At 38.1% G+C, this 72,089-nt stretch overlaps 1 long non-coding RNA gene across 1 annotated transcript; it reads left to right on the top strand.

Annotated features, from left to right (window-relative positions):
* The first annotated feature begins 36,038 nt into the window (after positions 1–36,038).
* On the top strand, positions 36,039–49,142 carry Gm33311. Its single transcript, XR_376281.3, has 4 exons — positions 36,039–36,198; positions 42,168–42,302; positions 44,308–44,512; positions 48,949–49,142. It is a non-coding gene; the product is annotated as a predicted gene, 33311 (long non-coding RNA).
* The last annotated feature ends 22,947 nt before the right edge of the window (positions 49,143–72,089 follow it).

Below are 72,089 nucleotides of genomic sequence, written 5' to 3'. Positions count from 1 at the left end.
ACATTCAGAGGTGTCATAGAAGGACACCTAGGAGTTATCCTACAAGACACTGGGTTCTAGCCCATTCTTTCTCTTTGCTTCTGATTCCCAGGAGGTTTATTTATTCTACTACCTTCTTGGGCCAAAAAGTACTGCCTGACCATAGTCCTAAAGTTACCAGGGACCAGCCACCATGGACTTACTCCTCTGAAAGCATGATCCAAACAAAATAAAACGAAAACAAAAACAAACTGATCCAAATCACAACCAAACAAAAGCCAAACCAAACCAAACCCAACCCAAGCCAAACCAAAACAAAGCAAAACCAAATGAACAATAACAACAGCAAACTTTCTGTTCTTAGAGCTGGTTTCCTGGGGCATTTTGCCACAGTGGACCAAAGCTTACAGAGGAAAGACAATACTGTGTGTGTCTTTCACTTGCTACCTCAGTGTCTCTGTTGGTGCTGATATTCTCATCTCTCCCCAGCCACTTTTCTGATGGAAGAAAACATTGAATATAAACTTAATGGTATTTCACTTATGTTCTTTCTCCATCCTCATGGCTGATAGCTCCTGGTTTCTTCATTTCTTTCCCTTTGGAGAACAGTGTTTTGAGTTCTTTGTCTGTCTATGTCCTGTGAAGCAACTTCCCTCATAATTCCTAGCTTGGACCTGTGCCCCTCAGAACCCTGTATTGCCATTTCTGTCTCCAGCCAGGCTTTCTATTCTTTCAGCTCAAAGTTCCTCACCATGACCTTGCTGTGCTCAATGCATTTGCTTCTTGCTCTCTACATGCCCGCCCTTGACACTTAACCTTCTGTTTTCCCATCCTTCCACAGATCTCCACACAAATGAATGATTTCCTTCCTTCCTTCCTTCCTTCCTTCCTTCCTTCCTTCCTTCCTTCCACTTCCCTAGCTGGTTCCTTTCTCCTCCCTGGATGAACTACAGATTTAATAAACTATATCTTTATGTAAACAATAATCAGAATTTTTCTAAGAAGAAAGTATATATATATATATATATATATATATATATATATATATATATATATATATTTGTGTGTGTATGTATACATATACACACATACACACACACACACACACACACACACACACACATACATATGCACTTGAGATTTAACAAAACCAATGTGACTTGGACACATATACTGTTTCCCTTCTCTACAACAGAAGTTGTCTCAGGCACTGAACTTAGGAGTAGAGACTGTACATAAGTCTACTTAGATCTCTGCAGTTTTGCTGTCACCATTCCATGCAATAAATATGTTTGTTTCAAAATTACTAACAGTCTCCAGGTGTCTACAGTAAAGGGTTCTGCTTGTGAATCACAAACCTTCAGCATAGTTCTCTGGAGCAACCTACACCGTGTAGTACAATGGACGGTGGACACACTGGGTAGTACAAAGGGTGGTGGACACAATGGGTAGTACAATGGACGGTGGACACAACCTGTAGTACAATGGTGGTGGACATACTGGGTGGTACAGTGGGTGGTGGACATACTGGGTATTACAAAGGGTGGTGGATACAATGTATAGTACAGTGGGTGGTAGACATACTTGATAGTACAATGTATGGTGGACAATCTTGTTCACCTGTTCTAAGAAACGAGTGTCTCCAACACAGCTGTCCATCCATGTCCATTAATATCTGTGGGAATGTCGAAGATGAACCTCACTTGGGTCTTTGAACCACGGGCGAAACACGGGTTCTGGTTACAAGTGGGCGAAGAGTCAGAGAGAGTGTGTTGAATCTGAATGTCATGTCCAAATGAACACCAGACTTTTTACACAGAAGAAAAAAAAATACGGGTGAACACATCCGCCAAGTTACAGTGACACAAAACAAAAGGAATGCATACATCAAAAGATTGCGGTTTACCACTTAAAATGGAGCCAAGTGAACGTTCTGATGCAATCCTAGTCTATTGTTAAACCCACCACCAGGGCTTCTTTAGTAAATACCTGATTATACTATTCCTCTGGGCCTAGTGAAGAAACCTGTACCAGGGGAATTCCCTTCCACTAACTCTTTCATGGACAATCCACCTATTTGCTAGGCCATTGTGTATTCCTGTGTTTGGGTGTGACTAGGCTATTGTCCTAAATAATCACTATGCAGACTAGCCCTGAGCTTTTTCTGTTCTTTGTAATGCCTGATTTTATTTTCACTGTCTCTACTAGAAGTGAATTTGAATGTTACTAAAAAGGTAACATTCTTACTGAATTCCAAGCTCACCTGGGCTTCAAGGAATTTCTAGGATCCATTGGAACACTGGTGGAAGCTTAGCTATATGTCAAAAATCAATTCTTAAAGGCACTTATAATAAAACAATACTGAAAGAGAGCACATGGATCCATACACCAGACTAATGAGGGGACAGGGTTTGAGAATATGGGCTATGGGAATACCAAGGTTCCAGGAAGCATAGTTTCCTTGAAACTCTTTGCCTCATGAGTGCTTCCAGGCCTTTCTGCCTGTCAAGCAGACTTCACTGGAGTGGGTGTAGCATGAGAAATTATTCCAGATGTTACCTGCCAGATCTGCCTACCTTCCTATGCACTTAAAGACAGAGCTAAACTATTTATAATACCTAATACATTGTTGAGTATAAACACAGACTTGTTACACTGTACCATTTAGGGAATAATGGTGGAGACTCTATGCACACATGCTCTGCACATTCATAGTTATCAAAAATGCTTTTGATCCGCACTAGTATGAACCCACAAATGGATATTCCATAGACATTCAGGCTGACTGTGTATATCACATGAGGCTGTATAGAAGCCTAGAATGTCCTGAGATCTTGTCTCTGGTTGACCTCCCTACATCATTATATGTGGTCCTATAGGATTAAGCAACACTCATGTTACTGCAGGAAAAAGGTGTATTTTAGTTCACCTCACACCTGGTGCAATATAACCACTGCATGAGACTGTATATATATATTGAAGATTTATTAGCATGTATATAATACAGAGAATAAACAATTACATGACCCTGGTGTGTACATGGCTAACATTATTCATATGTGTTATTATAACTTTAACCTTTTGGCATTATAGTAAAAAGCATGTTGGGTGGGTAAGATGAATCAGCAGAAAAAGGTACTTCCTGACAAACCTAAGGACCTGGATTGGGCACCTTGGACCTGAATGGAGGATGGAGAGTCCTGACTCTCAGATGCTGTTCTCTGGCTTCTAGACGCCCATACACATACATGCACACACACTATCACTCACAAAATAATTTTTAAAAGATAAGAGAAAGAAACCTGCCTTCCCTAATCTGCTGTCCCAAGCCATCTCTCTCCTTCAACTCCTCTTCTCCCTGAGAAGAAAAAAAAATCTGTTTGTCATTCAAATGACTTCTGAGTTTTACTAAGAAATTCAAGTCTAGAAGCCAAGCTAGAACAAACTGTGGGAAATAATTGACAGACATTTTAAAGGAAGAAACTTGTGTTCATGGCATTTGAAAGGACTGTTTTCTTTTAGAATATTTAAAATGCAAAGTATATAATACATTTCCACATTTTGTTTTAAACCAAATACATTTTCAAAGAAGTATCAGTATGTTTATATTTTAATGCCTCTTTCTCCATCAACTAATGCTGTTTTTTTTTTTTTTTTTTGTTGCCCAAAGCAGCGTTGAAAGAGTATAGTATGGTAATTGCTTTCTTCTCACAGCAACTTCCATATGCTGAAGATGTGAATATCCCTCTGTGATTGGCCCACTCAAATGTGAACATGCCCAGCGGGAAAACGAGTTCAGCTTGTTAATCATTTTGGAATTTTTTTTTGTTTGTGACATGTTAATGAGGTTGTACAGTTTTTTTCTCCTCATGCCTCTCAGAGATACCTAGTCAGGGGCTTGATACAGCAGTAGGATAAGTCATCTCTGTCTCTCTCTCTCTCTGTCTGTCTCTGTCTGTCTCTGTCTGTCTCTGTCTCTCTCTCTCTCTCTTTCTCTGTGTGTGTGTGTGTGTGTGTGTGTGTGTGTGTGTGACACATTTCTGTCAAGTTTTGCTGTCAATCATGTATCTCCAGGCCATTGTCAGTGGTACAGTTTCCAGTCATGGCTTCTCGTGACATACTTCTAAGACCCAGAGGCTTTAGATTCCACATTTACATCCAAACAGCTCCTTCATTAAGCTCCAACTCTGATTTCCAATATATCAAATTTGTATGTTGTACAAAGCAATAAAATGATTTCTAGCATTCTGTTAATTGGCTTTGTTTATATAATTATTAAATTAAGATTGCCATGAGTGTTTCTTCATCTGGAATGATAATTTCAAAGATGGCATTTTACAAGTAATTTCAGAAGACTGGAGTTTTAAACTCTACTTTTTTAAATAGAAGGTTGTTTTTTTTCTTACTGTAGGAAATAGTGAAACAGAATTAAATGAAGTCAAAGTAAAATAAACTCATAAAATGTGCAAACTGCTGGATATTTTAAGAGAATTAAGTTGAATTTTAAAGATAGGTTGAAGGAGTTCATATATTTTCAAGCAACAATTATAACAAAGCCAGTGATTAATAAAGTATTATTGCCAGTCTTAAGAAATCTACTCACGCTTCATTGTACCTTGAGTACTGTTGGGCCCAAATGCTTCTTCTGTGTATAAGTAAAGGATGTTTCTAAGTTGGAAACCTAGGGTTTCTTCCCCTAAATAGGTTTGATGAAGGAAATACTGCATTATTTTGAATTACTAAACAGACATCTTTCCCATTAACAAACTATAATCTGAGTAAGGATTCAAAATAAGCAGAAAAAGTTAAGTTTACCTATTTGGGTATTTATGTGACAGTTCAATAATAGTACAGAAAGTTATGTTCTATAGTTTAGTGTAGATTACAGTATTTTCATTAATAATATATTGATTATAAAAGGAAATAGATTGCATTTTATAGATAAAAATCTATGGTCAATTTAAATGCCTATTTAAAGGGAATCTAACTCTGCTGAAAGTTAATGGGGTATACAGGGTCTGTCTTCCATTATCACGTTATGAGCAGAGTTTTGACCTTCAAGGATCTCAGGAACCTGCCTGAGATAAAATGGTGTTCTTCAAGTATGCAAGATAAAATAGAACAGCTTATGTTTGCCAATTCATCTTCTGTGACCTGTCAGAAGTGGTCAACTCAAGATTATCAAGGACTCATTTTAATCTTGATTTCAATTTCTTTTCTCAGATTCATTTGGCCTGGAAGCAAAAGTAGCAAAGATTCCTGATAGGATTTGCAATTTGAATCTCATTCTCTCTTCACATCCAGATTAAGGACAAAATCTGGAAGTCCTTGGAATTAATGCTCAGTATTTTCCGTTTTTAGAATCATTTGAACATGAAAAGAAGTGGAATAGAAGACCTTGCATGCTCTCTTCTGCTCTCAGAGGTAGGTGGACACAATTCCAGGTTTCTCTTTGAAAGTCAGACAGTCATTTGAATCTTTGAGGCTATTGTTTGTGGGTTTTATTCAGAATAAATTTTAATATTTTTGCTCTAGATATCTATGCTGCACTCTGGTAGCCCTGATACACTGCCACTCTTGCTGAAAATGCTTAGTGATGTTGACTGTGGCTTTGCTGACACACATCCTTTGATAGGATGGTGGTACCTGGCTGTCCAGAACACTGGCTTGGAAGTTTTAACCCCCTTTCCAAGGAGAATTCCACAGTACTTTCTAGCTTTTGTGAAAGCCCAGGAAACTCCCTTTTAACTGTTCTACCTTTCACTGTGCTATGCATGTCTGCTCTTGTGACCTTAGGTGCTGTGCCTTTGCACTAAAATGGAGCACTCTGCCTTTATCCTGACCCTTCCTTAACCAGAAATCCTCTATCTCCAGCAGCTCCATCAGGCCATACCTCAGCCCTGTTGCAGCATGCTTGGTCTTCTAACTCCATAAATGATGCAATGATATTTGCTCAACTCTCTCTGTCTCTGCTTCTGTCTCTGCTTCTGTCTCTGCTTCTGTCTCTGTCTCTCTGTCTCTGCCTCTCTCTCTCTCTCTCTCTCTCTCTCTCTCTCTCTGTGTGTGTGTGTGTGTGTGTGTGTGTGTGTGTGTCTGTGTGTGTGTGTGTGTGTGTGTGTGTGTTCACAGACTATGTCTGTATGCTGGTGTATGTTGTTTACATCCTCTTTCTCGGTCTATCTGTCTATCTTTCTGTCTTTCTGTTTCTGTCTCTCTGTCTGTCTCTGTCTCTATCTCTGTTCATTCTCATTACACACTAGCTTAGAGCCATCTTTAAGCTGTTGTTTATAAATTTGGGGTGGTTGTCTGCTACTCTTGAGCACTTGCCAGGTACTTTGATTGGAAGTATTTTCACCCTAGTCACTGTCTTCTCTCCTTTTGCTCCACCCATTTCCTGTTGGCATTTGAGCTATGGTTTCCTCTGTACCAGCGTGGGCTTCCTGGTACTCTCACTGTTATTCCTGTCTTTTAGGGCTCTTGTCTATATTGTAAACTCTAGATTGCATACATAGACATCTACCTTACCAATGCCTGCTCAGTGAAAACAAAGGCAGCTAAGAGAGCCATCTGGTCTTCTTAACTGCAGAAGTATGCAGCCTGCCATTCCTTGGTTTGGTTTGTGTAAATGTCCCTGTGTTTGTGACTTCTTTGTCCTTTTCTCACCAGTGTTCTTCCTTCCAGTAGCCTTTCCTTTCCTCATCTCTTCAGGGATCCTAAAACAAGTAAGCACAATCAAAAACTATTTCAAAATAGAAATTGAATTTTGCTGTGCATGTCTCCCCTGCTACAGCTTCATCCCTTTCTTTCCCTTTAAAGCCAGAGAATCAGCATCACCCAGCTCCATATATCTATGTCCAATATGACTACATCTGCTACATTCTTTCAGCATGGCTTCTGTCATCATTTTGCTATGACTTCATTTCATGGGTGAAACCAAGGACCTTGTGTTCATGAATATGGTTAGGATTAAAAAGTGCAGGTGCATTCCAAGATGCTAGGGTTAATATGGTCCTATAAAAAATATTCTTGAAATACCATCTTCCTGGCCTTTCTTCCAAACTGTTTGTCCCCTTAAAATTGTTTATAGCTTGATAATTATAAATTTCCTCAATTCTCAACTCAAATCCTACTCCTCTTATTCCACATTCTCTTCTTCAGATATCCTCAAGTAGACCCAGGTGTCTATACAAACCATGCTCTCATTCTCAAGCTTCTCCAAGTTACACGTGCCAACTTGAATCTCTAGCCTCTTGCATAGAAAGTAAAGGAAAGATTCTTTCAAAGGAACCATTCTGTATTCATCATTTGAGGCCTTTCTTTAAATCTCTTACTTCTGTATTCATCTCTTTCTTCAATAATTTCCCAGCCTTAGGTATCCCCATGACCACCCTGTAGTCTCTCTTCTTGCATTAGTTACTTTCGGTGTTCTACCTGCTCTGGCTGCTCACTTAGTCCTCCCTTTATGCTATAAAGGGCTGAATGCAAGTCACCACTCAGGTCTCAGCTGAATCACAGCCTCAGGATCCATGATCTTTCTGACTAGGCTGTTCTTGATGCACGTGCAAGTCATTTCTCCTTAAAGGTGTGCAGACATTGTCAGTGATCACAGCATAGATAACCTGATCAATAACAGTTTCTTTCGAAGATCATTGCAACTTTTTCTTTTTCTCTTTCTTTCCTTCCTTCCTTTCTTCCTTCCTTCCTTCCTTCCTTCCTTCCTTCCTTCCTTCCTTCCTTCCTTTCTTTCTTTCTTTCTTTCTTTCTTTCTTTCTTTCTTTCTTTCTTTCTTTTGATGGAGGTACAAAACAAATCCCAATATCTACACAAAACCTAATATAACAGCAGAGCAAGAAAGATTCATGGTTCGAGAATGAAGACATGATTAAATTCTACATCCTGCTACACTAATGGACAGCAAACATTCCAGAAAGAAGGGAAAGCTGATTGAAGACTGCACAGCTTTGCTTGAATGATATTAGAAAGAAAATAAAAATAGAATAAATCTGCAATTTAGGATAACATATTTATATTCAATTCTACTCTGTTCTTGCTTCCTTTCCTGGTGTTTGATCTGGCATTTGAACAAGCCAGGGCAATTCATTTTCTTTCAGATTAAGAAATATGGCGCATTGTCCTTCAGCTCATTTATTAGTGCTTGTGATTAAGGTAGGCTATTCTAGTTTCAGTTGAAATTGGAATGTCACTTGGTTGTATACTTGTGACTGACCCAAATGACTAATCATTTACATTTTGCTCTATATTAAACTCTGGATTCTTGGAATTGAAAAGCTCATCCTGTCTTTGGGACTCTGGCTCCAATAAATGTATTTTTCATGTTTCACACAAAGAGAAATGGTTATAAATAATATAACTTTCACTTTCTCAGGGCACTCCATAACCCCTTATTGAAGGTGGCAGGCATGCATGATCTAAAAAAGTCGTTTTAAGTGATGGTTCATTTAAATACATTTTAAAGTTATCAGTAGTTGTAACCTGTCATTATTACAGGAGATTGAAAACCACAAGCATTAACAACTAATCACTAATTAAAGTCACTGATGGGAGAAATTTGGAAGAAACACTGTGTATTTTTGCTTTGGAAGAAAATTCAAAAGTTTGTCGAGGCTCTCATTAAGGTTCTACATTTTATCTAGTTCAGGATGACTAACACACAGATTGTGCACTCTGTATTAATTACCACTTCCGATTCAAACTTGAAAATACATCATTGCCTTTTCATTAAAGAAAGGCAAATGCCAATCCCCATTAATTAAAAGAAAACACATTATCATAGGATGGGATTACAGAAAACCCTTAAAAATTGTCACATTGATTTTGAAATAAATATTTTAACACAAACATCAATGAAATTATATTAAGTAATTAAAGACAAACTGGGAGGCACAAACACTGCTCCTCCTGTTGCTGCAGAGCAACCATCTCTGGACCTGTCTAGCCTACCCCATGTAGCCATCAGAACTCAGTTCTGCAGCCTTTCAATCTCTGTTGTATACTCAGTATCTAGTCTCTTCCATCAAAGGTGGCAGCCAGTCATGATCTTGATAGGCCTGCCTGTTGTTCTAGCTTTTAATTAAAATAATTAGTTTGGATCCAGACTCACTGCTATCTTCAGTCATAAACCACGACAAGCCTTCCAGCCCACACTGGCTACTTTTTTTCAGTCATATCATACCATTCACGCATCTTAGTTTTTCTTTTCCTGGTGAGCCAAACGCATGTTTTCAGTCTAGGAGCAAATTTATTGACTAGATTCTTGGTTAGTTTTCAAAAGGTTTCCAATCTGAGTAGAGTTGCAGTCTGTTCAATGTCAGCTCTACCCAGTGCTAACTTCTGATGTCCTAGTTTCTTTAAGAACATAGAGTAACTGGCAGCCAGATCTACCCACAGACAATGCTTGCACTGTCTGCATCTGAAAACCCTTTATTCTCTGAGAACTACATTTTCTGTAACTACCCACTAGCCACATTATATGGAATTTTTTTTTTCAAACACCTTTCTAGTCACAGGCCTAGTACTATTGCTATGTCTGACAGCTATGGACACATTGCCCATATTTAAGAAGTTGGGTCAGACATGAACAGAAATGAGAGACAGGAAACAGTTGCTAATTCAAATGATATAGAAATCACACATTCACAAGTTCTGGCAAAGAAAGCTGAGATAAGTAAACACAAGTTAATGGCTTCCATGACAAGCCTCGGTGGCCCCTCTTGTCCACACTTTATTTTGTATCGTTTCAGTTATCACAGTTGATCAGAGTCTGAACACTGCATGGATTCCAGAAGTAAATAATTCCTAAGTTGAAATGGCACAGTTCTGAGTATGTTAATAGACTTTCTAATTACAACTTTGGCTTCAAACATTAGGACACAAGTAGTTACTTTGATAAACACATGAGGCGTTTAATGAGGACACACTTTCTGGGAAATGTATGGCTAGGTGGCTTAATTATTTGTGAAGGTTAGACAATCTGTGGGCAAAATCTGAGGTCCAGTTGTTCTAGCATCCTACAAACCAGGCTATATACTATTACAAGGCTACCATTTATGGAACCCTTAGTTAACTAATGTGTTCTGTTGCTGTATAGGACTACGTTTCTTTCCTAAAATGACCTTATTAAAATTGAAGAAAAAGGCACTAGTCATAGTTTTAATTTAAAATTTAGATAAAGTAATTTAGAAATTAGAATGGAAGCTAGTGTTGGGAGGGGACAAAAATAAATTTGTTCTTCCCTGCTCAGGATACCGATCCTCTTTCTCAAATGAAGGAAAGCCTTGCAGTTGGCAACTTGCAGGGATCAACCACAGAAACCATTTGTGGCATTTTCTAATGTGAAAGCAAATGCTGAAGCCTGAAATGTGCTGCCAGGTGCTCTGTGCATGGAAGAGGGACTCACTACTCAGGAAGTATTTTTCTGTCTATCAAATATTCCCAGACTGAAGCTTTATCTCTAGAGTAATCAGGTTCAACTGCCAGGAGATAGCTGCAAAGTGCGTGTATTTGCATGATGGTGAAAAGCATTTGATCTCGCCCAGAAGCATCCTATAGAAGACTGTTTATGTGGCTAAGTGGGTCTAAAGGAAAGACACATGCTCATGTGTCCCCATGTTGTATCCAGTTTAAGACAATTCTCTCATTATGTAATTCAAGTCCAGTGGTTCTTCCAATAGCTCACTCAACTGGGTGATCACAGGGCACTTGAATGAATTTCTTGACATAGTTCTGCATGTAGATACCAGGGGACAGTGTTCAGAATTATGCTTTTTTTGTTTACATCTTAGAAAATTTGAGCAAATACTATCATAAGGGGAAAGTATCTTACAAAACCTATTGCTTATGTAAATACCATTTCTTTTTCATTGAAACTGAGGAGTTTGCTTTTTTCTCCTTCATTTATCACAAAATATTATTTTTAGTTTCCTCACTCATTGATACAAAATGATTCTAATTTATGTGTCTGAACTCTTTGTCAAAGGCTTTTGAGTGCATACAGTTGAACAGATGGAGCAGACCCTGATGGAAAGGGACACCGTGACATTGCATATATTGAAAACTCGGCATTGATCTTGGGTTTCTTGGTTTGATCCTCACTCATGAAATACTCAAGATGATGAAAAATCTCTATGTTATACCTATATCAGATGCTGGGTGGTTCGACTCACATAAGCAGTGCTGAATTTTCCCGTTTACATTCTTCCAGGAAGAGTCTCCTTGCTAGGCAAAGGTTATGAAAATATTGAGCAGCAATGAAGAGGTTATAAAGGTATACATTTTGTCACAGCACCATTACAGACCATTGTAGGAGGGAGACTCAAGACATTAACAGAATTATGTTCAGAGAAAGTAGGTCTCTCTTTCGCCTTTCAGTTGGCAATCACACTATCAGCTGATCACCTCTAAAGGAAACTAATTTTTAAAAATATTTTCTAGATATTCAAACCACAGTCCAAATGTTTTATTATATTTTATGGTTGTTGAATATAGCTGAACTAGTGGTGGGCAAGGATATTTGGGGTCAAAGATATTGTGGGTGGGTAGGGTGTCCTAACCTAATCCCTCCATTGTGTATCCTGACTGGCTGCAGGAGGTAGCCACTTCAGGCTCTATACCCAATCTGCTGCTAAGAGTCTCAGCTAGAGTCACCACATAGATATTTTGGGCGCTCCCCCTGGTCCCACATTTCTGGCATGCATGCCTTAGAGATGCCCCTTTCTCTCTGCTCTGCTCCACCCTATTCTCGCCCTATCCCCTTTGCACCCAGTACTCTCCATCCACCTTTAGTGCCTATTTTTAGGTTATTTTAGGTAAGGTTATTTTCCCTTCTGAGTGAGATTCAAGATTCCTCCCTTGAGCTTCACCTGCTTCCAACCAGGCCTCTTATCATGGGACCACACTGTCCATATAGGAAAGAGATAGAGATCAGAACAGAGTTCTCCATGCTAACGAGGTAAGTAGATGGGCCCTGAGAGTATAGCCCAATAAGCTTCCATTCTCAGACATTCTTGTCTGCAAAAGTTATTTAATCTCTCGTCCAAGCTGAGGAGGTTGTATGTACCAATTTTGCATGATGAAAAAAAATCAGTAAACAGTTTGGCATCAAGGACTTTCTCTTCCATCAAGAACTGCTTTAGGGATTATGGAGAAATCTGTTTTCTTCAGAGATGAGCAACCCAAGTCTCCCACAGAAGACCCCTAAATGCTCCCAACAATGGCTGCCAAGCTAAGCTGGAGTTTCCTATCCCCCCACCCCAGCCTCAGGCTCAGAAGCATCTGGATGTCCAGGAGTCTGAGAACTCCCAGCTACTACTTCTTCCCAGGCCTGAGGCCCCCTTCCTTCCCAACAAGGTTTCCAGGGGCAACTGGATGCTTGGGAGCTTGGGAACCCCAGCTTTGGTCACATTCTTTGTCATTTCTCTTTGGGGGCTGAGCCGCCCCCCACCTCCATCCAGGGCTGAATTCCCCAACCCCTGAATGGTACATTGGTGCTTCCCCAACCCCTGAATGGTACATTGGTGCTTCCCTCAAGCCCATCACCCAACAGCTGACATAATGTAAATGCAATGTAAATGTCTCCCATTTCACCTCAGTCCAGGCCTCAGTCTTGAATGGCAAGCTCTTTACAGGCTGATTCTCTTTTCCACCCCAGTAGTCCTGCACTCTCATATGTTCCATTTCAGCTTCATGACTGACTCTCTACTATGATAACTTTATCACCAGTATACAGTTTCTTACATTGTATTTGTATTTTTTGCTTATGGCTTGACTCAGTTGAACAGTAACTCCTAAGAAGATAGAAATCTTGGATCACATGTAATTGTAACTCATAGTATTTCACCTAGTGTTCTAGTAGTTTTACATGAGCGTGTTAGGGAAGGTACACACGATTGCCTGCAGTTTTTATGAAAATAGGTCTGGGCTGGGATGTTTCAATGTTTATGTGCTTGTCTATCATATACAAGACTCAACACCTGGGTTTTATGTCAAGCATACATATAAGCAAAAACAGAAAATCAACCCTGATTTGTATATTATGCTTTAAATAAGACTCCAGTTTTGTAAGGTGGGATTAAACAATTGGAATTAAACATTACTTTTTAAAAATACCAATTATAATATATTTACTGTATGAAGAAAATTAAGCATTAGTGAGTGGTCATTTCAGAACTCACTGGTGCTTTGTATATGTGCATTAAATGTGTCTATAATATATTGATATATGATACATATATATATATACATATATATATATATCAAGCACATATACCAATGTGTTCATGTTTGTAAGCCATAAGAAAATAATGATTGAACTATATTTTATTTCATCCTAAGGTGATATATGAAGGTTCTAAAGGATGTGTGTTTAAGACACAAATCATTATCCAATTAAGTCAAAACAGCTTTTTAAATTCATCTTCATGCATACCCAGGAGGATAGATTATGATTGTTTTTTTTTTTTTTTTGGAGATGTTTGCTGTGGAATGTAAAGGTAAATACATCTCATTAATTTACAATCTAATACTGACATTTTACTGAAAGGTAAAATTTATTTTTGTAGCAAAGGTTGTAGCATCAGTCATGACATATCCAACACTTTCAACGTATATCCTGGTAGCCCAAGCTTACAGTTTTTAATGTTAAGAATGCAGTTGATACTAAGTATGTAAGTATTATTTCCATGCCACTCCGCACCCATAAATATGTATTTCATACATTACAAGTAGAAAACCATTCCTTTTGGACAATGAGTTCCTGGCTTTCATTCCTCTAGAATAGTACTTTTAAGTCACTTATATACATTTCCTTTTACAGACTACAACTTCTGATGATATTGTATGAGGTAAAGTATATTCAGAAGAAATGCCAGAGATGGCTTTAACCCTGATAAGCTCTTTCCTGAAATGTTGAAAGTAATGTCCAAAACTAATCAGTTTAAGTTATGCTTTCAACTGTGTGCATCAAGAAAGTCAAGACCTTAATTGATCAATCACATGTCTATAATCTTAGAAACATCTCTAGTAATAGCTTTATAATACACTTATTATTTAATTAAGACATTTTTCCTTCCCTGACCAGATCTTTGTTAGTTAAGCTGATCTGCAACAGCATAGATGCACCATGTAGACTTCAGTTAGAGTTAGAGGCTGTGAAATACTTAACAAGGTTGGTCTTTAGAACTAGAGACGTCTGCACTTTAGATGCATCAAGTAGTAATTTGTAATTGACAGTTTTCTTACCTAAAGCCTTCTCCATCAAGAGATTGTTCTCCAAAGACAGTCAGCTGGGTAAATGTCAGAGGATCAAAAAGCAAATTATAGGGCAAACAGTGTTGATATTTCTATGAAATGGAAGAAAGGCATATTTATTTTTAAAATATAGAATTTTATTTAAAACAAGTGAAAACCTTCTCTCTGTGACCTTTCCAAGATTCCAAACAGTGACGAATTTGGTCATTACAAATAACCTTTCCCAGAAAGGGCCTAAGCATTCAGGACTTCCATTTGGTAATGTATAAGAATTAATTTCTTTCCTACAATATATAACTTTTGACATTAACTTTTTATATTTTGTCCCTGATAATACAGTTTTAAATAAACTTTGAAAGGGGAAACATGTAAGAAAATAGCTACATGACAATTCATTGTTTTAACTGCTGTAGGGTAAATCAGTTATAAGCTCCAATGTAGATGGTTATATTTGTCCAAGTTTGTGGGGCCTTACACTCTCAAGCTTTGCTCATAGATATCAGAATTCTACCGAGTAGTTTCTTGGAAAGCAGTTGTTACAGCAAACAGTTTATTCTGAGTTTTTTGATTGGTCAGTTGTTTGAAATTACAATATGAATAATACTGTGATTTTTTTCAGGTTGTTCCTCAAGTTAATTTCTACTAGTTTTAGACTGTTGGGGAATTAAAAGAGAGCATGAATATAATATTCATGTAATACAATACAATTACAATTTGCTATATAAGATTTTGAAGATAAACCAAAGGATTGGCCAATACAGTTACCTAACCTGGAGTGGCACAGCCTTGTCAACCACAGTCTTGACATCTCCACTGGGGCACAGACTCTAAGCTCTGGCTTGCAATCCTAGGCCAAACCCCTTTCTGATGCATTTGACTTGAGTTCTCTTTCTTCCCAATCCCCCATTTATGAATCACTGAAAGCCAAGAGGATCTGAATTCCGTCTTGCTTAGTGTGGATTCTTGTTTCTTTTCTGACTACATCTGAATGGCAGAACATAAAATGAAGCCACAAAGGAAGCTGAGATTTTGAACTTTGCTATATCATGAAACAGGGAGGCGAACTTGCTTGAGTACTCTACATAAAATGGGAGACACAAACTATTTTTCCATTCTGCTTAACATTTTAATCAGTACTTGTGTTAGATTGCATGGTAGTGGGCCTCATTGGCATCCTCATACACACTTGTCATTATACTTTCTTCTCCTCTGCCTTCATTGGGTGGTTGTTACCCCCATGTCGCATGTAGTCTTTCGTAAGAATAGTCATTTAATAGCTCTTGTTTGTTCAGTTTTTAGCTTTCCCAAAGGAGGCAATGGATCTCTGATGCAGGTTCATTTCTTGTGTACATTCTAACCCTTAGATACTAGGATTAAGACTGGCCTAGAAATGACACCAAACTTGGCATTTTTAGACAAATGACTAAAGGAATGTATGACTGAATGCCAAAAAAATGACTTAATTTGAATTTGAAGCACACTTTACCTTAAAATGCATGTTTATATTCATTTTATCTTACACTCTGCAAAGAAAAAATTAATATGTTTTCATTTGTAGAACACTTAGAGTGCTGATTAATGATTGGCACACAAGACAGATTCTTTTTTTTTAAAAAATCTAAATTAGCTTTGCCTTTTCAAAGTCTTCCTTAAGAGAAGATTGGATGTCCTGTCATCCTGTACCGAACTAAAAGTTTGCTGCTTATATTTAGGCCTCCTGTATCCCTTCACAAATCAGGAACCAGTAATATTCTTCACTGGTGTGCAGAGAGATATATTGAAATAAAATGAAGTAAGGAAAATTATTGCAAAGCCTCTTATTTACTTGAACTAGAGAAAAGATGTCTCAAAGAACAAAATTAGAATATGGCATGAACTACCTTGCAAAGGAGGCTAAGCTTGCCAAGAGTTGAGAAGGATCTAAATATATTTAATGTCTGAGTGTGTCACAAAGAACATGGCAAGTCACAGAGTGCTCTGGTTGGAGGGGATATGTTTTCCACAGAGTCCTTGTTGAATGTGTGGTTCCTCAGGTGGGTCTGCCTAGTAGATAAGGTCTACCTAGGGTGTTCCAAGGTTGCGTGACTGTAGATCCTATTTGGTTCCAGTCTCTTCTTTGATGCTTCTAGTCTACCTTCTTGGAAGTTTTCATTACCAAAGGGCTCTCTACTTATACCACGGGGCCAAACCCCCAGTGTCCCAAAACTCATAGCCCTAAGTTATAAAGGCCAAAGGCCAGATGTTAAATACAGAACACAAATTTAACTCAGATTAGTTACAAGCTTGAAACATATTTATTAATCACCAATTAGAAAGAAGAAAGAAACCCTATGGAAGCACTGACTGTTCTGGAATGTTCTAGACATCTGAGATGTTATTTTTTTTTTTTTACTCATTAAAATAAGACAAAACATTTCAAAAAACTACCCTGTGACAAAGGGGAATAGTTTCACCTGGAACATTCTTGATTTTTGGTGATAATTCTTTTCTGTTTCTCGTACTTAAGTACACTTACTCTTATACTTTGAAAGAATTCTCTAGCAGGTGGGTGCTAGGCACACTTAATGTCATACACCAGCTGAACTCCTCAAAGTCCTTCATAATGATACAAGTCTAATTTCACATCAGACACATAATTTTTGCATGTAAAAATGATTCAAACTTAAATTAAATTCTAAAGGTAACAAATATTTTGAGATATGTTATACCAGTCTTCTCTCTCTCTCCTCTCTCTCTCTCCCCCCCTCTCTCTCTCACACACACACACACACACACACACTCGCGTGCTCTCTCTCTCTCTCTCTCTCCAGTAAATATGGTAAATACGGTGTGTGTGTGTAAAGTCTAGTCAGTGGTACATTAACAAGAAAGTAAAGGTGTTTGTCAGTTACAGATGTTTTCAGAGAAAATTGCTAATGAGTCAAACCTCGCACAGTTTAGTTTAAACTGGGCTATAACAGTAGGTACTTTTCAATGGGAGTGAATTTTATCTCAATATATTCACCTGATGACTGAATTACCCATCTGATACCATACACATTTCAGGGAATACGTGGTATCATTTTATTCCTAGAAACTTAAACTATAGTTAGAAAGGTTGTACATTTCTGAAATCAAGAGAACCAGCAAGTTTTGTTTTTAGTTCTATGGGTGTCTTCAATAGTTTGCCTTCTTATCTTTTACTCTTCCCACAAAATTGAACTGTCTCAATTCATAATTGATTGAACTATTCACAAGTGACACTCAAAAATAAATTACTAAGAAGTACCCTTTCAACAATCTCCTTGGTGTTGCTGAACCTCTCAATCAGATATGACCTTCATACGTAACAACTCATGGCATTTTAGCATCTTTGTCTCTTTCACACAATGTTTATTTTTTAGAATTACATGCCCTCTGTCTTGGTTCTCTTATTAAATTTCATAAAAATTAAGAATGCATTAAGGAAAAACTACAGACTCTTTCTTAGTTACCTTTCTATTGCTGTGAAGAAACATCATGGCCAAGATGACTTATACAAGGAAGAATTTAACTGGGGCTTCCTTACACTTTCAGAGGGTTAGAGTCCAGGATTATCATAGTGGGACCTGTAGTAGCAGTTGGGCAAGGAAATGGAGCCCACATCAGATCTGCAGTTGCAGGCAGAGAAGAGATTGAGCCTGGAATGGGCTTTGGAAACTTCAAGGTCTATCCCAGAGACACACCTCTTTCAGCAAGGCCATACCTCCTAATCTTTCCCAGGTCTAACAGGATACCAAGAACTCACACATGAGTCTATTGAGGCCATTCTCTTTCAAGTCACCACAAGGCTGAGGTAGGTCTGTAACACAGCAAATTCTGCATATATAAAGGACATACACACTTTTTTTTTTTAATCTGGAAATTAACACTGATTTTGTGGTTGAAAAGGCCATCCATTTCTTCCAAAGGTTTCTAAAGCATTCATTTGCATTTTAAATGGTGCTACCAGAATCCCTCTGTTCACTTACCTTTAGGCTCACAAGTTCTTTAAAAGTGAAAAATGTCATCCTCTCCTTCAAGTACATCTTGCATCTTAACTTCAGAACCTGGCAATGTTTTGCATTGTCCTTGCAGCAGAAATGGGTGGGAACCCCTTTTAATGTCTCAGCAAACAAGAATTTATGCACTGTATTCTTGTGGCTTGTTTTAGGACATGGACCTCTTTTTCTTATCAGAGTTCATAGCTCCCATGCTACATGAGCCCTATTCGATTTTCTGCTTATGGCAATACATACAACTTGTTATATTTTAGTAAAATGTCCATCATAAAATAAGTCTCTGAGTACTATAAGTGCTGATGAAGATACTTTACTCTCAGCTGCCCAGCTTAGGAACTGTAAGTTCGCACACCCATTTTTCTCTAAAATTGAAATCAAAAGCTATAGGAGTGCTCTCTCATTGGCCACAGTGTAAAGGATGGGGGAGGACAGACCCAGGTTTGAATAATTTCAGAATGAATCAGGTCAGGGAAATTCTAAGCCTTGAACATATAGATCATATTCAGGTAAAGTAAACACAAACAAAAACATGTTCAGAGACCTTAAATCCATGTGCTACTGAGCTGCAGACTTCCTTGGAGACTTTAGAGAGGTCCCCAAATTTTTCAATATAGGAGCTGTGAAGGTTCTTCAGTAAATTTCTGTTTGTGAGTTGAGTTGAGTTGAGGAAGATGACAGAATATTGGATACAGAACACAACTAATTTTTTAATAAATATTTTACTTTAATTCTTTTGAAATGGCATTCATAGTTTCAGATTAAAATTATAGAAAAAAAAGAGAAAGGACAGAAGTTGGAAAAAAAGAGTAAGAATAAAAATATGAAAATAGAGTATAGTGATATCCCAGTGAATAGGGTGTAGAAAGGGTTGGGATGGGCACAGGGTATAGATGCCAATATACCAGTATAGTCAAAGCATTGGCCTCTGGCTAATACAACAGCAGAGCAGAGAGACAGGTTGTCACATGACCTCTCAGACTCAGTAGAAAACTAAGACTCTCTTTCCATTGATGGCGAACTAGGACATCTTCTGATACAAATGCAGCTAGAGACACGAGCTCCAGGCAGTACTGGTTAGTTCATATTGTTGTTCCACCTATAGGGTTGCAGACCCCTTTAGCTCCTTGGGTACTTTCTCTAGCTCCTCCATTGGGGGCCCTGTGATCCATGGAATAACTGACTGTGAGCATCCACTTGAGAGGCCCATTAGTCTTGCAAACTTTATATTCCTCAGTACAGGAAAACGCCAGGGCCAAGAAATGAGAGTAGGTGGGTAGGGGAGTTGGGGGGGGAGGGTATGGGGAACTTTTGAGATAGCATTGGAAATGCAAATGAAGAAAATACCTAATTAAAAAAAAAACCAAACAAACAAACAACAAAAAAAAAAGGAAAACTAAGACTTACCACAAATGGCTGGACCTAGAAGGGTGTGATTTTGATCCCACTATTTGTGCACAGGTAATTCATTATTAATTCATATAATTATTAATTCACATATTATTATTAATTCATTATTAATTCATATAATATTACATTATTATGAATTACAAATTCATTAACTTCTTAGTAAGACTCTTAAGATATCCCTCTCTTCCTCCTTCTTCCTCCTTCCCCCTCCTTCCCCCTCCCCCTTCTCTCTCTCCCTCTCCCTGATCCCCCTCTCACACACACACTCCAAAATAGAATGTTCATTGTCTCTGTTGATTGACTGTCTTAATTACAAAAGTGCAAAAAACCACCACACCTCTCATTGACAACTTCTGTGCATTAAGAAATTCAGCGATGTGATAGATTCAACAGAGAAAACAGACCTATGACAGACCGAGAATGGAAGGAAGCTGTGATTAGTGGTGGTGTTTTATGATGACAACAGTCTTCCTGTTGGGAGAAATTGGGAGTTGGGATATTATTAGAAAAGTTGGAAAAAGAGTGAAGGGTGAAGGAATTAAAAAACAAACAAACAAACAAACACTAAAGCACTGGGTGGAATCCTGGGGTCTCAGATGGCACCGTCATAAGGATCCTGTTATTTCCTGTGATTTATTATGTTTTCCTCCCTGACATGTGTTCAGTTAGTTCACTGTGAGAGCTGGGACATCAACACAGGAGCCACTGCATAGAGCTGTAGGAACCACTGTCAAATCAATGAAATAATTAAAGTCAGGTTAAAAATCCTGCTGTTTCTCAACAGGTGCTTTCAGAAGGATTCAACACATATGCTCATGTTTCAAGTCCTGTAAGATTTTTGTTGGCTTAAAATTATACCACTCAAGAAAGTTAATATTGATTTTTTCTTTTAAAAAGGAATTAAAATCTATATAGACAATTTAGTAGAAACCTGCCTTTTAAAAATACCAATCCCAAATAGACAACGGGTTTTATTAGAGCAATTCATGCTCAGTATGTAGCAATATGATATGTTACTGCTCATTACCATGAAAAAGGAAATAAATCAACCCGGGAAAACCACCAATAATGAAGATAAAAGGCAGAAGTGCCCAGCCCAGAAACTATCTGGAATCTGCCTCCTTAATAGATATGAATTATTTGTTTCAAAGAGTTTTTGTTTGTTTGTTTGTTTGTTTGTTTGTTTTTCATTAGTTTATGCCATAGTTCTTATATAAGAATCAGCTAGGACTCCTTAAGCCAATTTAAATACCTGTCTCCCTAGAAGCAATTAGATTGTTCTGTTTTGTTTTGCTTTGTTTTGTTTTACAATTTCAGAGGACAGACTATCTATCTTGGCAGGTAACCCATGAAGGCAGAAGAGAGAAACTAGCTAAGCATGCCTTTATCCACATTGATGAATGGGTGGAAGAGAGAGAAGAGAAGGGAGAGGGAGAGGAAGCAAGAGCAAGAGCAAGAGAGAGCTTCAAAGCTAGATGGTAGTAATGTCCAGCCTCCAGCAAGATGTACCTTTTAAGGATTCTATAACCTTCCAACAAAGCAGTAACAACTGGGGACCAATTGTTCTCATATGTGAACCTACAGGAGACATTTTTTTTCACTCAATCCACTATACCCACATAGATATAGAACATGTCAGAATGGCTTGTAAATGTACTTATTGGGCCCCATCCTACAGCTGCTGAGCAAGAACCTCTTATAGTGGAGATATCGTGCAATGTCTACTTACAGCTCTCCATATGGCTTTCATGTCCATTCAAGTTTAAAAGCCAAAATCTCAACCAATAGTTCCTCATTTCTTTCAAAACATAGTTTCCTTCAGTGTCTGACCATGATAACTTTTGTCGAGGCTATAGTGATGGTTACCATTTTACTCAGAAGCATCCAGACTGTTTCCAGTTGTAATGCAGTTATGAAAAAGTTTAGTCAAAAACTCCACCCTGTCATGAATTTCCTTAAGCAGGAAGGTAAACAACATAGAATAGATTCAGGAAGTCCTTGAAACTGAACAGATTCACTAGCCCCACCCCCATCAAGACCCTTTGTCCCCCTTCTTACTCCTCTCTCCTCCTCCTCAGAAAGGACACTACCCAACCTGTTGAGCTACCCGCAGGCTGTGCAGTTGCTCCATGTTCCTAGCTTTGTGAACTGTCATCCATGTTGGGGTGGGCTTAGCTAATGCAGCTGTCTGAGTCATTTTTGCTCCTGTAAGTTATCCCTCACCAATATTTCTGTAAGTAATCCCAATAAAAGTCATCTTGGACTTTTGTGGTATCTGTACTTTGGTATGACATGGGTTCCCTATCTGGGTTGGGTTGAGTAGGGGTGTGTGTGTGTGTGTGTGTGTGTGTGTTTTCTCACTGGGATATTATTCACATACCGTGGCTCTATTTCTCAGAGTGGGTTCCTTGCTTCATGCTGAAAGATATGACTTATTGAAACCCCATTGTACTGTATAAGTTTATACCTCTGAAAAAGAAGCTATATGGCCTATAGACATTTTATTTGCATTATGTGTTGCTAAGTATCAATAAAAATATTATGTTTGTGGTACAGTGAATATGTATCAGATGCATCATAATATTGAAAGCATGGTAGTTGCACATAAGCTGCTGTAGGGGTCCTTGATTTGAATGAACCATTTTCAGGATTTGGTTTGCTATTGTAAAAGAGATGGACTTAATTCATTTCTAATTACTGGAAGGAATCCCTAAACCCAGTTTAGGAAACTAGGTTTCAACATCAATGAGGATTTCAATAAACAACTTATGTTAACTACAAAAATGAATCATCCATATTTGGCAAGTAGAAGCAATAAGCAAGATGAATATATTCCATTGGGTATATACCTACATATGCACAGATGGTGTACTGATGGCAAGAGAAGGCTGAGAAGATGCACCTTGCTTTACTCAAATATCTTAGAGCCTTGTAGCTGGAGAAATGCTGAGCACAGTTTCAGTACACAGAGACTCCCCATTTTGTTTTCTGATAGCTGATTAGCTCTAGGTATCCAGACCATAGCTATTTCAATTTTACTTCTAGTTTCTTCAAACACATCTTTCTGATCCAGCAACACTAGAACAGAGGTTATGACATCTGACAGAACTTCCACTTGCCCCACTTCTTTAGCAAGAGGTGCTCTTGTTGGATACATATTTAATATTTATTCAAAAATCACAAAAATTATTTAAATGCGGTACCTGTCTTGATTTAGAACACAAGTATGTATTAATTTTACATAAATTTATGTATAAAATACAGTTGGATAAGATTCATATTTGTGGCATAGATTAAATGTCTGCTGATGAATTAACTCCATCATGACAACTACAGGAGGTGGTCAGCAAATAAGCTTCATAGTATATTCTTATCAAGAAGGATACAATCATTTGTTACATTTCTATTATTTTTCAACAATTTGGTGCAATTTAGAAATTAATTGAATGTGACAGTGAGCTTAAGAGTGTAGCTCATCAACACCCACAATGGCAACACTCCCACAGAAGGTCACTGTCTTGTTTGTTTAATTTAGTGAAATTGGGAGGAGCAGGTCAGTCATTTAATTAAACCTGTAATATAAATACAAAACATTATACTTGCTCCACTGTTAGCAACCATTACACAATAGAAACAGGAAAGCAGGCATTGCTTTATAGTTATTGATATAATTAAAAGCTATGAATTAATCAAAGTAATTTATCAACTTCCCTAGTTCTGCAGACAAGAAGCCGTATACACAGTAAGTTGTTCCAATGTGGGTTTTCTTTTCATTTTTAATGTTTTTTTATTAGATATTTTCTTTATTTACATTTCAAATGTTATCCCCTTTCCTAGTTTCCCCTCCAAAATCCCACTATTGCATCCCAGCTCACCAACCCACCCACTCCTGCTTCTTGGCCCTGGCATTCTCCTACACTGGGGCATCAAGTCTTCACAGGACCAAGGGCCTCTCCTCCCATTGATGCCCAACAAGGCCATCCTCTGCTACATATGCAGCTGGAGCCATGGGTCCCTTCATGTGTACTCCTTGGTTGGTGGTTTAGTCCCTGGGAGCTCGTGTGTGTGTGTGTGTGTGTGTGTGTGTGTGTGGTGTCTAGTTGTTGATACTGTTGTTCTTCCTATGGGGATGCAAACCCCTTTAGCTCCTCATTCCTTTCTCTAACTCCTCCACTGGGGACCCCATGCTCAGTCCAATGGTTGGCTGTGAGCATCCACCTCTGTATTTGTCAGATTCTGGCAGAGCCTTTCAGGAGATAGCTATATCAGGCTCCTTTCAGCAAGCACTTGTTGGCATCCACAATAGTGTCTGGGTTTGGTGTCTGTATAAGGGATGGATTTCCAGGTGGGGCAATCTCTGGATGACCTTTCCTTCAGTCTCTACTCTACAATTTGTATTTGCTCTCATGAGTATTTTGCTCCCCTTTCTAAGAAGGACTAAAGTACCCACAATTTAGTCTTCCTTCTTGAGCTTCATGTGGTCCACAAATTATATCTTGAGTATTCCCAGCTTTTGGGCTAATATCCACTTATCAGTGAGTACATACCAGGTGATTGGGTTACCTCACTCAGGATGTTTTTTTTTCTTTTTCTTTCTTTTTCTTTTCTTTTCCTTTTTCTTTTTCCTTTTCCTTTCTTTTTTTCTCTTCTTTCCTTCTCTTTCTTTTTTTGAAGTATAACTTTTTTTATTATTTCCTTTATTTACATTTCAAATGTTATTACCTATCCTAGTTTCCTCTCTGAAAATCCCCTATCCTCTCCCGACTTCCTCTGCTCCCCAACCCACTTACTTCTCCTTCCTGGCCCTGGCATTCCCCTATACTGGAGCATAGAGCCTTCACAGCACCAAGGGCCTCTCCTCGCATTGATGACCGACTAGGCCATTCTCTGCTACATTGTCCCACTGGGCAAGAATGCTTAGATTGGTGTGGTGGAGTTGGCTTCTCATCCTAGCATCTATTTCCCCCCCCCCTCTCTCTCTCTCTCTCTCTGTGTGTGTGTGTGTGTGCTGCCTTTGTGATCACACCACTATGGCTCCTTTGTCCCACAAAGTCTTACTCTTCAGTGTTCACTACTCATGGCTATAGTATAAGCTTTTAACACAAGCATTTGGGCATTTGGTACCTAAACTGCAGCTGGCAAAATACAATTCCATAAACTGTGATTTAGACAAAAACAAAGTTTCATGCCCAAGATAAAATCATTGGAAATTTCTAAACTTTATTTTTCTCTAATGCTGAAATTTTCTTCCTTTTAGCTTGTAAAACTTTGGGGGGAATGATGAAACTGAAGACAATTTCCCCTTTTCCTGGACCCTAGATGTATTCATGTTTTCTGATTCAACCACTCCAGAGTCAAATATCAGCACATACTGTCATTTAGTCTTACTTCTGTCCCTTGTTAATGTTGGTCCTGACTCCTGTATGGTATTTGAGGAGATGCAGCCAACACTTAGGGGCACATGTCAGGAAAGCCTCATCTTGATGTGATTCTGAACTTGCATTAACTTGAATTGAGCTTGTCTTCTGAAGGCCAGGCTTCTGCCTCTCCCAGGTACCACATCCCCAGCCTCTTGTTGAGTTTCCTCTGTGATCTTCCTCTTCCTCCGCTGAAGATTTGGTTGCTTTATAGTCAGAGAAAGTTCGAACTTTTCCTCTTTGTGCTTGCCTCTTGCTCTTCCTCCACTCACCTTTCCTGCTTATAACACTGAGCTCATCAGGTGCCAAGGAAACCTCTATGTCACATGCTACCCACAGTAGGCTATGCCAACTCAGATCGGCAAACAGCTACACCAGGACCCAGCACACTACAGTAAACATTGCTTGGCTGTATTATCATCTTAATTTGAACTCGGAAATTCAGGCAGGAAACAATTTAGAATGCTGAAAATATCAGTGAAAATGGAATTTTCAGATATACTATATATTTTTTATTTTTTACGGTAAATAAAATATAGTATTTGTCTGGTGTTTTATTTAAGGAATAACCTTAATAAGTTTATTTGGTATATGACAAATTAGTAGCTAGACTAACTTCACAATAGAGAGAAACATAGAACATTAATTTCTTTATTTGAGGATGTTATAGGCTAGCTGTAGAGGCAAAATAAATAAGTAAAAACCCAAGAAAACATATAAATAAGAAGGCTTAAAGATTTGGTAATAAAAAATTAAGAGTGTTCATGTTGAAAAACAAAAAAGACCGCCATTCTGCCCTTGGATGGTAGGGATGGTGATACACCATAAACAAGCTGCAAACAAAATGTAATAATTTTCTCTCTCACAATTCATTGTGCCCCATGCCCTCTGCTTCAGTTAAACAGAGTAAAGGCCCCTCTGTTCTTTGGTAAGCATAAACTTCCTGTTACCAGTCTCAGCATTGGAACGTTTATAGATAGTCAAATGAGCTTAGGGTCAATGTCCAGTGTGCACCATCCATCTAACATGTGCATTTACAGAACCAAAACACCAGGAGTGTTCTATTACCAATGCCCAGTGTAAACTGTCCATCTGACATGATATAAACCTACAGAACCAAATCATTGGAGGATAACTGGTTCGGTGGTGTTTTACCTGCAGTACTTCAAATCTATTTTGTAACTCAGGCAAACATTATCAGCCTAAACTACAAGAATCTAACAATGTACAAATCCTGGCATCTTGAGACCTCAGGAAGTAAACACTGCATACACGATAGCACCCTGTTCTAAGTGCTGATAATGACATAATAAGGTGAGCATTGTAGCAGCATCTGTAGAAGTAAAGTGAGACCATCCGTACCTGTCAAGCGTATTCGCTTCCCTCCTCCAGGTGCAGCAATTAATAATCACACCACCAAGATCTCACACCTCAGTGTCTGCCACAGCAACAAATTATAGCAGAAAAGGAGGATGAGGAAGCCAGCTGGGGTATTAGGGAGATATCAGCCTAATGCACAACCCGGGAAGCCTCTGGGGTTCCAAATGAAGAGCAATGCAACTCCCTGAGGGGATCGGTAGCTTGATTCAGTACTGCAGTGAATATCCACACACCTGGAATCTTTATGTATAGAGAGAATCTGAAGAGCTCATACATACTGCAATGACCCTTTCCCTGCTGGAGCTGGTGCATCCTTTATAGTGATGGACTAAGAGTCTGCATGTATAGTGGTGTGAGTGAAAAAGGCTCATGCATGTGAACACTAGGTCAGTGGAGCTGCTTGGATAGGGTATGGGACATTTAAGGGATGGAGCCTTTCTGAAGAAAGCATGTCTTTGAAACAGGCCTTGAGAGTTCGTAGTTAACCCCACTTCCAGTTCACTCTGTCTGCATCAGCTTGTTGAGAATCAATCGCTCAGCTTCCTGCTCCTGCTGCTTTTATGCTTGCTCCTTGATGCCATGCCTCTGTGCTGTGATGGGCTCCAATTCCACTGGAACTGAAGACAGAAATAAACTCCTAATTCCATAAGTTGCTTTGGTCATGACATTTTATCACAGCCACAGAAAAGTAGCTGAAAGACCATGTGAGCTTCCCACCCAGCTGTGGTGCAAGGACCTAGTACAGGAATGATGCTGGCCCACTGACCTTAGCTTCTCATAAATAAGGCAAGGAAAGCACAATCTTGGGGTGCTGTGATTGTTAAATGAGTGACTGGATGAAATGTCTACTATGGTGCACAGCCTGTGGAAAATACTGAGGAATATGCTGACGTTACCAACTGTGGAGACAGAGCATAAATACATAGGAAGTGGGCATGAATGAATTAGTGCCTAATGCAACCTTTCTCTCTATAAAACTCCAACTCATCTTGTGACATAAACATCTAAGTAGAACAGAACATATCACTCGGCAGCCCTCAAAACTGTCCTTCTCTGTGAAAAACTGAAAGGGAGTTGATGCTTTGTAGTGTAATTTTCATAAAATTATGCTCAAAAAGACTAAAATCCCATGGTAAAGGTAAAGGGCTAATAACTTCCCGATTCATAACTGAAACAATTTGAAGGTAAAGTAAAATTTATACTTGCAGCCATACATTTGGATACCAGTCAGTAACTAAAGGATGGTCAGCCACAGCTGAAGCAGCATAATACAATTAATAGAAAGTATTAAAGAGTCATGCACCTAACATTTTGCTGTTATTTAATCACTTGTTTGTAAATTTTAACATATTCAATACTGTTAAAAGGATGAACTTATGGCTTAGTAACATTTTTTTGTTGCTGTTGTAGATGATCACACCAGGTGACTAATGTCTAGGTCATGCCAATGATACAATGAACACCCCAGGAAAACATTGCAACCCTCTCCCTAGTGATCAACTGAAGCTAGAAGTGGTCATCATTCTTATTTCTGCACGTGTGTGATGTTCTGCTTAGCATGTCTATGAAGGTGGTTTGCTTGTTGCTTAAACAGAACTCTTCCACTTCATTGTTTTGTAGTAGTTCCTTATAGAGAATGCAATGTATTTATTTCACAGAAGTATGGCTGGGGATGTATTCTATGAATATGTAATGTATTTAGTCACAGATGCACAACTGGGGGATGCTTTCTGTTCCTGGGTCCAAGGAAATGGGAGATGAATGTCTGCTCTTGTGCTTTCTGCACTGCTCTTATTAGCTTCCTTAGGAATGCGGTCCAGTAGTGAGCCATTCAGCATGGTACATTTGGTTATGGAAGCACGGCTAGTCACTTAACACATTGGGTAACCAGTTTTCATCAATGTCTGGGATGTGGATAAGTCAGTTCTACTAAGCTCTATCTATTTTGGTGGTGTTGCTCTTTTAGAGTCACTTACTCTAACATATACTTGCATTTTCTAGTTATTACCGCATTACGTCTCACTTATATGTTTATTGGCCACTACATTTTTTCTTCTGTAAAATGCCTGCCAAGGTTCCCCTCTTTCATTCAGTAAAGCTACATGGTTTCTTACTAATTTGTTTTATTCTCTGAATATGAATGACAACATGAAGACACTCTTAGGATCAATACTGTCTCCTAGTTTGGAGCCCATTTGTACTTGGATTACATAAGAGTATGTTTTAATAAATAGGGATTTTCAACTCTAAAAAAAGTATAATCCATCAATCTTTACAATACTATAAATTGAGTTTTTAAACTTTTGTCTAAAGGACTCCATCCAAGATTGTATTTATGTATTCTTAAATACATATTCAAGTGGATATGTATACATATATCTGCATAAACACACAATATTTTTAAAAAGGTCATGAGTTGGAGAGAGCTAGTGGAGGTATTGGAGGAAGAGAAAGAAGGTGTGAAATGATGTAATTATATTATAACTTCAAAAAATAAGCAGCAATTTAAGAAGAACTTCCTTCCAGTGTCCATCATGTAGACTGACCCATAGTTCTTGCTAAGTCATTCCCTCCTCAACTTCTACCTTCCTTCTATAATCTTTGCTATCTGATTCTCTGTCAATCAGTTTCTGATACAATTGACGTTCAGCTTCTTTCACAGGAACACAATTTAAAAGGACTTATGAATGAATGCCCTGTCACACCTAAGCCCACTGTCTTTCTTTCGATGATTCTTCCTAAACCCTCATAGGGTTTAAACACTATATATGTGCTGAAGCTTTGTCTACACAATGTACAGTTTCAATTACTAAGGTTAGCAATTGAAGATTGCCTTCATTTGACCTACAAATAAAAATAACTTCATCCATTTGAACAAATGCAAGGAGATACAACATTTTTATTCATGATTATTGGTTTGCTCTTTTAACTCAAATGGTATAATAATTATTTTACAGGGATAGCCTGGCAAATATTCTTCAATAGAATACATGACATTATATACTTTATCATTCTCAATTCTATATCCCCTTTGCCAAACATTGCTAAAAAAAAAAAAAAAAAAAAAAAAACCTCTTATTGTAATCATTTATCACTACATTTGAAGTTGATAGCATAGTATATCCTGCCCATACACTTTTTGACTCATTCTGTTTATTTGTTTGTTTTTTGGCTTTGATTCATGACTCCACAAACATATTTAAGCACTCTCTCTCTTTCTCTCTCTCTCTCTCTCTCTCTCCCTCCCTACCTCCCTCTCTCTCTCTCTCTCTCTCTCTCTCTCACACACACACACACACACACACACACACACACTCACACACACACAAACACACACATGCACACACACATGTACACACATATACACAAACACACACACACACAGAAGCACACACACACATTACATAGTGAACACTGATTTCTGCCTCAGGAGACCAGAGACTAACTTTAGAATTCAGTATCACTGAATGACTCCATATATCATTTATATATTACCTTCTTATAATCTTTAATGAGGTAGAGATTGGTCTTATATTTTCATGGAATTTTGAAACTTAAATAATGAAACATGACTGTGTGAATCAGTAGTATCATGACATTTTGATAGCTTTTCTTGTTATTGTTTGTTGTTTTCATTTTCAAACAATCTTTTCCTAAGGAACAAAACCAACAACTTGCATATTTTTAAAAAAGGCATACTGGTTAGATTTTTACCAACTAGACAAAAACTAGAGTCATGTTGAAGGGAGTACCCTCAGTTGAGGAACTGCCTTCTCAGGTTGGCCTTAAGCAAGACTGTGGGAGCATTTTCTGGATTTAATATTAAAGTGGCAGGACCCAGCCGAATTTTGAGTGCCATACCTGGTCCTGGGTCTCTGAAAAAAAAAAGAAAAATTATGAAAAGCCAGCCAGTGAGCAGCTTCCCTCCATACCCTCTGCTTCAGTTTCTGCCTCTAAGGTCCTGCCTTGAGCCCCTGCCCTGGCTTTACTGGATGAAAGACAGTGATACGTAACTGTCTATGAAATAGAACTATCCCCTCCAACTTTGTTTTGGTCAGTGTTTTATCACAATGATAGACAAACAAAGACAGAAAGACATGCAGTGTCTACTGTAAGGTTCTGTATATATTGAGTTCTGTCTCATGATGGAGCTGTGCTGTGATAATATGCTGCCATTATTAATGAGAATGTGGCTGATACAGAATCGATTCAGGAATGGAGGGAGGCAGGATTTCTTTAACTGTGAAATGAGTGTGATAACAACTGAAGTTTTAGTTTTTCAACTGGAAATGTGCAATGCTGTCATCTAGTGACACTGCTTTAGAATAATGTCCGGAGAAAAATGCTGAAGCCTTATATGCAAAACAGAGTACATAAAACAGAGGCAATAAAAAGAGATTAGTTTAATATTGCAAAGCATATTGTAACAAGATTCTTAAGTAGGTAAATCTTAGCTTAATTACAGCTTAGCCAATAATTCCTTTTAGCTTAACCAAATAATATAGCCTAAGGGAAACTGGAAATATTTATTCAGTTACTTGTTTTTGATTAGCATACATTAATTGTATATATTAGGAAAACTCAGTGTAGTAACTCAATGTGTGCACACTGGGTGCAATTGTAAGTCCAGCCTCTTTTTATCTGCCATCTTTGCCCTCACCACATAGAAACCTCTGTTAACTAACTGTCTGATTGTAGGCTGACTTTAATCTTTAATTTTCACACAGAAGGAGAGAGCAAGGATTAACTTTCTGTGTCTGGCTCAATCTGACTCATTAATATAATGCCTCCAGGTCCTCCTTGTTGCAAATGACAGGATTAATAAATATGCCATTCTGTAGGGACCAAGTTGATCTATGGTCTTAGCAATCTTGATGATGCCGAGATGATCATCCACCAACCAGAGAGACATAGGGAGAAAGGATAATAGGAAAAGGAAGCTGTGGACCTGTTTAGAAGTAGTTCCTTGAGGTGATTCAATTCTTTGTTGTCAGTGGTCAAGTTCAATAACAAACACCAAACATGAACCAGTAGTGGCTGCTCAATTTAACAGAAACAGCAAGGCTCTTATGACTCTACACAAGTCAACAGAAGTGGCCAGAAATTAGCCCGAATACCACTGAGAAGTTCTTTGGTACATTTCTCTCTACAAAATGAAGACCAAGGAAGAGCAGCAAAGACCAGTGAAGTAGTGCACAAAAGTGTATTAGTGTAAGAGCCTCCTCTCATTGTTTGTGGGGTTCTGTTTATGTTCTTTCAAAGCATCATAAGTCCTCTCAAGTGTCCCTTTTCAGCAAAATATCACATACTTTCTCACAAGATAGCTTCCAGAAAAATGTCACGTGACACAACTGAGTAGTTTAAGAAACCAGAAATTTCGACTCCATGTTCCTCTCATTGAACTGATCTTAAGACCAATTAAAGAACTGTGGGTTACTACTAAGGTATGTATGTCACTATGCCATGTAGATTGATGCTGTGGTCCATAGGCATCATAGCTGGATAGGACTATTGTCTGCTTCTCTCCTTTAGAAGATTGTATGGCACCTTCTTGTACCCTGAAAGGTGTTCCTCAGGAAAGAAGCTTCCAGAAAAGAAACTTTCAGATCAGATTTATCTCTGGGGTTTCTGAGACCTATGACTAAAGTCTAAAGATCCATGGTATTCATCAATATGGACTTACCTTCTACTTCTGAGGGACAACCAGGGACAATAGCAATAAGGTGTATGCTTGAGAGTGTCCAGGACTTTACTGACTAACAACTCAAAAGCTAGCTTCTCATGACTGTTTTTGAGATTTTGTTTTATGCCCTTGGTTTCTTTGAGGGGATATACAGAAAATGACAATCAATCAAAATACAGAGTTGTTGAGTTCATTCTAAATGTAAGCATATACCAAAAACAAAAACAAAAGTCAAAAACAAAACAAACAAAAAACTAAGTCTCAGATGTCGTCCCAGAAAGGGGGCAGAATGTTTGTTAGAACCAGAGGATTAGGGTGTTTGTGATAAGAGTGTGTTTCTTAGTAATAGTATAAAGTTTCACCACCATGACTTCTTAAACATGAGATGAACAAGGTTAAAGAATAGAAATGCTAATGTGTACTGGGAAAAGCCTAGGAGGTCTTATCTTAGCTGTACACAAAGAACTACAGACAACTAAAGAATGCTGAGACAGGAGAAACAGTCTTCCCTGGGATAGAACACACAGAACTGTTGTCTTATTTACTGTTCTATTGCTTTAGTAAAACAACACAACTCAGCAATTTATAAAGAAAAGCATTTAGTTGGGTATTGTTCACAGTTCAGAGGGTTAGTCCATGTTTTTCATGGTGGGAAGCATGGCAGCATGCAGGTAGACATAGCTGAGAGATCATATCTGATCCTCAAGTTGCAGGCAGAAGGAAGATGGATTTGGGGCTACTGTGGGCATTTGAAATCTAATAGCCTATACATAGTAAAACACTTCTTCCACCAAGGTCATATGTCTTAATCATTTTTCAAACAGTTTCACTTTCTGGTGACGAAGCATTAAAATATATAAGCCTATGGGAGTCATTTTAATCCAAAACACCACAATTTTCTGACACAAAATGGCCAGCCCTGAAAACATTCATACAGTTAGCATTATATAGATGGACTAGTTTGTATTTATGAATATATATATATATATATATATATATATATATATATATATATATATATGCAACAAAGATTAACATAAAAAGAGGCCATGAATTATAAACAGAACAAAGAAGAGGAGAGGGAAAGGAGAAATTATAGAGTTATAATACGATCTCAAAATAAAAAGAAGTGCTTAGAGAATGGGTGAGGGAGATTAGAGAGGTGAGAGACAGAGAGAGGCAGAGTTGGGACAAGATGGAGTGAAAGAGAGAGGGGAGAGAGAAAGAGAGAGAGAGAGAGAGAGAGAGAGAGAGAGAGAGAGAGAGAGAGAGAGAGAGAGAGAGGGAGAGAGAGAGAGAGAGAAGTCCAGCAAAAGCCAAGTTGCCACTTTTCCTCTTTTCATTTAGCCTAGGACTCCAGCCACATTCTGGTGTGTTTTCCAAGCTCAGTTACATCTCCATGGAAACCCCTTCACAGGCACATTTTATGCCATGTATATGTGAGCAGGATTACTACACCATTTCTAGCAAGTGAGAGCCCTTTCCTTTTCCATTTCTATGGCTTCTTCAGGCTATATCATGAGAACATTGCAAAGGGGAAAAAAAAACACTGTAGAGGACATGGTCATCTTTGCATAGCTATATACCCAGATGTTTTATTACAGCATGGATGGACAGGATTGTGTTCCTGAATAAACCTGCTTGAAGAAGGACAACATGGTGTTTCGTCTTTCCTGCAGGTTGGGGTGGATGCAACAACACTACACCTCACACAATAATAATAGGAGACTTCAACACTCCATTCTCATCAATGGACAGATCATGGAAACAGAAACTAAACAGAGACACAATAAAACTAACTGAAGTGATGTACCAAATGTATTTAACAGAAATCTATAGAATATTTCATCTTAAAACAAAAGGATGTATCTTCTTCTCAGCACCTCATGGTACCTTCTCTGAAACTGACCACAAAACAGGCCTCAAAAGATACAAGATTGAAATAATCCCTTGCAACCTATCAGATCACCATGGACTAAGGCTGGTCTTCAAATCCAAACCAAAACAAAAGAAAGCCCACATACACATGGAAGATGAACAAAGCCCTACCCAATGATAACTTGGTCAAGGAAGAAATAAAGAAATTAAAGACTTTTTAGAATTTAATGAAAATGAAGGCACAGCATAGCTAAACTTATGGGACACATGAAAGCAATGCTAAGAAGAAAACTTATAGCTTTGAGTGTCTCCAAAAAGAAACTAGAGAGAGCATACACTGGCAGCTTAACAGCACACTTGAAAACTCTAGAACAAAACAAGAAAATATACCCAAGAGGTGTAGATGTCAGGAAATAATCAAACTCAGAGTTGAAATCAACCAAGTCAACAAAAAGAACTATATAAAGAATCAACAAACCGGGAGCTGGTTCTTTGAGAAAATCTTTTTCTTCCTTCCTTCTTCCCTTCCCTTCCTTCCTTCCTTCCTTCCTTCCTTCCTTCCTTCCTTCCTTCCTTCCTTCCTTCCTTCCTTCCTTCCTTTCCTTCTTTCTTTGTGCTTTTCAAATATAGTCTAACAGGAGTCAAACTGAAAAAGAAAACTTCAGTTGAGAAAATGTCTCCATCAGATTGTCTAGTAGGCAAAAGATCATTGAGTGTTTTCTTAACTGATGATTTACTATCGTAAGTGCCATCTCTGAATAGCTGGAATAAGAAATCAGTCTGCACAAAATAGTCATTCTATTCCTTCATGACCTCTGCTTCAGTGCCTGCCTCCAAGTTCATGTTTGATTTCATGTCCTGACTACCATTCATAATGTACTGTAAGATATAAGATGAAATAAATTTTTTCTCTCCAAAAAAAAAAATTACAAATTTCTGGCATGAAATAATTTCAATAGTCAACAATACTTATGACATTGATGTAATAAAAAATAACTATGATTATTTTCTTAGATCTAAATATGTTTTCTCAATCCTAAAGGATTTAAACTTATTTGTGAGACTATGCTTATTTTGTCTTCAACCCCATCAGAGATGTGAGAAGAAATACATTTTACATGAATATGCAAGAAGTGCAGAGACAGTGGCTTCCAAATCAATAGAAATGAGAGAGACAGCTGACTGCCTGGACAATCAGCTTAATTTTTCTAAGTCCTAGGAGCATCTTTTTTATTTATTTTTATTTATTTATTTTTGGTTGTTTCCACTTCCACATTGGATTCTTGGAAGGTTCTTTATTTTGACTTAAAATATCCTATAATTTCTCTTCTATGATCTTCAATCTAGCACTTAAAATTTTAGTGTTCTCTTTCTCTAAGTCTGCTTTATTCTCATCTCCCTTAAATATGATAAATAAAATTATAATCATTACTGAAAAAAAAGAAAACCAGCCTAGGAAAGTATAGTATAAAAACCTCATGGAAAATATATTATGTATATAAAGCCCCAATCTCAGATTATTTTGTACAGATAGAAATTCTGTAGACTACACTATGAAGAAACTGTAGAAAAAAGAACAAACAACCCAATGAAGCAACAAAACAAGACTACACACACACACACACACACAAAACCCTGTCAATTGATGAAACTACTGTGCACAGAGTCAAGTGGTGGAAATGTACTTATGTGGCACAGATAGGAAATGACGGTTTTTTCAATGGTTAGCACTTAGGATTGAGTGTTCTCTGATAGTCCACACTCTCCTTCTGCAGACTAATCTTAAAACCTTAGCAAAACCCGCGGCTTTTGTTCTTTCATGGATGCTCTCTGCAAGTCATTCTTTGAGACTCTTGATCCTCTGAGTTGTTGAATGAGACGTAAGAAGTTCCTGGCAAGCTCAGCCCTTACCTCTTGTTGGTCCCTCTCCATCGCAGTTGGACTAAGCAGTTATCTTGTCACAGTTTAGAATGTTAATTTCACACAGGAAGTGATGTCATTTCCAGTGTCTCCCCTACAGCTCCCCACCTCGTTTTGTAGTTTTATTTGACAACAATTCTTCAGACTTTGTTGAGACGTGATTTCTACTAAGAACATTGTGAATGTCTGTGCCATCTACATCATTCATGGAGCTGATCAATTCTACTATAGATTAATCTACTGCCTTTAGGTGATTATGGTGTCTTATCGATCCCCTCTAATAGAATTTCTCTGTGAAAATGTTTTTTTCTCCAAACAAATTATGTTTTCTAATTATTCAAATATAATGTTTCTTAAGTAGGCACTACCGATTATTCTTCACTACAACATTTTTATTGTTACATTTTTAGAAATAATAGCTATTGATTTCTTGCCTTATACCGTACCCAGGTCCGTTAATGCATCTTTATTAGATTTCCTGTCCCATTTCTTATGCAACTCTCCCCTTCAGTCTTCATCATTTATAAACTTCAGTTTTTCGTTCATTCATTTTACTGGAAATGCATAATAGGTTTTCAGATGGAAGAAGGCTTTGTAGTGATAACTAAAACTTGACTGTGAATGTCACAGGTGAGTCACAGAACAGCCTCTCTCAAAGACACACACTTAGTTATGTTGTGTTCCTTTTCTACAGCTTACTCAACATAGCATAGTGTACAAAATAGTGGATAAATAAAACATGCTACTTATGAAGATTTGAATACAAAAATAATGGAATTACTTTGTGATATGATAAATATGACACATATAATGACAGGTTCCCTATGTGATCTGACTCAGAGAAGAAACCTAAAAATTTCATGTTATAAAATTTGATAATTGGATAAGCCTCTCAGGAGTTGGAAGGAAGAGTGGGAGGGAGGGATGGAGAGAGGTTGATTGATGGGAACTAATTGCTGTTGGATGGAAGTAGGAAGCCCTGTGTGCTGTTGCATGGTAGATGCTTTATATGATAGTAATGAATTTTTCAGATGTTACAAGTTTTGAACTTTCTTTCTAAAGAGACATAATAAGAATTTGAGGTAAAAGCTATACTCACACCACCTTAAGCATCATCAGGGTAAACATGTAAACAAGGACTGACATGCTCAGTCTTGGTTTGTCAGTGCAGTTAATACGAATTAAATTTTAAAAATCTAATCAGCCAATAAGCCAAAGCACAAGTTTATGTTATCAAATGCATGTGTGCTCAGATACAACATGATTTAGCTAGGATTTTTGTGGAGGTCCCCACGAATGCAGAGTCAAATGAATGATGAGATCAGGCCCTCAGCTGATGCTTTGCTCCCTGTTCTCCCTGTCTAGCCTCACACAAGCTGTTCTGCTAAGTCAGCCACTTGGAGTCTTCTGACTAAATTCCCTTTTCTCTTGCCACTTTGCCTTTAAATCAACAAAACGTTGAAATCTTCTGCTTCAAATACCACATCGAATTTCTCTTATATTGCCATCAGGAGAAATCACCATCCTTCTATGAATACCTGCCATTATGCGAACCCCACTGAAGCAATATGATAATACCTTTCTATTTTAGGGCTTCTCATTTACATGTGCAAAGCTATCTGCTGGGCAATGTAACATATTCAGGGAGGGATCACAATGGGGCAAATACCACAGAATGTAGAATTCTGCCTCACATGCTTGAAAACCTGAAAATCTGTGAGAATACTCAATGCATTGTTGTTTACAAGAACAGGAATTTAGAAACAACACTGATCCTTATTCTTGGAATCCAAAAACAACAACAAAAACACAGCAGCAAAGTGTAGAGAATTAAAGCCAAATTGAACTACAATTAAAACCAAAAGTGAATATACTGATTGAAAACTAAGAATGGTGAACATGATTTAGGCCAACAGCAAGGTAAGTGGCAGAAAACAAAAGAAAAATGCAAAAGGACAGATTCAGGGTTGAGCTTTGTTTAAGAATTCCATCACTTTCCTTAAATAGACACCAATCATTTCCTGTACAGGAGAGGGGTCTGTCAGCTCATCAGAGGCTCAGAACGGATATCATGAACGAACGTACGTAGTATACTGTACAAATTCTGAACACTGAGCTACCTGTGAGGAGTATGTGTTTGTGTATATTTGAGATATGCACCAGAAATATACATAACTACGTATTTATAATAAATACACATATATGGATACATGTATATATGTATACATGTCAAGAGAATATATATTGCAGGATTTTCCCTGTCCAATCACATTAGGGCAGTGGGAAGCTTGTGACCAGACAGGAGAAGGGAGGCAGAGCCATGAGTTGAGGAGACAGAGAGAGAGAGAGAGAGAGAGAGAGAGAGAGAGAGAGAGGTCTGAGGAGGAGAGGGAGAACCAAAATGGAGGCTGACGTGGTGTTATCAAAAGGATAGAATAATTGTGTTAAAGCTTTATCATTATCATTTGGCTCTGAAATTATTGTATTGTCGTCTTGTAAATTGTGTTATTATTGATACATAAATCTGATTGGCTAATTAAGCATTAAGAGTCTTGATTCTACCGGGTAATAGGTGTTGAAATGGCTAACCAGGGGTGCATGGGGCATTGCGTGAAAGCGAGAGGAACTCGGGGGTTCTGTCCTAGAGATGGCCTAGTGTGAGTCATGTGGCCTAGCAGGACTGGCGAGTTGGCAGGCTGAGAGACCTAACAACTGAGATCACCTGGCACAGGGGCTAGCTCTAGATATTTCCCACAACAGATTTGCAAATAAGCCCAGGCAATGAAAACACAACTCAATTAATATGAATACATGCTGTGTGCCTAGATTGGGCAGATCGACCACTACACTACCATCTTCCCCATATGAGAGACCTCTTATAACTTGCGGTTTCTCCAGGCCAGCTGCTTCTGCTCCACCTTCCTTCCTGCTCCTCAGTTGTCCTCTCTATCTCTCCCAAAACCTTCAGCGCCACCTTCCCCTCTTTCTCTGCCCAATCACCAGCTCTAGCCTTTATTTTATAAATTAAGGTGGGAAGAAGGTACAGGAAATTATCTGATTGATGACTCATTCCTTATTCATAGTCCCTCACAGGAGAACAGAATTAACATCAAATATAATTAGCCCCAGGGCTATCTGCAATAACATATGTATAACTATGTATATATATTAAATACACATATATGCGTGCATGTATATATGTGTACATGTCAAGAGTATGTGTTTGTGTGTATATATATATATATATATATACATATATATATATATATATATATATATATATATCACATGGGGCTGGTATATATGGTCCAGAATTAATTCACAGGAATGATACCAGGGTAAGGTCTGTTCAAGAATGCTGGGACTGTGGACAAACATGAAAATGGCTTACAATTATAAATTTAAAGTTTTGCTACTGAAAAGTTATAAATAGAAAAATTAATTGCATGCCTGATTAGAAATGAGACAAAATGTTCTGACCAAAAAAAAAACAAAAACAAAAACAAAAACAAAAACAAAAAAAAAAAACCGGGCAGCTGAGGATTCCTCTGGCTTCTCTTTTCTTTTTCCTTTAAACTGGTATTTCTTTGGTTACTTTATCTTGTAGGAAGCATGGGGTGTGATACTGTGTCTCAGTACTCACTTGAAGGCATCTTCTCTTAGGAGGAAAATGGTCTTCCCATGGGAGACTAGGGGAACATGGATGTACATGCAGTTAAACTGGAACATTTGGCTTGCATGTGTGCATGAGTGTGTGCACACATGCATGAGTGTGACTGAGAGAATATACACTCCTCTGCATACAAGGGGAAGTCAGAGTCTACTGGGTGTTTCTCCCTATTGTTCCCTACTTCCTTCTTTTTGGTCAGGTTTCCTCAATAAATATGACTTACAGTTTTCTCTGGTTGGTAACCTGCTAGCCCAGGATCTTCTTTTCTATCTCATCCTGGTGCAGGGGAATTGCAAGATTGTGGCCTAGCTGGCTTTTTAGATGCATATTGGAGATCTATGCCTAGGTCCTCATCTTTTTCTCAGAGAATCAGCTCCCAGCCCAGTTTTGACAAAGTTAATAATTCTCCAATTTTAATTTCACTTTCTCTAGTATGAGACAAATATAAAATGCAAAAGTCATAATAGGGATTCAATATTGGGAGTTTGAAGGATATAATGTGAAGTACAGGAAGGGAGAAAGCAAAAATTATTAAGATGTTTTTAGATTTCTCAGTAGCTTTGTGGGATTTGGTTGTGGCCAAGAAGATAACTTCTAGTTGCAGCGTACATTGTAGTGATTGACGTTTCCTCATTAGATCTCAGTTGTGTCTATAGTTCCAAAGTGAATTGTTGATTCTTGAAATGTAATTAAAATCATAAAATAACATTGTCTGAAAGAAAAACTCAAATGACAGAAGATGCTGGCGAGGCTGTGGAGAAAGAGGAACATTCCTCCAATGCTTGTGGAATTGTAAGCCAGTACAACCACTCTGGAAATCAGTTTGGTGGTCCCTCAGAAAATTGGACATAGTACTACCTAAGGACCCAGCTATGCCACTCCTGGGCATATATCCAGAAGGTACTCCAACAAGTAATAAGGACACATGCTCCACTATGTTCACAGCAGCCTTATTTATAATAGCCAGAAGCTGCAAAGAACCCAGATGTCCCTCAACAGAGGAATGGATACAGAAAATGTGGTACATCTACACAATGGAGTACTACTCAGCTATTAAAAACAATGACTTCATAAAATTCTTAGGCAAATGGGTGGAACTAGAAAATATCATCCTGAGTGAGGTAACCCAATCACAAAGAACACACATGATATGCACTCACTGATAAGTGGATATTAGCCTAGAAGCTTGGAATACCCAAGATAAACTTCACAAACCACATGAAACTCAAGGAGGAAGACCAAAGTGTGTATACTTCTGTCTTTCTTAGAAGGGAGAACAAAATACCCATGAAAGGAGTTACAGAGACAAAGTGTGGAGCAGAGACAGAAAGAATGACCAACCAGAGCCTGCCCCACTTGGAGATCCATCCCATATACAACCACCAAGCCCAGGCACTATTGTGGATGCCAACAAGAGCTTGCAGACAGGAGCCTGATATAGCTGTCTCCTGAGAGCCTCTGCCAGTGCCTGAAAAAAACAGAAGTGGATGCTCACAGCCATCCATTGGACTAAGCACAGGATCCCAAATGGAGGAGCTAGAAAAAGGACCCAAGGAGCTGAAGGGGTTTGCAGCCCCATAGGGGGAACAACAATATGAACCAACCAGTACCTCCAGAGATCCCAGGGACTAATCCACCAACCAAACAATACACATGGTGGGACTCATGGCTCTAGCTGCATATGTAGCAGAAGATGGCCTAGTCGGTCATCAATGGGAGGAGAGGCCCTTGGTCCTGTGAAGGCTCTATGCCCCAGTGTAGAGGAATACCAGGGCCAGGAAGCAGGAGTGGGTGGATTGATGAACAGGTGGAGGGGTGAGAGGATAGGGGGTTTTTGGAGGGGAAACCAGGAAAGGTGATAACATTTGAAATGTAAATAAAGAAAATATCTAAAAAACAAAAACAAAACAAAACAAAAACAAAAAAACAAAACAAAAAAAAAAAAAAAACAAAATTGTTGAGAACAAGGGGAGCCCTGGATGATGTGTTGGTCATTTAGGAGCACCCTGAAAGCTGAGCAGAAATGTGAGCTCCACAGTCTGAATTAAGTGTCCATGACAGTGTGACTACATCCTTGGCAGTAAGATGGACATAGTGAACATTCGGGAGGTGGGAAGACTTGAATTTTGCTCCAGCATTAAACAGAAAGTACAGTTGACTACTGTGAAGTTTGCCCCATTCCAGGCACCATGTTTACTACCATGGCCATTCTCAGCATTAGATGGAAGTGAAGCAGTTTTTCATTCATAGTCTAATTTCAAATCCAGGATTAAATTCCCTACCTCAAACGTGAGAATAGAATTCTTTAGAGGGAGCTCTATGGTGACCTTCATCTTCATATATTGTCTAACAGGTCACATGGTTATGGGAGATGACTGAGCAACATGAGAGTTCTTTCTGTGAATTCTTTCCTCAATGGCACAATTACCTTATTTGAAATTGTAGCATTACAAAACCGTAGTTAAATCAACTTAAGTCACAGATTCTATCAAGGTGCTTGGCAAAAACACATTCAAAGGAAGATTCTGATCTGATCCTAACTTTCCCAGTTTCCTCTAGGTTCACTTCCTATCTCTCATCAATTCGAGCTGCTGAAGTCATGATCTGTGAGCTCAAAATGAAAGATATTATTCTCACAGCCTTTGAGGAAACACCCAGGAAGGAGGAATGCACAGTGTTGTCAGGTGAGGGTCCTAGTCCTAGTTTGCAAATGGGTACTTTTCTGCCTGTGTGTTCATTTAATGTCTTACGTTCTTTTTGTAGAGGTATCCACCCCATCATGGACTCTATCCTTACTTTCTTTGCCAAATCCTTTACCTCCCATCATCTGTGCTTCATCCTATGAACTCTGGGTACTCTTACTCTTTTTCCTGGCCACCACTATAATATACCCTAAATAAGCACCTTATATTAGTTCACAATTTTATTTTAGTTCACTATTTCTGGATGCAGTTTGACCCTGTGGGGAAGCTATGGTGGCAGGAAACAGCTGGCCGTGTCACATCCGTAGGCAGGAGCATAGAGTTAATGCTTGCTACATGGCTCGCTTCATTGCTCTGATAGAGTCCAGGGCCTACTGATCAGGAACAGTGCATCCCAGGGGTCTTCCAACATCAGTTAATTACACCTCTCTCCACCAAACACGGCCACAGCCCAACCTAATGAAGACAAGCCGACAAGCTTTTATTGAGACACTTTTACAAGTACTTCTAGGTCGTGTCTAGATGATAGATAATAAACAAGTAGCCCAGGTGGGTACACAGTGATCGGTTGCTGAGACTGCTTTTTACCTTCTTTTCTAAGACTCAGGGGACAGGCCTTGTATCCTGCAGGCAAGATGGCCAGTGTACTGAGCAGACACCTTCCAAGCTTTTCACTGCCTTACAGAGATCATTCACATTCTCTCCTAATGTAATGTTGTAAAACTGCAAAGTAGTGCTTATTGGAAAAAGAAGCTACAAATGGAAAATAAAAATTCCTTTGTGTATTTTCCAAAAATAAATTTTATTATTATCCATTATCCATGGGTTTTATTGGTCTCCATTATCTACTAAGAAATGTACTTAGACAGATTATATCTGTGATTATTACAGGCTTCAGCCGGGACGGTGTGGCTTTCTGAATGCCTGTTTATTTATAGGGAAAGGGACTCAGTAGCCTCTGGTTGAGTTCTGTAAGTGGGCTCATTACTTGCCAACGAGCCTTTGGTGCTAAGCCGCTGATCTGAGCTTGTGTCTCTCCTGGGATGGCTAACAGCGGTCTGCTGTCAGCGAGCTGCTTCCTGACAAACTTTAGATCCACTTTACTTTATGATGTGAAACACTGTCTCCAGGCCAGGAATGTCGCCCTTGCTTCTAAGGAGCTGAACACAGTGCTTCAGGCCTGTGCTCTGTGAGGCTAAGGCCAAGACTCCAAACTGATTTCCATTGGTCTCCTAGTTTCACTTTAAGATCTGATCTTGTGAGAAATATGGAGAGAGCAGAGGAAGATTTGCTTTGTTCAGTTTGCTCCTGTGTATTTCTAGAATATTCCTCATCCTTGTGGACCTCATCCTATTGTCATTAGCATTTTTTCTCACAGCAACAATGGGGCATGTGGCAAGGTTCTACCCACTCCAGCCCAGTGGCCAGGAAATACTAGCGCCCTCCACCAGGGCCATCCCTCAGACCTGCACCCAGATTTCAGGTGTCACCTAAACTCAGTGTGCTGACACTGTCCCCACACTAAAATCCCCACATTAAAGTCTCTGGGGTGTTCATTTAATAAAGGTGGGAACCAAATTAATTTATGATAAGAATTGAGTCAGGACATGAAAACAGTGAACTTGGGAAGAATTAAGTTAAAAAAAAATTTTTTTAACAGAGGATCATGTCTTCCCTGGGAAGTAGGAGAATATTTGTAGCCATTAGTATTGTACAAAAAATAACATAAAATAAGATGCATTCATGCCTAGTGGGACAGCCTGCAGCGATTGGATACAATACCTGTTCATGTTAAGAGTTGGAGAAAACAGAATTTCACTCTCGAGGTTTGTTTTGTTTTTGTTTTTGTTCTTTCAGTAAGCTTATATTTTTATTTAAAAAGTAAAATGAGAAACAATACAAGAGTAAACACCAGTAACCTAAATTATTGAAGATTTTATTTGCTCTGATACCCCAGCTTTCTTTCCCATTGTATTGCCTTCCAAAGGACCCATGTTAGGACTCATCCACAGCTGGCACAGTCTGACTCATCCCAGGCAAACACCCAGAGTGAAGTTGTATGAAAGAGACAGCAGTGATCAAAGGGAAAACGTGTGTTCATCCTTCATTCTGTAAACATCTTATGAAAATACGATTTAAGTGATGTGTGGTTTCAAGAACAGAAAATGTGGCAGCCAAATGTTGATACTGAGGTATGGGGTGTAGTGTTATTATCTTTAAAGGTAGATGCATACACAAAATTATTATAGAGTAATAAAAATACATAAAATAAGTCTGAAAACATACAAATAAAAATAATGAACAGACAGTGGTCTACAAAGAATGTTATCCTATAATATGACTAAAGCCTACATTTATCCATGCTGTTAGCATTGACGGGACACAACCTGGTCATATGAGCAAGGGTATATACAACTTTATTAATAAATCCTACAAACCTCAGGTTTTCAGGCTGGTTTCCTGTTCTTGTTCCTGTTGCATTCCTACTGTGGACCAGATTCCATTTGTAAACTCAATTAAGCACTGTTTTCCAAGTTGCTTTTAGTTACAGTATAATAAAAGTGACTAATATCTGTCTGACATTACAATCTAGGTCATAAATAAAAGATATCTGCATATTTCATGACATAACTTCTTAATCCTGTCCTCAGTTGAAAGTAGTTTTAATTGGAGACCATGTTGACATTTACAGGGTACTAAATAATAAGTTTATGTCTAAGTTAATATTTATATGTACAAATTTCACTTATTTAGTTTTCAAAATATCTCATTTCAATTTTTTGACATAGTTCAAAATTTCCTTAAACTTTAAAATTTTAATTTGTCTAGCACTGGAACAAAACATTTCAATAATTCAGATTTGAAGTTAGTATATTCAAATTCATATTTTTGTAGGATTTTCTAAGTTAAATATATTTCCACAAATTAGTTTGTATTTTGATTAAACTTGTCAGTACATAAACACTAATAGTATCAGGTCATTTCCAACATGTATTTTCATCAAAAAGCAAACATGCTTTAGAAATGCAAAGCTTTTGTCATATTATCTAAAAATAAACCTCAGTACAGGGAGTGCTCAGTGATAAGTGTTGACAAATAAAGTAAGACAGAATTTTACATACAAAAATGACAAAAGATCTGTGAAATAATTTCTATCTCAACTACAGTTAAAAAATTGCTTCTTTCATATAAGATTTCTTGATTCATCAAATGAACACTGAGTCCCCTCATAAACAAAAACCAGACCTGCCAAGCTAACTCTATCATGAGTCTGCTGACTTTTCCCCAAATTAGAGTTAGCTGGATTAAAAGTTCCACTTAGGCATCACGGACTTAGTATATCAAAAATTATGTTCAAATGTATTTCTAAGCTAAGTAAATTTCTAAAATGTAGCTTAATAAAAATAATTTTTATCTTCATGACTACAAAGCTATCAAGCCTATGATGCCTAAATGATACTTTTGGCTCCTTCCCTTTGCCAATATTTTGACACCTATTTTAAGTTCCTACTGAACTTAAGTAGCTGTGTCAAGAAAACCAAGACATCTCCTTTGATTAAAAATCAGCAAACATATTCTCCCTTCTCCATTTCTGTGCATTTATCCATGATAGCTTCTCTGGCTGGACTATGTTTTTCTTGTCTCAGCCTGTCACCTCTTTTAGTTGTACCTCAAGAAATAGTTTCCATGCAACCTCCTGCATGAATTCTTGTATTACTTCAACATCAGAATTGCAGTGTCCACATCACACTATCTAGTCTCTTCTGTTACATCCCACAACCTGAATGGATACACACACACACACACACACACACACACACACACAGCCTGAATCACCCTATATTGTACACTTGATCACTTGATGCTTAAAGATACTATTTAATCTATATGACACGTGCAGATAATACTGAAAAGTAAGACAATTATCCTGTGATATAATAGATAACAATCATGTCAAGACCTGGCAGTTTTTAATGATGTATGATAAGCCTAGAATGACTGTAAACCAAGGAACATGGGATTATAATTAACTATATTTTACCTAACTGGTCACAGTTGTATTTGTGTTCCACATCGGCATGTTCTGAATAACAGAGGCATTAGACAAATATTGTACTGGTTTTTAGAAAAATATCTGAAAATTCATATAAACTTTCACTAAAGGGAAAAAAACACTGTAATAATCTTTAGGGCTGTAAAGATACATAGCTTGACTTTAAATGGTCAATGTATTATGCCTTCTAGCAAAGCCATAAAAAGTATTCTTGACATGTTTATGAAAGCCATGGTTTTCTTCTGCATACTTTGTCTGGAACCCTCCTGTCCCTACAGAGGAGGTACTGTGTCCTTGAAATCATCTTGCATGAAGAGCTTGTATGGATAGATGATGCTAGGGAGATCCTGCTGCCCGTTTGGCAGACATTCAAGCAAAGCAGCTTCAAAAAAGTAGAATTCAAGAGCCCGAATACAGAGACTTTTTAGGCATCATTACCAAATATTGGGAAAAACAAATTAGTCTCCTCATTCTTAACTCAGTCTTTTTAGTGACTTGCTTCTGCATCAGTATTGGTCCTTTCAACATTGTGAGTTAAGGAAATAATTTGATGTGACATATTAAGTACAAGATTCACAGGTGCAAGGAAATCACATACAAACACACTCATGCACACAAACACACACAGACACATACATATGCACACATACATACACAGGCACACACATGCAGGCACACACCTATACATACATAGGTGTGTACACACACAGAAATGCATGGATGCATGCACACATACATGCATTCATATATGCACACATACTCACAAACACACAGACATACACAGACACACACCCTCATGAGCTTTTTATATTAACATCTTCAGAACATGGGACAAAGAACACAGCTCATTTTATAAGTGCCTACCTGGTTTACATGAGGCTTAGGGTTCAAGCCCAGAACCACACAAGCCTGGTGTGTTGATGCACACAGCACTCAGGAGGGTAGCCACTTGCCTCAGTATTCAAAGTCATCTTCAATTACATAGTGAGTTGAGACCAGACTGGGCTATACCACATTGTCTCCATAGGAAAAAAAATGTTTAAAATATTGTAAAATTATATTGGAAAACTATGTATTCCTTTGAGTTGTTTTCAATGCTCCTGCCACAATGCAAACTTCTCTCTTTTGCTTCATAAATCTGCAGAAGACATTCCATTACACAATACACACACTTCCCCATTCCTTTCAGATGCTGTCTTTTGACTGAGGAACAAAGTTAACGTTACTTTTACTGAAATACTCTACATAGCCTGGTCAATTAGAAGTGAGACGTTTTGACCACCTTTAAAAATGAGAGAAGTCATAGGAGTGTTTTTAGTCTATTGTAACTATTATACAGTAGAGAGAATGCATATCTCAAAACAGAGAAAAGATGTGCATGCTTCCACACACAAGGGTACTTCAGTGTTCTTCATCACAGCATCTCGTGAAGATCTTTCTGGAACAATGCAGCCAAGGTCACCACTGAACAGTCCTGGCACTGTGATGGCTTTGGATATTACTCTTTCTCCAGGACCAAAATACAGACACATGGCTACCAGCAGAAAGTTGATCTGCACACTGAGACTTTACCCAGAGGCTATGGAACCATTAAGAGTATCCATTTTCTAATGGAAATATGTAAAAATTTTGAATACTGACATAAATAAGGGAAAATGCATTAAATCTTTGTCTCTTACACAGAAACATATAGAAATTAATATTTTAGTATGTTTGTTCCAGTGATGATGGGGATATTCCCTTGGTATACTTCCTTCATAAATGACTTGGCACACTCTTAAAAATTACTTAGTATAGATTTATTTAAATAAATACTAGATAGGAGGTGAGCAATGTATTAAGGGGATGTAGGCATTTTATTTCATAAAATATATGTTTTATTTTAATTTTAAATAAGACCATTTTTATGTGTGAGTTCAAAAGCACAAATCTGAAGGCATTTGGAAGGAGCCACTCACATGCTAATGTCTCTTTGGTTGTGGTTTGTCTCCTGGAGAGAATGAAGTCTAGTTAAGAGATACTTTCTTTAATTGTACTGGAATCTTCTGAATCATGGGTATTCAAGATTCAACAGTATCTTTGACATCCTTTAATGCTGTGGTGTTATATGTAATGCCCATGACGGCAGGCTGAGTGAATAGTGGAATTCATGTATCCAGTATGGAACAGACAGACACACTGGCAGCCAAGTGAAAGGCTTCTTCAGGAACACAAGTTACTATGGCATCTCCACCAAAGAGACTCAGCTGCAAAGGGGAGACACTGGGGCACATGGCAGCTGCATTTTCTTATACAGAAACCTACAGGGAGAGGATTTAGAGAGGTGAGGCAGGAGTGGGTGGGTAGGTAGGGGAGCAGTCTTTTAGAGGTGAGAAGGGATTGGGTGGATGGGTGGAGAAGCACACTCTTAGAGGCAAAGGGGAGGGGGATGGGATGGGGATTTTGGAGAGAAGACCAGGAAATGGGACAAAATTTTAAATGTAAATAAATAAAATAACAACAAAAAAAGTTTCTATATGACATATGGTAATTTGTTCCTTAGCTTTCTTCTTAGCTAAATGTTTCTTTTTACAGATGGGAGATCCTAGGTCTTGATCAGTACTCAGGAGCCATGGTGTTCTGATGCATTTATGATCCTCTGGGAGAAAAAAAAACAGGTATTTTTATGAGAAAGAAAGACAACATTTTATCTGTAACTGCCTCAGGAATCTATGTCCTCTGACAATGACTCAAAGTAAAAGTTACAAACCCATACCAGCACAATAAAAGTTACAAACCCATACCAGCACAAACAAACTCAGAAGAAACACACCTTCACGGGAGCATTTAGATCAATTCCTCTCTCTTCAAAATTTCTGATTTCTCATAATAAAATATTTTTCTCTATTTTTTCCATCCTAATTTTGTTTTTGGAGCTCATTTCTTAAACTCTTAATTGTAGTAACTGGCCAAATTTACTGGTCACTTAATAAAAAAGTACACAGATAAAATATGAATAGAAAGCCAAGGGCACAGAAGGACAGAAAAGCACAAATTCTTTTTAGAGACAACAGCTACATAAACATCTGTGTTTCTGTGAGAATTAATTATAAATTCATATGTGCAATTCTTGGGCATATAACTTTTCTCTAAGAATGGCATGACTCTAGGAGATGTGAAGACAGTGGGGTGATTGTTTTTCATCATGTAAACTTGTGGAAACTAATATAATGCTGGAGAGGGGTCCTCTCACACTCAATAATAAGAAGGCAGCCATCAGTGCCAGCTTCCAGAAATATGAATCATCAGGGAGAGACTGGGGTGTATACTATTTTAAGAAAGATTTTCAGTATGAGAATTGGTAACTTGAGCTATAACTTATGCCCCTCCTGGAGGTTTTTTTTTTTTTTGAAAAGAAAAGAGTGTACCATCAGATGAGACCCATCCATTTACACCATTCTCTTGTTTTGTTTTACAGAGTCTATGTTCTTTGTAATTATTTTGGTAGAATATGTTCTCAACAGAATTTTCAGCTGTCCTAAGATTATTGATTGATTGGTTTGGGGGTCATAAAAAACGTGGCAAAGAAAGTTATCATTAAAAAAATAAAGTAACACTCAAAAGATTTTGACTTCTGTGAATGAAGAAATAACACCAGGTGCTTGACAATGCACTTTATAATTTAACACCTCAATGATTTTAAAGTAACAAATGGCTGATGTGTAATTTCTACTCTCAGCTTCAGTAAGAGATGGGCTTGCCTCTGCCACTTGGATTTACTTTCATGTCTCCTGGCTCCAGGAAGCTAGTTCTAATCAAGGATGCACACCACTCATCAGAATGTTACAATTTCTATGTGATCTACTGCTTCATTTTGTTCCATTTAAGGTGTTTATTCTCTTGGTTGATGTCAGGTTGTCACCTAAAGTTCCATAAACAGTCTTTTTAAATGTTGATTGGAGGATTTCTTTCAATAAACAGAGCAAGCCATTTTTTTAATTAAAAAAACATTAGCCTTATTTAATAGTTACTATTCATAAGGAGTAGTTCTTAAAATGTGGTCCACCAGGAAATTCATGTAAGAGAATTTGAGGGAAGTTACCAACCATAGGTGGGATTCAGGGTTGTGGTTTTAATGAGATTTCTGGATAATTTTTTTGTTTACATTAGGAGATACTTGTATACTAATATGGTTAGATAAAAATTAGTGCTTTAAGATGTAGATAACAGAACAGCAATAAGATCATGTCAGGTAAATAATTCATGCCATACTAACTCTATCCTTTGCATGGTGCTATATGCAATTGTAGTCCATTGAGATTCTTAAGATGGGTTTGCCCATAGCTTCCATGGGAACCCTCAGAATTATATATCACAGCCAACCGTTATCTCCAATCCAACATTAGAACACTCAAAAGTGATGTGGTTCTGTTTTTTGTTTTTGTCATTCAACTGGAGATGGAACTTGGAGCTATTTCCCAGGTATGGATGTTATATAATATTTATAATATATCTTGACATTATTAAAAGATCCATGGAAAGAAGTACTGATTAAAAGTTTAGCACAGAGGCATGAGGAATGGCTCGGTGGGTAAGAGCACTGGCTGCTTAAAGGACCTGTATTCAGATCCTGGAAGCTACCGGATGACTCACAATTATTCATAACTCTAGATCTAGGACCTGACATGGTCTTCTAAACTCTGTAGGCACCAGGCATTCGTATGGTGCACTGACATAGATTCAGCAAAATAGCAAACATTAATACATACATAATAAAAAATTTAATTTATTAAACTCTTTCATCTGCATGGATGCTATATCCAGCTCTGGTCATTGCCTTTGAGATTGAGTATTGTAGTGAACTCTTCAGAGAAAAGACCTTCATTTGCTTTCATACCCTCAAGGTCTGCACTGTGTGGCATTATGAAGCATAGTCTTAGCCTACCATTGCTTCTTCACTTACTATGCTGAAGTGTTGCAATATGGAAACCACATTGTAACACTGAAAGAAAATCTAGTTTTATCTTCATTCTTTCTCTACATTTAAATTCTACTCAGGACATCCCTCTTTTGTTCACTCATGACTCTTTTTGGGCTCCCTACTCAATGACTTCTCCTAAGCATGGCATTAGCAATATAAATGGCATAGCTTTATAAGCAGAACAGGTTTCATCACCTTGAACTAGAAACCCATCACCTTGACCAGCACTACAGAAGCAGGCTTCCACCTCTCTCCACTTACTCTTCCCTTTTTTATAGCATAAAGCATTTCTTTGCAATTAGAAAAAGAGTAATATTGTTCCTCCCCAGACCGTCTAGCAGCTCATCACTTCATTTAATGAAACAACAATCTGAAGTATTTCCTACTCCAGAACTTCAGCATCACTTATCTCCTGACACTCTCTGCTAGAGACTGCTGAACCATCTGCCACTGTTCCTTCAACACACACTGTGCTCACAGCAGGCACTCTGTCCTGGATATTTTACCCCTGAAATTTGCACAGCTAATTATTTTATGCCATTGTGTTCTGTATTCAAATTCGCCTCTTTGGTTGGCTCCCCTGACTGACAGATAGTAAAATAGCAGCAACTCTCTTCCCCCACAACACCATTAAAGACTGTACCTTGCAAAAGGTCAAGTTGGAAGTATGGATTGATACATGAATGTGTAACATTTGTTTTATACCAACATACGGTTCTTTCTTTTTTTTCTTTTTTTTAAATTAGGTATTTTCCTCATTTACATTTCCCAATACTATCCCAAAAGTCCCCCAGACCCACCCCCCCAAATCCTCTACACACCCACTCCCCCTTTTTGGCCCTGGCGTTCCCCTGTACTGGGGCATATAAAGTTTGCAAGTCCAATGGGCCTCTCTTTCCAGTGATGGCCAACTAGGCCATCTTTTGATACATATGCAGCTAGAGACAAGATCTCCAGGGTACTGGTTAGTTCATATTGTTGTTCCTCCTATAGGGTTGCAGATCCCTTTAGCTCCGTGGGTACTTTCTCTAGCTCCTCCATTGGGGGTCCTGTGATCCATCCAATAGCTGAATGTGAGCATCCACTTATGTGTTTGCTAGGCCCAGGTCTGGTCTCACAAGAGACAGCTATATCAGGGTCCTTTCAGCAAACGCTTGCTAGTGTATGCAATGGTGTAAGCGTTTGGAAGCTGATTATGGGATGGATCCCTGGATATGGAAATCACAAGATGGTCCATCCTTTCCTCACAGCTCCAAATTTTGTCTCTGTAACTCCTTCCATGGGTGTTTTGTTCCCAATTCTAAGAAGGGCAAAGTGTCCATACTTTGGTCTTCATTCTTCTTGAGTTTCATGCGTTTAGCAAATTGTATCTTATATCTTGGGTATCCTAAGTTTCTGGGGTAATATCCACTTATCAGTGAGTACATGTTGTGTGAGTTCCTTTGTGATTGGGTTACCTCACTCAGGATAATGCCCTACAGGTCCATCCATTTGACTAGCTATTTCATAAATTCATTCTTTTTAATAGCTGAGTAGTACTCCATTGTGTAAATGTACCACATTTTCTGTATCCATTCCTCTGTTGAGGGGCATCTGGGTTCTTTCCAGCTTCTGGCTATTATAAATAAGGCTGCTATGAACATAGTGGAGCATGTGTCCTTCTTACTAGTTGGGACATCTTCTGGATATATGCCCAGAAGAGGTATTTCGGGATCCTCCGGTAGTACTATGTCCAATTTTCTGAGGAACCACCAGACTGATTTCCAGAGTGGTTGTACAAGCCTGCAATCCCACCAACAATGGAGGAGTATTCCTCTTTCTCCACATCCACGCCAACATCTGCTGTCACCTGAATTTTTGATCTTAGCCATTCTGACTGGTGTGAGGTGGAATCTCAGGGTTGTTTTGATTTGCATTTCCTTGATGATTAAGGATATTGAACATTTTTTCAGGTGCTTCTCTGACATTCGGTATTCCTCAGGTGAGAATTCTTTGTTCAGTTCTGAGCCCCATTTTTAATGGGGTTATTTGATTTTCTGGAGTCCACCTTCTTGAGTTCTTTATATATATTGGATATTAGTCCCCTTTCCAATTTGGGATAGGTAAAGATCCTTTCCCAATCTGTTGGTGGTCTTTTTGTCTTATTGATGGTGTCTTTTGCCTTGCAGAAGCTCTGCAATTTTATGAGGTCCTATTCATCAATTCTCCATTTTACAGCACAAGCAATTGCTGTTCCATTCAGGAATTTTTCCCCTGTACCCATATCTTCGAGGCTTTTCCCTACTTTCTCCTCTATAAGTTTCAGTGTCTCTGGTTTTATGTGGAGTTCCTTAATCCACTTATATTTGACCTTAGTACAAGGAGATAGAAATGGATCAATTCTCATTCTTCTACATGATAACCACCAGTTGTGCCAGCACCATTTGTTGAAAATGCTGTCTTTTTTCCACTGGATGGTTTTAGCTCCCTTGTCAAAGATCAAGTGACTATAGGTGTGTGGGTTCATCTCTGGGTCTTCAATTCTGTTCCATTGGTTTACTTGTCTGTCACTATACCAGTACCATGCAGTTTTTATCACAGTTGCTCTGTAGTACAGCTTTAGGTCGGGCATGGTGATTCCACAAGAGGTTCTTTTATCCTTGAGAAGAGTTTTTGCTATCCTATGTTTTTTGTTATTCCAGATGAATCTGCCAATTGCCCTTTCTAATTCGTTGAAGAATTGAGTTGGAATTTTGATGGGGATTGCATTGAATCTGTAGAGTGCTTTTGGCAAGATAGCCATTTTTACTATATTGATCCTGCCAATCCATGCCCATGGGAGATCTTTTCATCTTCTGAGATCTTCTTTAATTTCTTTCTTCAGAAACATGAAGTTCTTATCATACAGATCTTTCACTTCCTTAGTTAGAGTCATGTCAAGTTATTTTATATTATTTGTGACTATTGAGAAGGGTGTTGTTTCCCTAATTTCTTTCTCAGCCTGTTTATCCTTTGTGTACAGAAATGCCATTGACTTGTTTGAGTTAATTTTATATCCAGCTACTTTATTGAAGCTGTTTATCAGGCTTAGGAGTTCTCTGGTGGAATTTTTAGGGTCACTTATATATACTATCATATCATCTGCAAAAAGTGATATCTTGGCTTCTTCCTTTCCAATTTACATCCCCTTGATCTCCTTTTGTTGTCTAATTGCTCTGGCCAGGACTTCAAGTTCAATGTTGAATAGGTAGGGAGAGAGTGGACAGCCTTGTCTAGTCCCTGATTTTAGTGGGATTGCTTCCAGCTTCTCACCATTTACTTTGATGTTGGCTACTGGTTTGTTCTAGGTTGCTTTTATCATGTTTAGGTATGGGCCTTGAATTCCTGATCTTTCCAAGACTTTTATCATGAATGGGTGTTGGATTTTGTCAAATGCTTTCTCAGCATCTAACGAGAGGATCATGTGGTTTTTGTCTTTGAGTTTGTTTATATACTGGATTATGTTGATGGATTTCCGTATATTGAACCATCCCTGCATCTCTGGGATGAAACCTACTTGGTCAGGATGGATGACTGTTTTGATGTGTTCTTGGATTCGGGTAGCAAGAACTTTATTGAGGTTTTTTGCATCAATATTCATAAGGAAATTGGTCTGAAGTTCTCTATCTTTGTTGGGTCTTTTTGTGGTTTAGATATCAGAGTAATTGTGGCTTCAAAGAATGAGTTGGTTAGAGTACCTTCTGTTTCTATTTTGTGGAAAATTTTGTGAAGAACTGGGATTAGATCTTCTTTGAAGGTCTGATAGAACTCTGCACTAAACCCATCTGGTCCTGGGCTTTTTTTGGTTGGGAGACTATTAATGACTGCTTCTATTTCTTTGGGGAATATAGGGCTGTTTAGATCATTAACCTGATCTTGATTCAACTTTGGTACCTGGTATCTGTCTAGAAACTTCTCCATGTCTTCCAGGTTCTCCAGTTTTGTTGACTATAGCCTTTTGTAGAAGGATCTGATGGTGTTTTGGATTTCTTCAGGATCTGTTGTTAAGTCTCCCTTTTTATTTCTGATTTTGTTAATTAGAATGCTTTCCCTGTGCCCTCTAGTGAGTCTGGCTAAGGGTTTGTCTATCTTGTTGATTTTCTCAAAGAACCAGCTCCTCATTTGGTTGATTCTTTGAATAGTTCTTCTTGTTTCCACTTGGTTGATTTCACCCCTGAGTTTGATTATTTCCTACCATGTACTCCTCTTGGGTGAATTTGCTTCTTTTTGTTCTAGAGCTTTTAGGTGTGTTGTCAAGCTGTTAATGTGTGCTCTCTCTAGTTTCTTTTTGGAGGCACTCAGCTATGAGTTTTCCTCTTAAAAATCCTTTCATTATGTCAAATAATTTGGGTATGCTGTGGCTTCATTTTCATTGAACTCTAAAAAGTCCTCAATTTTTTCTTTATTCCTTCCTTGACCAAGGTATCATTGAGAAGAGTGTTGTTCAGTTTCCACGTGAATGTTGGCTTTCTGTTATTTATTTTGTTATTGAATATCAACCTTATTCCATGGTGATCTGATATGATGTATGGGATAATTTAAATATTTTTGTATCTGTTGAGGCTTGTTTTGTGACCAATTATGTGGTCAATTTTGGAGAAGGTACCATGAGGTGCTGAGAAGAAGGTATATCCTTTTGTTTTAGGATAAAATGTTCTGTAGCTATCTGTCAGATCCATTTGTTTCATAACTTCTGTTAATTTGACTGTGTCCCTGTTTAGTTTCTGTTTCCATCTGTCCATTGGTGAAAGTGGTGTGTTGAAGTCTCCCACTATTATTGTGTGAGGTGCAATGTGTGCTTTGATCTTTACTAACATTTCTTTAATGAATGTGGCTCCCCTTGTATTTGGAGCATAGATATTCAGAATTGATAGTTCCTCTTGGAGGATTTTACCTTTGATGAGTGTGAAGTGCCCCTCCTTGTCTTTTTTGATGATTTTGGGTTGGAAGTCAATTTTATTCGATATTAGAATGGCTACTGCAGCTTGTTTCTTCATACCATTTGCTTGGAAAATTGTTTTCCAGCCTTTCATTCTGAGGTCGTGTCTATCTTTTTCTCTGAGATGAGTTTCCTGTAAGCAGCAAAATGTTGGGTCCTGTTTGTGTAGCCAGTCTGTTAGTCTATGTCTTTTATTGGGGAATTGAGTCCATTGATATTCAGAGATATTAAGGAAAAGTAATTGTAGCTTCCTGTTATTTTTGTTGTTAAAGTTGGCATTCTGTTCTTGTGGCTGTCTTCTTTTAGGTTTGTTGAGGGATTACCTTCTTGTTTTTTCTAGGGCGTGGTTCCCGTACTTGTATTGTTTTTTTTCTCTTATTATCCTTTGAAGTGCTGGATTCCTGGAAAGATAATGCATGAATTTGGTTTTCTTGTGGAATACTTTGGTTTCTCCATCTATGGTAATGGAGAGTTTGGCTGGGTATAGTAGCCTGGGCTGGAATTTTTGTTCTCTTAGTGTCTGTATAACATCTGTCCAGGCTCTTCTGGCTTTCATAATCTCTGGTGAAAAATCTGGTGTAATTCTGATAGGCTTGCCTTTATATGTTACTTGACCTTTTTCCCTTACTGCTTTTAGTATTCTATCTTTATTTAGTGCATTTGTAGTTCTGATTATTATGTGTAGGGAGGAATTTCTTTTCTGGTCCAGTCTCTTTGGAGTTCTGTAGGCTTCTTGTATGTTCATGGGCATCTCTTTCTTTAGATTTGGAAAGTTTACTTCTATGATTTTATTGAAGATATTTGCCAGTCCTTTGAGTTGAAAATCTTCATTCTCATCCACTCATTGTGTCCTGGATTTCCTGGATGTTTTGAGTTAGGATCTTTTTTGCATTTTCCATTTTCTTTGATTGTTGTGCCGATGTTCTCTATGGAATCTTCTGCACCTGAGATTCTCTCTTCCTTTTCTTGTATTCTGTTGCTGATGCTTGCATCTATGGTCCAGATTTCTTTCCTAGGGTTTCTATCTCCATCGTTGCCTCACTTTGGGTTTTCTTTATTGTGTCTACTTCCCTTTTTAGCTCTAGTATGGTTTTGTTCATTTCCATCACCTGTTTGGATCTGTTTTCCTGTTTTTCTTTAAGGACTTCTACCTGTTTGGTTGTGTTTTCCTGTTTTTCTTTAAGGACTTGTAACTCTTTAGCAGTGTTCTCCTGTATTTCTTTAAGTGAGTTATTAAAGTCCTTCTTGATGTCCTCTACCATCATCATGAGATATGCTTTTAAATCTGGGTCTAGCTTTTCGGGTATGTTGGGGTGCCCTGGACTGGGCAAAGTGGGCGTTCTGGGTTCTGATGATGGTGAGTGGTCTTCGTTTCTTTTAGTAAGATTCTTATGTTTACCTTTCACCATCTGGTAATCCCTGGAGTTAGTTGTTATAGTTGTCTCTGATTAGAGATTGTTCCTCTGGTTATTCTGTTACCCTCTATCAGCAGACCTGGGAGACAAGTTCTCTCCTCTGAGTTTCAGTGGTCAGAGCAGTCTCTGCAGGCAAGCTCACCTCTTACAGGGCAGGTGCACAGTTATCTGGCTTTTGGACCTCCTCCTGGCTGAAGATGAAGGGCCAAAACAGAACCTTTCCCAGAAGCTGTGTTTTTTTGGCCTGTCCCAGAAGCTGTTAATTTCAGTAGTCCACACTCTCACCTGTGCAGACAACTTTCTGCGGAGTCCCAGAGCCAAGATGGCTCCCACAGATCCTGAGGCAAAAGCCTCCCGGGCCGGGTGGACCCCTGTCCTCTGGCTGGGAAGGTGGCCGGATGTCTGGAGCCTGAAAATGGTGCTGCCTCAGAAGCTCTGTGGCTCTTGCCTGTCCCAGAAGCTGTTAGCTTCTGTGGTCCACACTCTAGTCTGTGCAGACAACTTTCTGTGGAGTCCCGGAGCCAAGATGGCTCCTGCAGATCCTGAGGCAAAAACCTCCCGGGCTGGGTGGACCCCTGTCCTCTGGCCGGGAAGGTGGCCGGATGTCTGGAGCCTGAAAATGGCGCTGCCTCAGAAGCTCTGTGGCTCTCGTCTGTCCCAGAAGCTGTTAGCTTCTGTAGTCCACACTCTCACCTGTGCAAGCTGCTTTCTGCTGAGTCTGGGAACCAAGGTGGCTCCTGCTGCTCCTGAGTCAAAATCCTAGCCTCCTGGGCTGGGCAGACCCCTGTCCATGATTCTTTCTTCTCATTTCCCATTATAATGTATCCATTATTAGGTAGTGACTTTGTTTTTAAGATACAAGCACTATCTAGAATCAGCAAAGTCACACATTTTTTTTTGTCACTTGGAATTAGAAGTTAGGGAAACAACACAACACACGTTAAAACAATCAAGTTCTTTTATAATGAGAGACTTGATGTACACAGCATAGGTGTGCCTTAAATAGCTTTGTTATAAAACCTATGCATGGCACATAAATATGCTTGAATAAGTAACCAAATGCAACAGTACATACTAAAAGAAGGCAGAATGTTGCTCCATTCAATTGCAGAAGTTGCACATGCACATCTGGTAAGTAAATAAAATTTGGAGGAGAAAATAGGGACACCTGACTTTGGGAAAAATAAATGACATGAGACAACTCCTCCTTAGGTAAATACACATACAGTCATTGAACCCTGATGAAAAAGTATAACTTTGACACATTGCCAGTGTTTATACTGTTTTCATGGACTATAAATCAATGAATGATAGATTAGATTTGTGTACGTGTAGAAAAACATGATGGGGAGTTTTGTGTGTTTGCACATATCTATTGAAGAATATGTTTATATTTGTGACATACACACAACACTCAGTGAAGCAGAGCTCTTTTACTATTTCTTGCTATGTTCCATACAGCATACAATGGATTATCTTTGTTGGTATGAAACAATGCTTAAATGAGCAGATAGCCTAGATAAGTCTGCTTCTCCACTCAGCTCTTAGTTCTTCTCCACTTTGCTCTGTGAAGTTAGCTACTTTCCATATTTCTTTACACCAAGGCAGTTCTCACTTCAATTTGCCCTTATGGAGCTGTGAGTCTGATGTTTTCTTTATCAATCATTTACATCTGATATAGTTCCACAGTGTGGGTGTGCACATAAGCCTGCTTATTGTAAGAAAGAGAGGAAACTTCTAGAACTCTCAGCTTTCTTGTTAAGAATCTGTGCTCCTTCATATTCAGTGTACTTGAATCAGTGAATATAGATTGAACTGTCTTTTTAAAAAAAATCTGCACCACTTTCACCATCTCCCATTGGTGTGTGGATCCAGACAAGAAGTAAATTAATCAGCCATTGTTTTGAATACTGTCACTGACATGGGAAACAAAAAAATCAGATTCATTGTAATTTATGGTAGAAAGAGATACAACATGCATGCCAGTTTATTAACGTAGAGATGAGAGCCCATTCATGTGAATAATGGAGAACAGAAAAATTTTCATTCTCTTTTTCTCTTCTAGAGACATAGATATTTCAACAAACAATATTTTCAAAGATCATAGTATAAAATGCTAATATGAAGTATGCATTCAAAAGTTCCAAGTAATGGTATAAAATAGTACCCATAGCACAATGCCTTAGTGAACGAAGTGGGAGTTTGTAGGCAAACTATTATATGTGAGTAAATTTAGGGTATACATTTTGTGACCTATCCTTTACTATGCTTACTAAGAATAAAATTTTATATCAACTGGTTTTCAGTTATATCTCTAAGTAGTGCATCAAATTTATTCTCCCCCCATACCCTATGAAGTTAGAACACAGAAAACAATGAAATGCAGCACGCAGAAACAAAGAAATAAGAGAAGCAATTATATCTTTGAAGAGGCATTTCTAACTTTATCATCTACTTGGTGTGTAATTTTCAATACTGTAAGTCAGTGAAATTTTTACAGTTTGTCACATGTAAGGAAATGTTCACAGTTTACAACCATTGTTGTTATTAATGATAATAGCTTCTGTTAATGGATGAAGCACATGGATTTTTCAGTTGTGTCATTGATTCTGTGTGTGTTGTGCTGCTGGTGTGATTCACTGGCTTGTTATGGGATGATTGACAGCATTACTACACTACCAGTAAGATGGGTCTGATGCCCAGAGAGGTAACTCAAGTTCTAAAACAGAGACAGGTGAAATGGGATTAAAGCCTCAGTCTGTCTGGCTCCAGTTCTTCTGTGGTTCTCACATTGTCAGGCTGAAGGGTGCTATAAAGACTCACTGTTAGGTTAGCATTTTTCTGCCCTCTCCTTGTTTCATTGAGTGATTTATAGTACCTTAAAAACTCAAAGGACCAGCTTGCCTATTGTTGGAAGCAATAAGGCAGGGCAGTAAAACCATGTAGCCATCTCTCCTTGCTAGGAGACTGCTAACAGCTCAACTCTAGAAAGCCTAATGCACCATGGCAGCTAGGAGGGAATAAGGCTGGATGAGCAGCCTGACAGGCACTGTGGAGGTAGTTTACATTTTCTTAACAGCTGCCAGGATGAGAAATAAGACCCTAGCTGTTCTGAGATGCTGCAATGAGGCCACCTGAATAGAAAATGGAAACTGAGGTACAGCCTAGAAGTTGTCTTTATCTGGCTATAGAATCAAAGTGAAACATACACACACACACACACACACACACACACACACACACACACACACACACAGTGTGTTTTATGATTATAGCTGTAAAACAGAAAGTGTCAGCCACATGATTGTGATGTGTTGAAGCAGAGGAGATGGTCTTTATTCTCTGTCCTTACCACCTGAATTCTTAAAGGAATCAAGGGCTGTTTTCCTGTATTTTATTTATTGTTTTTCCCAATTTAGACGATGCCATCTCTCTTCTGCCATAGGAGATCAGGGAAGTTGCTTAGCTGTACTTCATCTGTTATAAGATAGAATAAGATGTACGTGTCCACATACATGTCTGATGCTCAATGAACAGGGAATCATGGTTAAAAATTACTCTGCCTGCTGGTCCAGTGTGAAGATGCTACCTAAGAATACACATGCACAGAGAGATTCTGAAGGTTCTGGAAAACCAAGGTGCCACTTCCTCTGTGCACCTGAGACATATTTCAGTATCTGTACGTGTTTATTGATGATTTATTGACAACAGCAAGTGGAATCAACCTATATGTCAGCTTATGACAGACAATGCTGTTTTCCCCCATTTAGTTCTGAGTGTCCATATTTGTGATTTTTGACTCCTTTTGACTTCTACACATTTCTAAACTAACTTTTAAAACACTTCTTTAGAGATAGCTCAATATTTCAAGCATGGGTTAGTTTCTCTGTAAATAGTTATTAGATTGGTTTGAATCATTTTGCTTTATTTCTGTTACCTCCATGAAAGTCAAGCTAGCATTGAGATGATTTACTTTGAGTTATTGAGTATTCTCCCAATTAGCATTGCTATTCTGACGATAGGAGCAGAGAGGTCTTTCTGGAGAGTGAGTTTTAGGACCTAAGGTGTAATGGGTCTTCACAGAAAAATTTTGGTAAAAATTTTCCTCATATTTGGTCTTGTGGAAAGAGTTATTTTGTCCTATCCATAGTGTCCAGTTGCCTTTACTTTCCTGTAGGGCAAGAGTATTTTTCTTTAAACAAATAAAATTCTAATATACATTTTAGAGTTCATTCTCCTGAAAGTAAATATGTATACATATGACTGTTATGTAGGTCCTGTGTGAGGACCCATGAAAGGTGAAGGGAGGAGAGTGAGTTCTAAATGCATTTCTAGACGTTACGGGGCACCAAAGTAAAATACTGTGTGATAGACTGTATTAAAGAGTACTAAGGATATAAATGCCCATACGACTCACAATTTGAATTCCATTTGTATTGTGAAGAATCACCTGAGACTATGATATTTTACATGATATTTGTACTTATTGGTGAACTTTTTGGCCACCCTGGGTTGTTTGTTTGTTTGTTTGTTTTTGTTTTTGTTTTTTTCTTCGCCCCAAAACAAGCAAATGAGGTCACATCTTAAACCATAAAGGAGTTATATGGGTCACTGCTGGTCCAAGAGGGAAACTAGTGTCCAGATGGTTTCAGGCAGCGAAGCTCCCACACCCCACCCCTACCCCGCCCCTGTCTCTTTAAATTCTCTGTTGTTGCTCTTCCCTTGGCTGAAGAGAAGTCCTGAGTAGAAAGCTAATGTCTGTGCTTTTATTAGCTGTGCTTCACTCCTTCGTACTCACTCTGTAAAAAACTATGACAAAATCTAATCAAAAGAGTATTAAAGGGAAATTGTCGCCCTCTTTTCTATAAAATGTGAAACAATTGCTCTCGAGTTCTGCAGTGATTTATGGTATATCTAAGTGAGTGGGCACACTGGAAGAAAGATGTGTAAAGGCAATAAATATTCATGAGCATAGTTAGCACTAAAACATTTCTTCTTTGCCACGAACCCCACTTTTCTTATTTCCACTTGCTAAAGTGGGAGACATATTAAAATATTAATTTTCCGCTTTGTTGGAATGAGTTTTGAAATCGAGTGCCATTAAGACTCTGAAGGTAAATATGAGAACTCCAGGACATCAGTCACTCTAATACTCTGTGTTTTTAAAAATTATTTATTTGCTTTGTAAAAGGAGCCAAAAGTTCTGATTGCTCTGTGAGACATATATGTAGGAGAAAGCATGGAGGTCCTGTGAAACAGGGTGTCACTCAGCAAGCATCTCTAGCTTGTAAATCAAAGGCAGAGCTCTGCAGGCAGGACAGCACGCCACAGGCAGGCCCCATTCTACAGCCATAAAGAGAGTCTGTGCTAGGTTAGGGTATGCTTCTGTTAGAGGAACAGCTGGAAACTGCCATGGGTCATGGTTGTCTGATGGAAGCAGTTGCTCAGGGTTAGCAGGCCACATGCAGACCGCAATTTTAGGATAAATGTCTCGAATAGGTTTGTCTGTGGTGTTGGTCAGAGGTGAGCTATAAGCTCACTGTACATTTGCCGAGTATGAGAGAGACACATAGGTCCTCAGTTGTTCTTTTATTAAGTTTAAGGCTGACTTGTCAATTTAATTACATGTGGAATCAATTGTTTAAATCAACAGTTGCAGAATTGTAGATCACTGTATTTTATTATTTTATTTTACACACACATACATGTGCACACATGCAAGCATGCACACACATACAAGCACACATGAACACCTGCACATGCAGACACTCAGACATGCACTCACGCATGGACATGCACATACACACGCACACACATGCATATATGCACTGAAGAACATACAAATACACACGTGTTCTCATTCTCCTCCACTGCTCTCCCTCTTCCCTCATCTCTCCCATTTGCTGGTCACTTGTTCACCCAAAGAATTTCCACTTCTGCTTTCTTGCCTTGCATATTCCACCATCTTCTCTCCTCTCTCCTCGAGCCTGAACTCTCTAACCTTCTAATCATCTCCTCTCTACTTTAAAGAACAGAGATGTACATATAAATCAATCTACATTTTGTATCTGAGAATACTTTCAAATATCTATGGTTTTGGGGAAAAAAATCTGCATAGTTTTCTAGTGTGTGTGAAATGAGAAGGCCAGAAACAAGCTATCTCTAATCGATCTCTAACTGGTCACAAAGAAAAAAAAATTTTTTCCAATGGAGTCTCACTGTTTATACAAGCCACTCTGAAGGGCAGACCCATCCAGCAGTGGATGGACACAAAAAACTAACTCAGTGGCAGTTCTGGAGGCTCTTTGTCTCATAACCTTTTGTCAAAGCATTCTTTTGTTTTGCTTTAGATTTTCCCTACAGGTATTTAGCTTATACATTATAATTTTTAATTTTGTGTCCTTATAAGATTTCAGTGTCTGTGAACTTATGTGTCTCTGCACCTGTTCATGTGTTCATGTGTTTTTCTTTAGCTCTTTTTTCCATCATATTCTCTCTCTCTCTCTCTCTTTCTTTCTCTCTCTCTCTCTCTCTCTCTCTCTCCCTCCCTCCCCCCTCCCTCCCTCTCTCCCCTCTCCCTCCGTCTCTCCTTCCTTCCTTCCTTCCTTCCTTCCTTCCTTCCTTCCTTCCTTCCTTCCTTCTTTTCTCTCTCTCTCCCTCTTTCTCCCTCTCTCTCTTTTTCTCTCTCTCCCTCTTCCTTCCTTCCTTCCTTCCTTCCTTTCTTTCTTTCTTTCCTTCCTTCTTTCTTTCTTTCCTTTCTTTCTGATGTGTGTTTTCTAGTGAGAGAGAGAGAGAGAGAGAGCAAGAAAGGATATCGATTTGATTAGGTGCAGAGATATAATCTGGGAGTTATTTGGGGGGAACTATAATCACAATATATTGTATTGGATAATATTTCAATAAAAAAAAAACAAAATAAAAATGAAATGACTAGCATTAGAAACGCAACCAGAGGCACCATAGATGTTTGGTATGCCTTCTGCTCTACGGGAAGCTACCAACTTCTGAACTAGGCCTGGCTGAAGAAAGTCTTAACATAGATGACCACAGGCGCCACCTACAGCAAGGCCCTGGCTCTGTGCTTTCTTCTGTGTGCCAACCGACATGCATTCCACCAAAACCAAACAGCAACAGCTTCTCAGATGGTTGTTCTAAAATAGGTTCAGAGGTTATAGTCTACCATTTAACCTAATTCTCACATTAACCTGTAAAACAGGCCCAGCAGGTATAATTGAATATTACAAATGGAGCAGCCTAAACACATTATACAATAAACTAGATAGGTTATAGAAGAGCACTTAGGACCCAAAAGTCAGCAACCTAGCAACCTGGTAATAGTAGTGTTTAGATGGGTAGACCTATTGGAGCACATGGATAATGAACTTTGTAGGGAAACGCAAGCCCAATATTGTTTTGATAGGCAGTGTTTGGAAAGTGCTAACTGCAACATTTTAGGGCTTCCTCTGCTGGAATTTCCATAACACAGGAGGCAAGGAGAAATTCTTCTTGCAAGCTATTGTTGGAGGCATTAGTAAAAAAAAGTGCAGAAGAAAACTAGGTAACATAAAACCACAAGTATTCAATGACTCCTGTGAATCAAAGGAGGATGGCAGAAAGACAAGAAGTAAGAGGGTCAGGGCAGGGAGATAGAAGGAAAGAGGTAATTGTTTAAACTTGACAGTAAGTTGCACACTGGCTTGATGAGTTATACCTTGCAGTGCCAGCTCCTGAGAGGAAGATCCTGGAGAGTCCTGAGGGAATTCAAGAGAGAGGAACTGTCCTATGAGTACTTGAGGCCATCTTAAACTGAATTAATCTCCCACACTGGACCCAACAGAACAAAATTCTATATTGTCTTACAACAGTGGCAAAGCTTAATTACACAAGGCTCTGTAAAAGCTGAGTAATTAGGCTGTGTCCGGGCAACCACCGCTATCTCTTAGTCCCACTTTCTGTCTGTGTCACAGAAGGGAGAACCCGGCACCCGTTTTGGTTCTGTGGCTGTCTGATACTTAAATTTGATTTGTTCTGTTTTAACTTTTATGTGCACCATTACTCAAATGAACTCTACTAAATTGTTTTCTTAAGAATTTTCCACCTAACAATGCATTAAGGAATTAACAATCATTATGAAGATAATGAATAGCTACTATTATTACAATATAAAAAAACCCATAACCAAATTTGTTCTTTCCCTACATACTGGTATCTTTTGCTCATAAATATTCTATAGTATCAGAGAAACAATCATTGCCTGCCTTGAGTCAGCTGTATAGAAATAATCTCTTTTTCATGTAGCATCCTGCCATATAATGGGGCAGTTTAATTAAACTTTCTGTCCAATGGTTTATTAATTCTGTGAAAAAATTGTTTTTTGTGTTATTAAAATAAGCAGTGCATTGGAAGGTCACTACAAAAAATATCTTCATTACTGATTTCGAGTAGAATATAGGAAAAGATGCCGGTAACATTACAGGATCTTCGATTTCAAATTTGAAAGGGTTTAGAAATATATTCCCTTTCTTATATCACTTTGCAAGTGAACTCATGACTTGAGTTTTAGCTATCTTATAAGAAAGAAACTGAAGAAATTAGCAACATGGAATTGAAGTTTTTCTTCCAATATAGTGTCTTCACTTAAAAACCTAGTTTTGAACATATGCATTATGAATTATAAAACAGTTAATTTTATAGCTAGAGTTATTTATTTAATTGTGGGTTTTGTTTTGTTTTGTATTGATTTTTTTTTTTTGCAGAATTAATAAACCATTGGACAGAAAGTTTAATTAAATTGCCCCATTATGTGGCAGAATGCTACATGGAAGAAAGGTTATCATCCTTTGTTGCCTGGGATGATGACAATCATAAGATATTTCTGTTAAATCACATTAGTTAGACTGTCAGGTGTAGACCTGACTGCCCCAGGTGCCAGTGTAGGAAAACAGAGAATGGCAAAGTAATGTAGTAACCACCTAACCACCAGGAGCAGGGGGAAGGGCATGTGTGTTAGCTCTTTTAATTACAAATGTTCCTTTGCTATTCAACCTGCTTACGTTTTTCATCTTTCCAAGCGTTTCACAACATGCTTCCTTCCTCCCTTTCTAGATCTCCCACACACATTCAAAGCATTAATTGCATAGACTTAGTTTCTCTTACAATTTAACTTCCTACATGATGTAGTTATGGTCCTAAAAAAGAGTTGATTAGGTCAAATTGGGATTGTGACTTACCATTCTTTTTTTTTTTTTTAATGAATGTAAGTCATTTATTTCTTGTTGGTGGTTCAATTATTTCAACTTGCCTGGCAAGATGGCTCAGTATATAACAGTGCTTGCCATCAACCCTAATAACTAGAATTTGATCTCTGGGACAGACATGATGAAAGAGAAGAAACAGCATCCACCAGTCCTTGGGCTTTCACATGTTCATTGTGGCAATCACTTGTTAAAGCATGTGTGTATACACACAATATTCACATATATGTATATACATGTACATATGCATACATAGTAGATTTCAATGACACAATTATAATAGTTTTAAAATAATATAGAGAAATTTGTGAATTTAAAGGAGTAGAAGACAGAATATCAATTAATCATATATTTCTTGTCTTTTAAATTTATATAATTTAAGGGAATAACCTGCCTTTATTAAGTCCTGTTTCGAAGCTGGAAGCATTGCTATTGCAATAAATTTAAAAATTAATAACAAGTTGGACTTTTTGCAATGGTTGATATTTTTTAACACATTCAAAATGCAATTTGTTATCTAGGTTTAATGAAATCAAGTCCATGCCATCTCCTGAGATGACTAGTTGGAGTGTTGACATTTAACAAACCTGGCTTAGTCAGTATTAAAGGATTTTGCAAAAATTTCAGAGAAACATAAACATCTGAGGAACTCAGATACAGAGGTAAAACCAAAGTAAGGTGACATGTTCTTGCTGTGGTCACATCACTGCTGAAACATACTTAGTCATTAATATTTAACTGCCCAAAGAAACCATACTTCCACTGCATACAAGAGTCTTTTACTGAGGTACCATCCTATCATCTTATGTAATATTGGTCCGCTTTCAATCTTACGGCTGATTAAGATGTATTTATATGGCTTATGTGATTGCATTAAAACCATTTTATGCAGTGGCAGCTTGAGCATTTTAAAGGAGAAATTCCCCAACAATTATTTTATCCAAAGAGGTGTGTGGCCGTCAGTTTTAGCTTCCACTGTGTTGGGTTTCTGCTGCATTTTGCCATTAAAAAGCCATTTTCTTTTTATGATTCTGTGGCTCCTAATAGACAGATATTGAGATATTTATCTACCTGGCAATTTCAGTAATATGCATCTGTCTTAGTCTGCACAATTACAACATAAAGCTATTGAAAAGAAAGGAAACAAATAGAACAGAACCCAAAAAAGCAGCTGTGTGTTACAAAATGAAGCATTTTCAGTTTCCCATACTTTTTTTTTTTTTTTTTTTTTTTTTTGCTTACTTCGGGTGTTCCTTTCACAAGGTGATATTTCTTACAAATAACCACAGTTTCTTCACTTGTGTGCAAGATTGTTTTCTGAAAGGCACCTCACATCTCTGCTTGTGACAGGGCAATAGAAAAGGAATGAAAGAGAAATTATTTGAATGTAAGATTTCAGTGAATTGAAAGACTGTCACTGTCTTATAAGTGTCATGGGCAGATGGATGTTTTTATGAGCTAGAAGGAGTTGAAATGAGTCAGAAAAGTGTCTTTGGGAACTTTCTTCTGTGCTGTAAGTCTCTGAGGTGCTGAGGCCATGAAAAGAAAGCATTCGTGATTGTGTCTGTGATCCTTGTTTCTGTGGGGAATTTTTCAGTCTTAAGTGTCATTAGCAGACCAGTTCACTCATGTGACAGTCAGATTTCCACTATGGTGAAAAAGATAAAGTATCTGAGAGACAAAAGCTTAAAAGAATACAGCTTTTTGCTTTGGTTGTTCTATAGTTGTGTGGGTTCTGCTCATGGTTTTCTGGGTCTGTGACAGGAAATGTCAGGAGACAGAGGTGTAAAAGCAACAGGAATGGGTGGACAATAAAGTCATCCTCAGTGTGGAAAATGAGCAAATATCTTTTCACCTAGAGAACGCAATTATGCGAGGACAAAGAAACTATGTGTTCAAGTCTTTTGTAGGGTCCAGAATTTACTGAGGTGACTTGCAAGAGGAAATGACTCAGTGCCAGCTGCATCACCAAAATATCACCCCAGTGTAGATGAGGTTTCACTTAAGTTCCACCCAAAGCCCCTGAAATATCTTGTAGACAACTCTACCAACAATTTGAGTCTTCTTACCCCAGAAATTGATCCTTGCCTAAATCACCTTGGAGAGAGGCCTGTGAGCGGTTTAAGTCTGTGAGCTTCCTATTGGCTATGATTTCCATGACCTCTGTGCTTCTGTCTCAGCTCACCCAGAGACGGCAGCCTCATTCTTTTCTCCAGCAGGGCATTTTCAATTAGGAGATGTCATAGAACACATTTCCTAGTGGCTACACAATCCCAGATCTGTAAAAGGTCACACCTCCTCTCTGTGTTGTCATGGGCCAGAGACCAAGGGTTTGGCACTGTGTCTTTTAGGTATTTTAGTCTGACCCTACATTCTCTATCAATTTATAGGGACCCAGTATAGCAACCCTTTTTAAAATGAGAGATTTAGAATGCAAATATGACATGCCATAATGTTAAGGTAAAAACTAAAATTAGTTCATTAAAAGGAAAGTTAGGGTTAAAACAGCAAATCCAGAGTCAGTTAGGAGCAAAGCTGTTTAGAGACATCCATGCTGATCATGTAAGTAAAAGTGGAGGACTATGAAAGAAACAATTTTACCACTGGTTACTAAGAAGCCCCAATCAGGAACATTTGTAAGGCAGTGCTGCTCTGACTTGTCCTTCCATCAAATTAGAGATGATTAAATTTCCTTAGAGCATGTGAGCCCTCATTGGTCTGAGCTACTGTTTGTCCAGAGAATAAAGATATTTAAGGAAAATTACCTATTCTCTGACTAGTTTCTGGCATTAAATCCTAAAAAATGTCCACAGACTAACATCTGGACAATGCCTTTCTAGGGATGCTCTCTGACTTTGCTCAATAAGTCTGATTTTTGCTTTCCCACTTATCCTCCAATCATGCCATTCCCTTGGATGGGAGACAACACACTCAAGGCCTCAAGTCATAGGCTGACTTCTAGGGAACATTGAAGCAGCAGAGTCTCTGGATAAAGCTCCCTGGGTTAAGACAGGTCCCTTTCCTCCAAAAGATCTGCATTACAAACACAAAGTAATTCCCCTATCCTAAATCATGTCCCGTCTAAAGAGAAACAAATATGCCCAGATGATAGTAAATTGTTTATAGAGATATATGAACTTAGACCAAAATTGTCAAGAATTTGCCCCCCAAAGAGTATAAACAAATTAGACTTTGTTAGAAGATTCTATGACATTTCTCTAAAACAATCACTGCATTTAACTTTTCCTGTGTGTTTATGTACCTTGATTTGTAGCATCCACATCCAGCTGCTATAACTCCTAGTAAATCAGTTCCAGGGAATCTGTCAGTCTCTTCCGGCTTCTGTGAAGAATGACTATACATGAATATATAGAAATGGATACACATGGAGAGACAAAAATACCCATCAAAATTAAAATCTTTAAAAATTAAACTTGTAAATATTTGTAAAGACTATTCACATTCCAAAATTACTGCTCTAAATTCTGATGTTTTGAAGCAGAGAAAAGCCATGCCACCATATAGGACATGATGTATATTTAGGAATTTCATTCTTTTCACGTCTATTTTTCACTCTTTAAAGTGGAGTTCTCTAATCAGAGTTAAGTGGAATGTTGCAGGTATAAATAATATTTTCAGATGAAGGTATTTAATGAAGGTGATATTTATTAAGACACAATTCAGCAAGAGAGATCATTAATGATTATGTTGCATGTTTTCATTGGTTGTTATTTCATGAAAGATCTAGAGTGAGAATTATTGCCAACAAGAAATTCTTCCATTTCTATGTTTTAATTTAGCAATACTTTGTTTATTCTTTGTTATTTATGGGTTGGAATATTTCCTCTACATAATCTTTTCATGACCCCTATGTGTGTGCATTATATATATATATATATATATATATATATATATATATATGTGTGTGTGTGTGTGTGTGTGTGTGTGTGTGTGTGTGTTAGAATTAAGAAATAGAATATTGGGTTTAGCATAATAGTACATAGTTAAAGTTCTCGGTATAAAACATTTCAATTTCTCTTGTACGTTGCCCTTTTTGTCCAAAATTTAATTTTTCTGACAGAAAATAATATATAAGCTTGCATTTCATTAAATATGAGAAGATCTGAATATGATAACATCAAGCATGTTATGATGATGATAATACAGTGCCTTAAAATGGAATGTGAAATTATTGCATATTCCTGTGAAACACAAAAATTGACAAGCTATATAGGAGTACAGTATAAGACTCACTCCTAGTTACAATGCAACACAGGACATTTACATACACACATACATAAATACATTCATATATACATGAGAAATACATATGCACATAGGCACACACAGATCAATACATACACACAGAAACACACAGGTACACATATATACATAGATACACACACATGCGTATTGCAACACATAAATCTCCTACATGAGTGAGATCCACATAAAAACAGAATTGTCTTAGTGACCCAAAGTAACAAGTGATTTATCAAGGGAATTGACTTCAGTTGCGTGGATGCCATCTCAAGTATAAAGCTTTGATGAAGCACAGGCCACTGAGTTTATAAGAATTTCTAAGGTCTGTCTGTGAATATCCACCTTTTCAATTTACCAGGTAAATGAGAGGATATAGAAGCCTGCCGGATATCTGATTCCTAGCCAGTGGGGTGATTGCAAACTGATTATTTAAGAGGACACACTCTGCTATGGTAACTGAAAAGAAATGATTGCATAAAGTGGATTTTTTTTAAAAAAATTATTTTTTAAGTTTTATTACATTTTTACTTATTTGACTTGTATTTGTGTGCCATATACAGTGGACAATTTAAAGAGTCTGTACACTGCTTCAGGCCCATGGATCCTAGTGGTCAATCTCAGGTTACCAGGTTCATTGACAAATGTCTTTACCTGCTGAGCCATCTCATCAGTCCCTGATTGATCTTTAATACTTGAATATGAAATAATGATCTATCAAAGGCCTTGTCCTGATCTCTTCAAAGAGTTTGAATATAGTATGGCACTAACATTACCTCTACAAGTAAAAGTAATACATAAGTGAGAAATTTAACAAAATTATTCTGTAAGGCAGCAGCTTTCAGTACCATTACCCACTTAGTGTTTCT

This window comes from Mus musculus, chromosome 3, assembly GCF_000001635.26.
Source record: "Mus musculus strain C57BL/6J chromosome 3, GRCm38.p6 C57BL/6J".
Lineage (NCBI taxonomy): Eukaryota > Metazoa > Chordata > Mammalia > Rodentia > Muridae > Mus > Mus musculus.
This window is presented reverse-complemented; position numbering and strand designations above follow the sequence as displayed.